The 72089-nt window shown below is 35.5% G+C and overlaps 1 protein-coding gene across 6 annotated transcripts; it reads right to left on the minus strand.

The window, feature by feature from the left end:
- Positions 1 to 6336: 6336 nt before the first annotated feature.
- LOC145662949 (uncharacterized) lies at positions 6337 to 54860 on the minus strand. 6 transcript variants are annotated; one of them, XM_081728998.1, is made up of 6 exons: positions 54347 to 54527; positions 39421 to 39499; positions 23929 to 24158; positions 20320 to 20472; positions 11215 to 11306; positions 6341 to 8231 (listed from the first exon to the last, which is right to left on the minus strand). In XM_081728998.1, the coding sequence occupies exons 1-6, from the start codon at positions 54434 to 54436 to the stop codon at positions 6566 to 6568; spliced, it is 2310 nt and encodes a 769-aa protein (XP_081585124.1). In that variant the 5' UTR covers positions 54437 to 54527; the 3' UTR covers positions 6341 to 6565. The 6 variants fall into 6 exon arrangements, with proteins under 6 accessions (XP_081585130.1, XP_081585124.1, XP_081585127.1 ...); XM_081729001.1 differs by lacking the exon at positions 54347 to 54527 and adding an exon at positions 54724 to 54857 and having other exon boundaries at positions 6343 to 8231; XM_081729002.1 differs by lacking the exon at positions 54347 to 54527 and adding an exon at positions 47191 to 48067 and having other exon boundaries at positions 6343 to 8231.
- Between the last annotated feature and the right edge of the window lie 17229 nt (positions 54861 to 72089).

Below are 72089 nucleotides of genomic sequence, written 5' to 3' on the forward strand. Positions count from 1 at the left end.
GTGTTGAACTGCAGAATTCCCTCGCGTTCTTGAAAATTTCCCACTTTAGCAGAGTTGGTAATTCTCGAGATTTCTGTCGATTTAATGTTTTTTGCTTCTAATTTCTTTATTTTAAGCTAATATCTAACACAAATATTAAAAACGGGTTTGTTATTAACCTGTCCTGCTGGGGAAACCTTCCGAAATTTCGAACATATAAAGAAAACGGAGATATTTTCAAAAAACTTCAAAATAAAGAGACGCGTCATTTATTTTGCTCATAGTGGTACATGCCTTATCAGTAAGCTAATAACAATGCAAATTGACCTAAATTAAGACACATTGTTGTTAAGGTCATGTGATGCAGCCCACGTAGTTTATTGGAGCTTCGAGCGTAGTTTATTGTAAGCGAACTTCTCCAGTTTGACTCAACATGCATTTGTACAGCTGCCAATCTGTCTCTTCTACAATAATTTACGTAAAACTTACATAATCTTAATGAAACTTTGTGTGTACTTTTCTCGAGTTAAAAAAAGAATGTACTTCTTGGGATTGAACTGTGTATAAGAAGTTAAAAGTGAACGACGTAAAGTCAACCCAAAGTCTGCATTTATACATAATAATAATAATAATAATAATAATAATAATAATAATAATAATAATAATAATAATAATAATGCAATTTTACACAATGACTTTTGTAAAAATTTGACGTAATATGCAATATTGTGAATGTAACGTAACATACAATATACATATTTTCTTTCAGCCTTCCCGATCATTCATATTCTTCTGGGGTAAAATAAGTCAAGAATAAGTCGTGAACTTACACCATCGTGAAAGATATATTCCATTATAAATATCGAAATAAGTACCAGATTTTCATCCATGTAGCGTACGTGTTTTCCTCAAGATTTAAAAATTACGTCTACTGTTTGTAGTTGAAATTAACCCCATTTTAGAATATATGTTTAACTTCTTTTAAGCAAAAGACTCACGAAAACGCGATATTTTCTTTACGGTCTCCCAATACTTGGAATTAAAATTACAATGGAACAATGGGATGATTTCACTTCATCTTAGCTTTCTTTGAGGATTTCCAATAGATTCTATTGTTTGTAGTTGAACTTATAGATAAGGGACGAATTCACCCCCATGTTAAGAAAAATGTTTTCTCGATATAGGTTTTAAAATTTTCTTGAAACATGTCACACATTTCTTTTTAAGAACTATAACTACTAGGGCCTATTTCTCAAAGCTACTAGTCTTGTAATACTAGTGTAAAAGTTTCCAAAATCAAATATTGTACAATTATGTATACACCATGAAAAATTAGAGGTATTAATATTAGTATTGGAAATGACCTTTACTATTATTTCAAAATTTCTACTTCGGGTCAATCCATTCGAAGTGGTCTATAGCAGGTTGCTCGACCATCTCCGAAATTTATTGAAATTGGAGTATGATGAACCTTGTGTATGAGAAGGTCAATAACATCATTCACGTTGTCGTATGTATAAAATGTTCCTGGATGGCGGCCGTCTTTGTTGTCGGTGGAGTGCCAACTTTTGCATTTGCAAGCGTTTACGAAAACTTCAGTTGCTCAGGACATACAAATCAGACGAACACCAAACAAAACCAAATATTTACAGAAGAGACTGAGGTACACGGAGAATGTAAACTTTTGCTTCTAAATAAATATGGAGTATTGCAAACCAATGCATGAAATGACCAGAAAAACTACAGAAAATTACACTTTTAACGGATCTGTATTTTGGAATGGCATAAAGTGGAGGGGAGGGGGTTCAAAAGTTTTGTGCTGAGTACTATTGCATGTAAAGAGTCTGCAGAAATATCCACAAATATGATACTACTTACACCGTAGATTTATGGGGGTCCGAAAATTGAAGTTTGTGATTTTGATGGGCGTAATATCTCAGGAGGGCAAAGTGCTAAAAAATTGCTGCTTAGGCCACAAACTAATTCTGTATATGAATAAATTATTTAAAAAAATCATGACATATTACATGGAGAAAATAGTGAGGACATGGTAAAAACGCGAAGAAAGCACGTACGTGACGATGGTCGTATCCCGGAAAAAATTAAATGTTTGGATGTTTCATGCTAGATCTCAAAAACTACGCATGGTGCAGCAATTAGGTCAGCTTTTATTTGTGTTCAGTTGTGCAAAACCTTGCAAGTGGCGTTTGCTCCATCTTTCTAGCTCCATGGTCATTGCCACGTGTGTATGGTAAGGAGTTTAGCTCTCCTTGCATCCAAGACACTCATCGTCGAAATGGACAGCAGTATTAAGGCAGTTAATGCATCAGCAAAGTATCATTGAAATCCAATCCCAGTTATGGAAGTTAATATGTTCACAAGGTTGTGGTATATAGGATAGACTAGACTTTTACTAACTGGAGACTCTGCCCCCAGATCCCCGCGTTTGCTCGGACTACAGCCTCTAACCTGTAAAACCTATAATTATACCAAATTTCAAGTTTCTTTTCGTATTGCAACTATCTAAAAGATAAGATTTTGTTTCACAAGAAAACGCCCATTTAAATAACATGGGAATATTTCATTCCCCCTTTAGACCCCTTAAAAACTAAAAATATTCACTTTTGGCAATTTTCCTGTGGGTTAGTCCCGAAAGTCTACAATCATGCCAAATTTCATCATTCTAATCCTCCCGGAAGTGCTTAAACATTTTGGGGTGTAGATGTCCTATATAAAAACATTCGGAAGATTTTTCAGTTCCCCATAAAACCTCTCTACAGTTGAATTTTATTTTTTTATTTTTTGTGATTCACTTAGGTAACGCTAACGGAAACGTACAAACATATCGAATTTCAAGTTTATATTCCAATTCCAAGTACCTAAAATATGAGATTATAAGTCCAAAAAGGGGAACGTTTAAATAACATAGAGAATTTCTTCATCCCCCTTTAGACTCCCTAAAAATTAGTTTTGGCAGTTTTTATGTGAGTAAGTAGAGCAGGGTGCGAAATCGCGGGGAGGACGGGGGGAATTCCCCCACCACCAAAAGTTTTATGCTTGCATTTCCCCCCACCAAAATCTGTAGGTGGGGAAGGACAGATGGAAAGCAAATATCATAAATTAATAAAAATGAAAAAACTTCATAGTCACACCTAAATAGTGCTAAAAGAAATCAGTAGCATGTCTATAACTTCCTTATAGGCCATAAGGGATTTCTATCAGGGGAAAATATTTAGTGCACTGCAGACAAGTGTCTGATACAGGGAGTAATGATAGGGAGTTTAAACAAATAAAGGGGCAGGTAATCCAGGATTTAGTAGACGAAGTGGAAAGAAAGTGGGTGGGTGGGTGGGAAAAGTAGGTTTCGTTCAAATGATAGGCTAAAATGCTTTTCAGTGTTTGAAAATAAAGGTCGTAATAGCATGAGTGGTTTATACGGCAACATAGACGTAGGGTCTATATAATGCAGATCAATTATTGGGATTGAATCCTGATACTGCATTGTCAGAATGAAGAGAGTACAAGCCAAGTTCTAAGTCGGTAAATGATTTTGTAGTTCTTAAAGCCTTACGAAGAAAGTTAGCTCTGTGCCATTATCAACTGCTCGTGTGAACGTGGATTCAATGTTGCTCATATTATTAAAAGTTCCGAAAGAAACCTATGTTGATGAGTACCTTGCAATCTTTATTGACAATTCAATTCAATCAACCCAGGGGCGGATCCAGGACGGACTTCTGGGAGGGGTTGTAATACTGCTACTTAGAGCTACTTTTAAGAGCACCAAATTCTGGGATGGGTTTTATTTATATATAAAATAAGAAAGTTTTCTCTTCTGGGGGATTGCCCCCTGGATCCGCCCCTGAATGGGTCTCTTTTAAAATTATGGGACTCTGTTACTGCTGCTATGTGGGTTCGTCTGACCATCACATGCCCAACTCTCGTTACACACGGAAAGTAAAAAGGAGAAGTCTAATTAAAAAATTTTTCTCTAACGTAATACGTTATTGGAAACTATTTGGTATATTAGGTCTATAAATCATTCAATACTCGTATTATTGTGGCTCTCCCCACTGGTCTAGTGGTTAGCACGCGCATAGGGGCACGCCCGTACCATCTTTGGTATACGGGGTCCCGGGTGTCTATCACCGCGATGATTAGCGATCCACAGTTAGCCAGAGTACCAATTTTCATAAATACCTAGCTGTCGCGATTTGCATACGTCCCTTGTTAGATTGTAGATAACATGAGATTTCGCAAAATGTGACTCGAAAGCGGAAAAGGGAGACTTACATATTTTTTGCCATTATCCAGATCCCCGAAAGTATTACGCGTAGAACCTTGTATTTTATATATAAATATTTCACATGCACCCTAGACTGAGGAAGCAAAGATGGTTTACGAAGTACCACTCCTGCGATGGAGAAGTGGGCCTTTAACATTTTCTTCGACTTTTGTAAGATTTTCTGAACTCTTGGGCACAAGAACTTGAAATATTTTATAAATGTTCTCCTTAATGTCTAAGCTAAGGGTGAGGTAAATTATTACAAAATGACTCCTGCAAAGAAGTGGTTTCTGAATCTTTCCTTCAACTTCTACCAGATCTTTGGAACTCGTGGGCATAAAACCTGAAATTTAGTACAGATTTGTCCACTAAATCCTAGGCTGAGGGTAATACGAAGGTTTACGAAATGTGAACGTATGGGGGCAAAAGTTTGCTCAAACTGTGTTTTGCTGTTCACTAGATATCCGAAACAGTTGGGCATAAATAATTGAGATTTTCTACACTTGGACTCTAGACTACGGATAAGATAGAAATTTTTGAAATTCAAGATCAAAGAGAGGGAAACGAATGCTAAACCTACTCTCAATCTAGGAAGTTGAAATTTTCCAAGGTGCAGTTTTCAGTAATTCTGCTTCGAAGTGTACCTAGTTGTATTACAAAATTTTTATTATTATTACGAACTTCTTTTGAAACGCTCAGCATACAGCCATAAAATACTATATATATTCTGACATACGCAATATGAATATCTCATACAAGAAGGTGATTTAGCTAAGTGTTGACAATGGGAAATGACTTACGGAGATTTTTAGATAGTTTAGTTTGAGAAATATACATTTTGAGAGTACCAATTTCAACGAAATGGACAATATCTTCCGAGTTCGTGTGCAAGAAAGTGATAGGTGACTCTAAAAATATTTTGGGGTAATAGGGATTGACTAAAAGCTTTTGCCTAACGATTTCCATACATTGGATTGAATCCGCTGGTTCCGGATTCAAGAAAATGATTTGACTTGGCCTTGACGTTGTGAAAAGTTATTTAGGAGCAATTTCGTGAGCACTTGTGAGCGTAACTTTAGCAAAACTTGCATTGACGAGTATTTTGAAACCATAAGAATTTTGAATATATATATCTTTCAATATCTCGCATAAAACTTGTTTTCCCAGTGCGTAGAACGGACGAAACAATTACTCACCCGTGATGTGTTTTCGTAGTATTTAAACCGAAATAATCTCAAGAACTGATTCAGCTCCCTTTATCACTTTTTCTTCGAAAAAATGAAAGCCAGTGTCAATAAATTTACATTTTTATATTCAGATCTGTTGACTTTCAAGCATAAACTGAAATTTGAGATACTTATTCAAAACTAGGAGCACAAAAGATGTACCAAAGAACAGGATTCGGTAATTTCCGACTTATCCAAACGCCTAGAAATGTCCAAAGATATTATTAATAAAGTCAAAATCATTCGCAGAAACTCATCATAAAATGAAGAAAAAGTTTTTGAGTCACATTTTATCACAACTGCAAATTCTACGTTCAATTTGTACGGACAATCTTGATAAGAATTTGGATTGTGTCATTTTAAAATTTGTATCATATTGACATTAAATCCTACCCAGTATCTCTAGTATTAGTTTACGTTCAGAAACACCATACATGTACACTTGTTCTTTGGGTTTTGGATTTGCCAACATCTAAGACTTAGCAAAATTGATTCTATGTAATCTCAAGTATAGTTCACTTATTATGTATGAGGTGTACTGAAATTATTTTAAATTGTACATTCCGTATTCTTTGATTAATAACTGCATTTTTTCTGAGTGTTTCAAGAACAAGTGTAGTTGTCAACAAGTTCGAAATAAGTTTCTCAAGATTCCGTCCGTTATCGTTAGAAAAGGACATAACGGATCTTAGAAAGTAAGAACTGACAGACATTTTACGAAGAATGACTAATGAAGAAAGCAGAATCAGCTCTTGAAATTACTTCAATTAAACCACTACGAAAATCTATCGTAGATAAATAATAGTTTCATTTTAATAAAATGAACCAGACGCATTCCTTATTACATAATCTTATAGTTAAAACTAACTCACAGAGAATCAATTGTTAGAATCAGTTATTATTTCACCAGTCTTAATTTTAATTTTAATCCATTATTTTTTTTCACCAGTAAAACTTTTACATTTCAAAAACTACAATATATTCCAAAAACTACAATATATACAATGACAGTGACAAAAAAGTTACAATTCTACTTATAAAGGTTAGTTCAATTCTTTATTACACAAAATATATTATTTCATTCTAATTTTATAACAGGGTTTAAATAATGTTGAACAAAAAATGTTTTCACAGGTAACTTTTCAATATCTTGAAACTCTAGTTTACTACAACTCTCTTGTTTATGTCGTTCCAACTGCTTTTTGAGTAGAAATCCAGAGTTACACACATCACAACGATAAGGCATATCTCCAGTATGTCTTCTATAATGTCTAACCATGTCACCTTTTTGGGAGAATTTCGCATGACATATGGAACATGTATAGGGCTTCTCCCCAGAGTGATGACGCATATGAATATTCAAAAAACTTTTCCGTGAAAACTTTTTCCCGCATAAAGTACACAAATGATCTTTCACTCCTGTATGGATGGGAAGGTGTTGAGATAGCAAACTAAGCGCTCGAAATTTTTTACCACAATATTTACAATCATACGGTAACTCTCCCGTGTGAATACGCTCGTGATCCATAAGACTCGCTTTTGACGCCAGACACTTGCCACAATAGGCACAACCAAAAACTGACTTCTTTTGTTCCAAACGCACACCTTCTCCACTAGATAACTTCACTTCTGGATGATCTCCATTTACATGAACTCTCAAATCTAACTTTGTATTGCACACAAGTCCACAATAAATACATCTACACCGTTTCTCTTTGTAATGCAACGCTCTATGATTCGCCATATTAGACTTACGGTTGAAACCTCTCCCACATATATCACAGAGGTATGGTTTCAGATTTGTATGTGTGATTTCATGTTGACGCAACTGTCTCTTCAAACGAAACGGTCTTTCGCACACGGAACATTTTAATTTCTTTTCGGATGATTTTGGGTCATGCGTACTTTGATGGTTCATCAAGTTCTCTGACGAGGTGAAAGATTTAGAACAAATTTCGCATACCCACTTACGTTCACTGTGAGTCTTTTCGTGGATTCGTAAGTGGCTTGCATACGCAAATTTCCTCTCACACTGGGTACACTGAAATGGCTTCTCTTGTGAGTGTCGTCGGACATGAAGTTGTAAACTAACTTCCCGTACAAAAATTTCACCGCAAATATTGCACGTAAAAGGTGCAACTCGACAAAGATAAAGCTTATGTCTATTCAATAAAAATCTCGAGTCAAACTCTTTGTCGCACACATCACATCTAATACTCCTACGATCCTCTACATGTACTCTTTTCTTATGGAGTCTGTATTTAAATAATGAAGGGAACTTTATCCTACATATATTGCACATCACTGTTTTGGGCATATGTGTAAAATAATGTCGTTTACACTGAGTTTCATTTGAACATATCATTCCACATAATGAACATTGAAGTTCACTATTTAATGTTTTCTCGTCATTCTTTACGTACTTACTACACTCTGCACACTTTATAATCAATTTATTATGAACGCTTGTCTTATGGATTACCAGATTGCGATATATATTAAAACTCATAAAACAGAATTGGCATTCCCATTTGCTTTTCTTGAAGTGAACTGCTGTGTGAGTATCAAATTCCTCCATATTGACAAAGGTAATATTACATACATCGCACTTCACTGGACTTTCAGGTATACCAGAAATTGCGTCAGCGATATCTTTCCCACTAAGTAAACATTTACTTTCATCATGTTTACTTCCAACACCATCGCTAGTTTCATGGTCGTCTACCGTAAAAGATATGTGGGACCTAGAACAAGAAAAAAAAATTAATGATTAAATTTAATATTGGTTTTGTACATTAATCATCTACTGTATACCCAAAATAAACTACAGAGATACGAGAAGATGCAACTCGACATGAAAGTTAACAGAGGGAATCAGAACAGAATCAGTTATTCTTAAAATTAAAAAGGACTCTCGTAACAAGAGCACTATTATGAAAGCAATATGAAATTAGTTACAATTAACGTGAGATAAAACTGAGATACAGCTTTCTCTTTGAGCTGACACAGCTGCCTAGGAAGAGAGAAACGAAAAGTTGTTCAGAATTAACTGAATACGTTTTACAAACTTGTAGAAGGCTTATACCAACGTTATCAGACAATGAACATCAAAATCTGATGTTAGAGACGCAGAATGTTCTACAAGAACTTACATCCAGTTCTTGGCAGCATTTCTTTCCATTTCTTTAATACCCATTTCAAGGAAGAAGCTGTCTGTAGGACTAACACTTCCAAAACGTTATCAAAATTAATATCTTCTTTTTATCTAATGTATACCTAATCTTCTTTTTATCTTTTAACCTAATGACTCCCATGCAGAACTGAGTCTTACAGTATAACTTATCTACCAATTAATTTATAAAGCTGCTATCAAGAGCATAATAAAAATATACAATAAATCATGCAACATATCCATTATGTTGCCCAAACACTGTATACTTCGTATATTTTAAAATTACGAACATCTGTTACCGGTGGGAGTTCATGTGCTTTGGATCCCACGTTAAGTTGTACGTCCAAGTTTCATATAGCTTCGGTGCTGAAAGGGACCGTAAACTCCAATGTCAATCATCTTCCAGATCACAAGCTATTCGTAAGACCGCATACAGTATCTGATTCATTGCAGTAAAAGAAATATAATTGAGGCTAGCGATAATGTCAGAACATTTTGATATAAATGTGTATATTTTACGAACATCAGAAGATGGATTTTTTGTCTTTTTTAGCATTTCTTCTAACGTACAAGAAAACCGAAAAGAATGGATTCACTGGAGCAAAGGACTGAAGCTATACCTTATCAATGGTTGCTGGTTACGTCAAATTATGTGAATATAACCAGCAGTAGAAGTTTCACTGATTACTCCGGTGAAACCAATCATCCATACTTCCTCTCATACAAGAATCAAGCGAACTAAACAAAACCAAAAATCTTTCCCATGATAGCTATTACCTATAATTTTCTTTACTGAAATAATCTAAATCATCATTAGCAACTTATTAAATCTGTAGCTTATGAAACTACAGCTTCATCACGATAGAAGTAAAATCATTACCTAAGACTGACAAATTTGATAAGATTGATACCTGTCATTCAACAGTCAGGTTTTGTCTTTTTAAACAGAAGTACAGAAATAACAGACTATACATAGATTTTTATGTGTCGAGTTGCTCTTCCTCAGAGACAACGAAGAAGAAACGTAAAAAATTTTAAATACATGAAACAGAATATTATTATTTTATAAGATGAACTTCTTCATCTAATTCAAAGCACTTAACTAGAAAAATTAAGTTTGCATTAAATGCTATACACATTAACACTGTATACATCCTTCCATTATAAAATAATTGTACAGTAACACGACAAATACAATAAATTCACTATAAATTATTACTTAATGACACTATGGAATGCATATTTATTAAACCTTAAAAAGAATACTTCCTTCGCGTGGGTGACCCGGGTTCCATTTCCGGCGGGAGCTCATGTGGTTCGGATTCCACGTTAATCAGTAGGTCCACGTCTTATGTAGCCTTGCTGCTGAAAGAGACGTTAAACTCGAAATCAACTCAACTCAAGAATACTTCTACCTCAAGCATCCGGTAAAAGCAAACTTCTACGTATAGTTTTGGAGCATTCCTCGGTTTTACCCATCCTGCGTCGAGAAAGTAACAAGGTACCCTGAAACTGTACACAAGAGTTTGCTTTTACCAGATGCTATGATTCAGCATAAATCCTTTCACTCTATATGTAAAATTGAAAATTCTAAATAGGGACAGCTTCCTATTCTTTCAAGAATACCAATATTTGCGAGCACAAAGAAAAGGGAGTATTTACAAGAGCACAAACAGGAAGATAGTTACTAAATCATTTGACAATTCGTAGCCTTTTACGATCTCTCTTCTCATTATTAGAATAAAGGCAAAAAACTATGGTCATAAATGAAATTGTATTATAACAGGTATGAAAAACAAAACTGCTTTTTTCAAAAAAGCGATGTGCTTCGGATCCTACGTTAACTGTAGTCTACATCTCACGTAGCTATAATGCTGAAAAGATATGTTAAAATCAAAGCTAAAATATTAACTTACATGCATATTGCGTTTCACTTTATAAACACCATTTTGCGATAACAATCGCAAGAACAAAATAATGAAACCCATAATACAACACTTCAGCAAGTGTGCTATAACGCTTCGCGGGCTCCTTTAGGTTTTACAAATGTTGGGGTAGAGTGATAAACTAAGTAAGTATAAACTTGATTGGTTGAAGAAGTTACCCTTACTCTTACTTGTAGCAGCTGTTACCGTTCTTTTTTTCATGAAAAGTCACGCACGTTATATAAATTAGTACTTGAAGTAATGTATTTATTATGTTTCACTCTAAGTTCAAATTGTAAATTAAAACTGTTTTTTCAAGACTTGTTCTGGACGATTATTGACAGTGTTTTTTCTTGAAGCTTTCCTTATCATATTATCGATGTCTCCTTAAGACTACTAAACTAAAAGCAGGAAGAAATTAATGTTTGTGATTTGTTTAATGTCATTTGGGGTTTTTGCTATTTTGATAGAGGTAATATGACAAAAAATGTCTTGAAAAATTCAGAAAAATAGAGCCCAGAGATAAGGTAGAGAAGTATGAATTCTTTGTATGCACACATTTTGTAAGCATTCCCTTTGTAACATCACTTAATATTAAATCTAAAAAACTTGTTTCATTTACATACTTACTCTGGCGTTTTTCGTTGGCATCTCTCAGAAGGTTGTCCATCTGATTCATGTTTAACTGATGATGTCTCTGAATGTTCGAGGTTCTCAGTAGCCTTAAAATATAAGAAGCAATTAACACTATTAGACTGTAGTTTATAACGAATATGGCCATTGACACACATAATCATACTAAAAATTTGGTCTCCTCACTTATATTTCAAAAGAATTGCCTCTAAACAAGGCTGTATTCATGGTGAGGGGACAACACTTGAAAATTTTTATGTATAGATAATCTATACAGAAATCTTATTAATGTTACCGATAGCAGATCACATTAATTTATTTTAAAGCCTTTCGTTCGCGATCATAAACAGGACTGTGTTAAACAAATACAGTATATACATACATGAAATGAAAGAGTTTATGTTGGCCACCATTGGTTCCATTGGGAAATGGTCAAGCTACAGAAAATAAAAGTATTTTGAAATAAGAACTTAAGGATAGTGACATAGTCCCTTTTAATGTTTTCCTAATTATTACCTCCGTAATAAGCATTTTATAGGGGACACCTAGTCTAGTGATTAGAGCGTTGAACTCATGGTCCGCGTAGTCCCGGGTTCGATTCCCGGCCGGTGCTTCCCTAATTTTCCACGTCCACCCAGCGTCGTGAGGAAAAGTGGGGAGTCACGTGAAAACGACGCGACGGCTACTAGGTCTAGAAAGCTCCTGATGCACCTGTTAGGGACAGAGCGTCGTAGGGCGCTGACAACGTACTCGCTCCTAGGCTGGACGTAGTTCAGCCGGTCGTTAGCAGATGGCGCTGGAGCAGGCTTATGCTCACAAATGGGTCGTTACGCCAATTGGTTTCTTTTGGTTTGTAATAAGTATTTTATAAATAATCAGTTATTGCACCCAAGCCTTCGGCCCGCTGTACACTATAGATTAAAATCTCTAACTGTTTACACTTACTTGTTTATTTTTTAGTTTGGCAACCAATATGCGTAAATATTAATGCTTAAACTTAAATGTGGATAGATCCTTATCCTTTTCTTATCCTATTTTGAAATAAAACGAAACAATACAGTTTTGAAGTTGCGATTAAATCGTCACAACAGTTTTGAATCGGCAAATTCGCTGCACGCTAACGACATCTATTAGGGAGCGACACCTACTAGCATGACTGTTTACTATTACAATTAGAGTGACGCACAGATTAAGGCACTTTCTTTATAATTAGGATATATAATATAGTAAAAGTGATTTTTGCTTATTAAAACACGGTATGTGCTACACGGTATTATTAGTTTTCAACGAAAAAAAAAAAGTCCAAACATGTTTCTTGGGAAACATAAAAATTGACGCTGTACAAGGACCATTTCATTATTGAGAAGAAACTGATACTGAAATATGCCCTTATTGAACTCTACAGTATGACACTAGCAAGATGATAGTACATAGTATGGTTAATGAGGTATTATTATTATTATTATTATTATTAAGTATTCTGACTGTTGGTAGGTCCTGGGACTTTTTTTATTAAGGTTTGGGCCCTAAAATGTTTCTTCCACGTTTCTCGATCTTCAGCTTTCTCCTTTAACTCCCAATATTTGCTTCTATTTTTCAAATCATCGATCAGTTGTGTTCTTCTTCCTATTCCTCGCTTTCCTTCCATCTTTTCTTCTATGGCAGTATGGAAAAGAAAATTTCTTCACAAGATGTGTCCAATCCAATTTGCCTTCCTACGAAGGATGCTGGCTAAAAGCGTCCTTTTCTCTCCTATCCGTTTTAAAACATCTTCGTTTGTTACTCTCTTTGTCCATTTTATCTTCTCCATTTTACTCCAACACCATATTTCGAAGCTCTCTAAATATTTCTTCTCTAACTTCCGTAGTGTCCAAGTCTCTGAATCATACAGTCCAATACTCCATATACAGCACCAGACCAACTTTTTTCTTAGTCCTATATTAAGCCTATTACTTAAGAGTGATCTTTTCTTATTGAATGCTTCTTTGTTTAGGGCAATTCTGGACTTGACCTCTTTAATGCAGTAAGCGTCTCTCGTCAAAATACTTCCCAGATACTTGAAATTATCCACCTCTTTAAGTTCTCTTTGTTCTACTCTGATACGTAAGGGCGCGTTTGACGGGATATTCTCATGACTTTCGATTTTTCAACATTGATTTCCATTCCATATAGTTTCCCAGTGTCAACTATTTTGTCAATTATCTCCTGTCGTCCTTCTTCGGTTCTAGCTACAGTAACCGTATCATCTGTATACCTGATCTTGTTAATGATCTGCCCTCCAATCTTGAAATCTCCACTTTTCATTAGTGCTTCCTTCATTAAACATTAATGACATATAGTCTAAAATAATTATTAACTCTTTAAGTTTCAATCTCTGTTTAACTAAAATATTCGCAAAACAAAAGACATTTTATCAGTTGATAGATCACATCGAATTAAACAAAAGCCATACGTCAGAGTGACTTCTCATGCGTAATTTTCGAGAAAGTCGAAGGAAACTATCGTCTGTGGCGCTAAAAAGTTCGTCTCTCGTTGCCAATAATTGACAGTTCATTATTCCATAGGAACTACTTGTTTATTTATGTACTATACATGGAAAAATATGCTGTGAAGTAGCACACTTTTAACAGCGACACTACAGTTGGAAGTCGAATATCCGAACTAACTGGGACCACAGGTAGTTCGGATTTTCGAAAATGGCCAAGAAAATGCCATTTAGGCTTAAATATACTGTACGGTATGCTCTTTTATTGATACAATGGTTATACTGCACATACAGTAATTACAATACTGTACGTAAGACTACTTACATTTAATGTTTCTAAAGAACCTGATCGTATACTAAATTACACTGTTCTTGTAACTCACACTTAAAACTTAACTTGTATAGGCCTAAGGGAAAATAAAAATATATATGACAAATAGTTACATATGAATAAGCTTTTGTAAAAACACTGATTTCACACAAAGAAAATCGAATTAGCTTCTAGGGACCCCGTTCGGATTTTTGACGTTCGGATTATCGACGTCTTACTGTACTTGTAAATGTTTCGCTTACATCTTTCAGATATTGCAACATCACTGTATCTCACAACATTACATTACTGGTATGAGTGTGTTTTATTCGGATGACTTTCTCGAAATATCTTTTCTTTTCTTTGTATTTTGTTATTAACTTAAGATATGCCATAATTAATGTCTTTCTCAAGAACTCTGAAAGGCGTTCTACAGTTAGGATGAGTTTTCATCAGACGAAGTTTTCAGAAAGTACGAATTATAACTGTATTTGAATTTCATAAATACATGTTTCAGTAATAGACAAGTTTAAATGCAGCATGAGCATGCTTTTCTTCTGTATTATGTTTAAGTACAGAAATACCTAATAAAATAAAATAACTTTTAAAATACGCACACAGACACACAATACGTCCATAACATAATACAGAAGAAAAATTTTAAATTGTCTTCATGAAACTTATTTACACACTAATAATGCTTGTTTACTAAAAAGTTTAAAGTTTAGGATTTGAAAGCAGAATCTGATTTCTTTCGCTTTAGAAACTCATATAACTTATTGAAAACTCTCATATAGTTCATGTATCCGCTTTTCTGAAGAAAAAACGTAGTAATTTTGCGGAATAATTTTATCCTGAAATAATAATATTTGTGTCATTAGCAAATAAAACATGTATATTAGATAACAGTTTGTGTTAAATCATTAATATATATATATAAGAAAAAGTAGTGGACTAAGCACTGATCCTTGTGGTACACAAGGTAGGATCTATCTTCAGATGAAATAAAACTTCGAATTTTCCTATTACTTTCTTTCTTAATCTGAACAACGTGATGTCTATTTTTCAAGCAAGATTCAGTCCACTTATTAGCAGTTCCTCATATATCATAAGGACTTTTTTTTTTAACGGAAGAGATCATGATTTATAGTACCGAACGCCTTAGAAATATCAACAAAGAGCCCAATGACCCATTCTTTGTTGTTTTTCGTATGTATGATCGTACTAAAATAAAAAATTGCAGAATCGGTAGATTTGCCTCTTAAAAATCTATGTGATAGTAATATTAAATTATTGGTATATAAGTATTTCCTTAGTTTATCTGACATTAAAGTCTCAAATTTTTTTGGAAAAGCTGAAAAGAAAATCTGCTTCTTTTGAACAAGGGAATTACTTTCGCCACTTTTAAATGTAGGAAAATGCCTGACTCGAGTGAGAAATTTATTAGACAAGTCAGATGGAGAGCAATTATTGAAGCAGACTGCTTTATAATAGTGAATGGTACTTCGTCAAAGCCAGCAGAGTAGCTGTTCGTCATGTTTCCTATGATTACTAATACTTCCTCAATACTTACTGGGCTAATAAATATACATTTCGGGTGAGAAGGTACTTTTAGTGAACTACTTTTACTAGCAGAGACAGGTAAAATACAAGAGCCACCTGAGAGGAAGTTATAAATTAATCATTAAATTTATTTGCCATTTCTGCTAGATTCATAACCTATTTATGCTCGAAAATAATGTGACTCAAATTAACAATGTTACATTTAATTGTCTGTGTCGACTGGTTAATAATATTTCACATAGTTTTAATTTTATTTCTAGAATTTTTAATAGTTTCAGAATTGTGCATTAAGTTTGCAGTTTTGGTAACTTTTTTTTTTTTGTTTGTTTGTTTGTAATTCTATATTTTTTAACACAATTTCTGAAATCAGCAGGAACATTATCACTAAGCGATTTAACACAATTAATTAATTTCGTGTCGAGTGAGGAGACCAGTTGTTACACTATTGTTTTACGTTCTAATACATTTACTAATAGGGATAAGAAAGAAAGTTATATTAAAACAATTTAAAAGTAAATCTAAGAAGGGGTTAAATCTTTTGTTTGTAGGAAAGATAAATAAATTTAATTACAGTTATCGAGAGTCAACAAATGGCAAAAGCAGATAATACGTATTGTTCGCTGAAAAGAACTTTTTTACAGTGATGGTGATTTCCCGCGGTACCGGTAGGTTAATTGCAGGAATTGATAAGCCAACTAAGTGCGTATCATGATCTGAATAACCTGGATTTAATATTTCAAGCTTATGGTCAAGACACTGCATGGTTACTATTACTTCAAGTGCTGATTTTACGTATCGAGTAGGCGTATTAACAATAGCTTGTACATTAAATAATGTTTAACAATAGCTTGTACATTAAATAATGCTAATAAGTTTTCTGACTTGGCTTTGGTCTCAATTATTTATATTTATATTACCACAAAAAATTATTATACTCCATCTTTTGCCTAAATGGTCAAGGGTACTTTTGAAGATTTAAAAAAATATACCTATGCAGCTTATTGCAACTACTTCGAAGTGGAATTCAACACTGGATTTTGATACATCCACTTCCTGAGCAACTAGCGTACTTCGTGCAAAATATACAAACACCATAATGAATCTAATTAACCCATGAATAATAACTCACCAAATTAAAACCTTTTTTAGTTTTACAGATTTTATATCAAAACAACTTAACTATTGATCAGTAATGCAAATAACATGTGCAGTTGATAATACTGTCTCAACTAACACATCCATAAAATCTAGCTTATTTCCAAGACCATGTACACTGTGATGCTATACATTAAACTGTTTTAATTTACACTGTCGTGACTTAGTTCTTGTACAAGGCCTTATAGTCAGATTTAGTACAATTCTTAATTTGCAGCAAGAGGAGTTACTTCAGAAGACCACCCAGAGAGAGTCGAAATGATATAAAATAAGAAATATTATTTTAGGACATAAGGTTAGTGTTTATTTAATTCCATATTATAGTATTTTTTTTTTATTCTACTTACTACTTTATCACTTGTACTTGTATTGCATTACCTTTGATAAATTTTGAGACAAAACGATACAACCCAAAATTATGTTAATGAATTACTTGGAAAAATGGATTTATAAATATACAGTAAACCCACTGTACCTCAGCAATTAATTTTATATCAAATTGAAAATTATACATTTGAAGGAGAATTTTTATTACTCAATAAAATTTTACTATTTAAGATCATCATTGTTACTTTATAATTTACTTTTTTCAAACTCCAACAACCAAAGAGTTGCTAAGAATTAAGTTTTTCTTGTGACTCTGGTAAAATGTAGTGGTTACAAGAGATGGCCGGATAGATGAGTACACGAGTTTAAAACTACCGCTTACATACATACATATATATATATATATATATATATATAATCATTTTAAACATTTTTAGTTTCATATAATCTTTAACTCACTCGGAATAATTTGTACACGTCTGGTGACATTATTTCATGTTATTTATTACTCTTTTTTTTTCAGTGTTAACAATTCTACTTATATCAGGCTCACGGACGGGCCATTTTGGTTACAGTTCATCATATAATTTTTGAATCAATTGCAATATAAGAACAATTATAGTGATAAAGTTGACGTGGCTCTATGGCCACGACTCCAGTGATTAATACCCGACAAGTTATATAGATAGAAATGTAGTAAATTAAGACTAAGTTTTGTATTTCCTACTTAAAAAAAATAAATAAGTATAAATAAATAAATAAAAAAAACACTTAAGTACGGGGATCTAAAAGCTATTTGAATATTACAACGAAATTTAGCTACTTTTAATATAAGTAATCGTTTTCAAAAAATAATATTTTTTAAAGGTAGAAATAACAATGCATCAAATTACCGTAAAATTTTATTTTCTTATAATTTCCTTGTCTTTAAAATAGCAAGTCAACTTATATATACACAGTTGGCGAGAATTAACCCCCCATTGAAAATTGTTAACAACTTTTTTAATACTTAATTAATTTCCATGAAACTAGTAGTAGTTTGTTCCTTACAATGGTAGAATTGTTATGCATTGCTAAAATGACACATTAAGCACCATCATTATCTACTAGTTTTCGTAAACGGTTAGGAGTGTTAGCGACAGACTTCTGCAGATACTCCAGTGGTAGGTTTGCAAGAACTAGCCGAACTCGCTCCTACAATTTATCAGGAGTTTTTGGTTTGTGCGATAAACTTTCTCTTTCGCCCACGCCCAGAGGAATACGTTGCAGGGCGTTAGGCCAGACTCCTTGTTGGTCATTCAAGACTGTCACAACGTCCCAACTAGCTTCCTGGAAAACGAGTGTCGAGGCACGCACGGACAGGACATGCGAAATGAGGTGGGGCCCTATCTTGAATAAAGCTTATGTAGTTGTAATTGTTCCACATGAATACAATACCCTGAACATAATCTTCAAGCATAGCAAGGTATTGTTCTGCATTCATTGTGTCCCGAATGACGTATGGACCCAAACTTTCGTAAATGTCACGCCGCACCTTACTGTCACCTTTTGCGCGATGTTGGCTATTTCAACAAGCACCCTCGGATCCTCTTCTGTCCAATTTTAACAATTGTGCCGGACCCCATAAAACACGGCTTCATCTGACCACAGGATATTATCGAAAAGATCGTACCAGTCCTCATATCCAGCATGCATCATCTCACGTTCCACCCGATGATCACCGTCTTCCGGCTATCAGTCCTTGCAATAATGCGGTTTCCATGAACGAAACTTCAACTCTTCCTTCAGAACAGTTTGGATTGTGTGTCGTGTTAATCCACTTTCGCGAGATGCCTGTCTTTGAGATTTCTGACGGCTTCTAGTGAACGTATTTTGAAACACTTGCACATTTTCCTCCGTCCTGGATGTTGAGGGGCGACAGCGTCTCTTCATATTTGCTACAGAACCTATGTCCATTAGCTTTGAATGGAAAATTTTTTTGGTCTTTGCATCTACTGAGGCACGAGGTCCTTTCACACTTCACCACCATCTCTGTACTTGTACCACGGACTGCATTACTTTGTACCAGAATCCCAGGTGAGCCCGCTCACGAAAGTTAGAGGTAGCGTCATGGTCCGCCATTGATTTGTCTATATGCGTCCGATTTAAACCTTCACCCCTACTCATAGAATAGACCGATCCGAATAATTCAAACAGCAGAAGAAAGCCAAAGGCCTCTAGTGTCTCGTCAAGTTCGTGCGTGTGTGGTGTGTGCATCATAGCTCCCAAGATGAACCGGTTTTGAGAGACAACGTCGTAGCAGTTTTCCGCATCAATTTTTCCGTGACACAAATTAAAAAATAGTGCAAAGAAAATGGATATGCATTGGGGTCAACGACCATCAAGAACATAATCGCTATAAACACTGACATTCCAGCACTTCGTTCACCCAGTACACAACATGTGATGCCAAGGCCATTGCACGTAACAGTCAACTGTGAACCGCAACCTACATGGCTAATTAAAGCTTCGGATAGTGTTTAAAATTTGTACACATGTCTTGCTGTGGCCCATTGGAGGGAGAGAAAGACCTACTGCAGCGCCTCAACGATCGCCATCTCAATAGGAAAAGTGGAAGTTTGTTGCCACATTCAATGAAGCATGGATTTATCTATCAGATTTTGTCAAAATTAGAGCCGTAATGCACACCCCACGAGACGCAAAAACTCGTCCTGACTTCATCCGGCAGTGCAAAGCAAGTTTCCCGAAGTTTCGAACTTATATAGCACTTTTGTTGTTCTGCAGAAAAATCTGACTCAAGATGGTCCTATATATTAGAGAAGATGCACTTTACTATTTCAGTCGACAAGTTTTATTATTATTTTGTTTATATATATAGTATCATGCCACACATCATAGACCCACTGGCTATAATACAGACACACATGTCAAGGTTTTCTAAAATGTTAACATTTTAATCAGTACACTGAGCTTTATAAGGCGAATAAGAAATAAAGGTAAAAGATGTTTGATAATAGAGATTTAGTGTAGGTGTAGTGTAGGTGTACACAAAAATGGGTATGCCTCCCATCATCAACTTACTCTCTTAGTGAAATGTAAGTTTTTAACATTATTTTTCACTCTCGACTAAGAAAGTACACTGAAAGATAGATTAGATTTTAAAAAACTTTGATGTGCAAAATTTGCCTAAAGTTTCGTTTAAAACAATTTCATGTACAAAAAAATTGGAAATGATTAGTCTTAATTCTGCTATTGACGTTACCTTTGGTGAAATGCTGTTGCTTTTTATAACTTCTAACTTTGATCTCAGGACTGCATCCGTCTGCGCAACAGACTCAATAAACTCGTAACAATTGTTTAACTTTATAAGGCATGGGTAACATATTGACGTAGGTAATTCATCAGACGGCAAAATCTATAAATAAATGGAAAAGGAGATAACTGAAATAATAGTTACTCACATTTATTATATTACATATACTGAATTTAAATATGCTCTCTGAACGCCAGTTACGTTATACAGTATTAGTTATTCTTTAATTAGAGTAACATACTAGATTTCTTATCATCAAAACATAATACACTTAAGTGTTCATTTAACTACATTTCTGTCAAACTTGCAGTTTTGTCACAATTTTCCACATGGTAATGTAAGAAAGTCGTAATATATGAAGTTCCTGCTTACTTGCTCAAAGTTGGTAGCTGCTGACCTGTATTAACTTGAGGAGACAACAGCTAAGAATTGGATTTCGAAACTAATTAGTAATGCGGACTAAGTAAGAAAGGTGGAATATCAAATTTAACTTTCCTCGTCTATTGTTCGTTTTATTTATGAACTAGAATTCAAAACTTGATGGTCGTTTACTGTCGAAAACAAATGTAGATAGGCAAAGATTTCTAATTATAACGAATACATGCTTTTTCAACGTAACATCAGAACATTATCGACACCGATATACCTAAATGTTGTTAATATGACCAGAATAGGATTTGAACTAGGAATGGCTACATATTTTCGAAAAATATCTTATCGAAAAAGATTTTTTCGAAAATGGATTTTTTTAGAAACGGAGAACGATTTTTATTTTATTTTTATTATTATTTTTATTTTTTATTTTTTTATTTTATTTTATTTTATTTATTTATTTATTTATTTTTATTTTATTTATTTATTTTTGAAAAACAAAAAACTGATTTCAGTTTTTAGACTTCCAAACTATACTTTGAATATTATTCTTGTTACAAGTTTCTGGAATTCATGAATTCCTGAAGCTTCGAGCTTTTGATTTTCCCCTAGAGTCTTGGTCACACTGAGGAAAAAAACAGAAAGAAGAAGAAAAAAAGACATCAGGGAATAAAATGAAACGGACTTACCAAAAGAAGAACGATGCTAGAACACACTTTGTCAAGTTCAACGATCAAACGTCAAATAGTGATGATGCAAATTGCAATATGACGGAGTCGATTTGTATGCTCTTTTCTTTTCAGTGGAAGGTTGCAGGTTCATGCTGGTATCTCTGTTGTTATGTCGAAGTTCTGCGAATTTTGTAATTACTGCTTAATATTCATCACTTAACCATCCCTTGTCTAAATTTAATTTTGGTTTTCTTAAATTAATAAATACAGTACGACTTTTTTTTGCAGAATTTTTGGCCCCCAATAAAATTTTTGAATATTCTGCCTCGTGTTGAGATTCATTTAAATCTTTCGATATACCTGACACCGGGTTTTCCGCTTTTGAATTCCTAATATGCTCCTTGACACGGATTTTTAAATTTCTTATTGTGCCTATGTAACTCTCACATGGAAACTGCGTTTTATTTCATAAATACCCAATTTTTTATTAGGATCCGCGTAATAACTCTCAAATTGGATAATGTTCTTTTCTAATGTTTACGGCGGGGTCGAGGGAGGGAGGAGTCAAAGCTATACGGAAGCCGTACTGTGTGTAGATTTTATTCAATGCAGTTGTCAATTTGGGAAATATAGGCTACCACATCATTTTATGTTATTCGTGTCGATTTATATCTATCGAAACTTAAATCCCTTTTAGCCTGGTTATACCAATTCTTTAATAATGAGAGTGGATACCCGTTCATACTGCCTAGCTTCAATAAACGGTCATTTCTATCTGCAACTACAAGCAACGTCTAAATAACGACAAGCAACGTCTTTGGCGTTATGGCAAAGAATAAAGAGACGAGTAGAACAAATAACACTGGAGGCGTTGCCTTTGTAAATTCCCGAGCCAGTTGAAATGTTTATTCGTACATATACTTGGGATTAACTGTCATCGGGTTTGGCATGTAACAGCTTAGCGATTCCGAAAACCCGAAAATATAGTAACTGACTATGGACCCAGATGGATTCGACAATAATCTCGGTCATCTTAGACATTATATTTTTCACCCCTTCTCACCCCCATGCCTGTAAGGATGAATTATGATTCTAATGGTATCTGGGTTGTGACTCTTCATCTCTGACTCTGTATTTCCTTATACATACTGAAAATCTGTAGGTTTTAAGTCACACGTTCATGTCCTTTAGGTTAAAGGAGGACAGATGATTAATGAAATTGAATTATTATGCGATAATTGGTGGAGCGGTAATGTGGTAGAAAACGGGAGAGCACCTAGAAAATCGACGAACATGATATTATCCACCACAAACTCAGATGGTATGATATCAAACCAGAAACTCCATTCACCAGACGTAAGCGCTCTAGCACTGAGCTACCGTCATGTCAGTGACCTGAGAAAGTAGAAGCCGGCTAAACTGCACTACGCCATGGTTCTTGTACAGCACTTCAACGACAAGTGCTTAAATGTCCCGGATTTCAGCGAAGACGAAAGGAAGGGAATATTATAGTTTCCTTTTCTTCACAGGATTAGGCATATAAGTATTCTCTTCAACTTCCGAGTATGGCAATTCAAAAGTTGAAAAACTTGAATACATAAAACACAGATTTAATTAAGTTCACGATTTAACTACTTTGACATTGAACGAAGCATTCGTTTCATTGGGCCCGGGACAAAAGGTTTTACTGCTCAATTTTATTGTTATCTTTCGTATTGTGTTTCAATCTGCATCTTGCTTCTGAAATATTTTAATCAATAAACCGTGACTGATATTATTGGTAATTTTCCGCTGACTATTCAAGAACAAAAATATATTGTTTTAATTAATAAAGCTGAATAGACAACAATGGATTTTTTTTTTTTTTAATAGAAGCTTATGAGATAGGGAAAACGTATTTTTTTAATTATTTGCGGTAATTTCTTTTTCCTTCTTTTTATGCAACAATAGTTACGCGTTTCCGTTGCCCCTTTTGAGCCACCACTGTGTTACAGTGTGGAATCCAATTTCTTATTAGTCACTAGGGTGCTCGTCTTGTCACTAGTCTGAGTGGTGAGAAACAATTAGTAGTGCTCGTGTGAGTTTGGGAGCGCGTTGTGTGTTTCATATGTTGTTGAACGACCTAAAACAGACTCTGAAAGCCACGAAACGTAACAGATCCTGAGAAATTAACAGAACAACTTTGTTTACCAGGGGGAACGAGGTAAATCACCTGCCTACGTTTGCTTAACTAGCGAGGAGAAGGTCTACCAAAATTACTACAAATGTGATTACGTAATACTTGAACAATTCTATTTAATGGAAGAAAATAAATTAATATATAACACTTATTTTTATTTTAAGCATTTAAAAGATTTTCGTAATTTAATAGCGTCCCGGATTTTCATTTTTGAAATATGGCAACCCTAGTATACGCACTTCTGCATTTGTAGTAATTATACATAAATACACTATTTCCTGAAGAGGAACTGTTTCCAGATTTAAGTGTTTTTCATAGTAGAATAAATTCTCTTACCATTATAGTTAAGCATTTGCTGATTTTCTCCACAACATCCCACAATTCTCCGTCTTCTTCGTATACAGATATCATATTATTATCCTTCCTAGCACATAGACGACAGTGAGATTTTGAGAACTTCTCCACATCATTACTATCATGATCAATATTATCGTTTACTATTTTACTTGTCTCAATCTCTCTCTCATTTAATAATGAACAAATGTCTGATTCTGGATTCAAAACATCTGAAACAAGGCAAGATTGATAGTTAAGTTAAATGTTTACAGTGAAGAAAACAAAGTGCACAGAAAATAGTTAAAAATTCAATCAAAATCAAATTACAAAGATATGCTACACGTACTTAAAATTAAGTATCTTTTACGCTAGTATTTCTCCGTATTCGCACCTATTCTCTTATCATTGTACAATCATAATTTTATTAAACTCAATTAACAATGGATTTCTGATTATACTCCTAAACATCGGACCTTCTCGTTGTTGTTCAGCGACCTAGAAATGTTTTACAAATGACTTTATTATATTTGTAAGTCTAAAACCCTCCACAGTTATTGTTCAATGGTCTGATAGGACAAAATCAGTGAATACAATTATTTTACATTTATAGTAGGTGAATACTAAGATAAGAAATAATATATGAGGTAATGCATTCCAATAAAATTTGTTTCTCAACTTATGTTACAGGTATGTCTAAAAGATTACAGTTCAAATAAGCCTGCTTATTCCTGAGTTTGAAAAAAAAATCACAGCAAGTAAGAAGTTAATTCACAGCACGTTAAGAAAATAGCTTTGTTCATTTATTTTACAGTACCGGAAAGTGATTCTTCAAACAACGTCAAATTCTTTTAAAAAAAAGCTGTAATGAAGAAGGTCACAAAAGTTTATTTTGGGAAAAATAGATTTAAACTTCCTACATAAAAGCTAATCCAACAAAACATTCCTTTATCAATTTGTAATTAATAGTGCCATTATTATTATTATTATTATTATTATTATTATTTCTTTAAATAAATAAAAATTGACTCGATGTTGAGTTAGCCCTTACCATCCGGAATACCCCATATACATCCCCCAACCCTGGCTGTGGCCTTGATTAAAAGTGTTGTTCTTGTATTCATTAGGGATGGCCAAAAATTTTCGGATCCGGATATCCCAAAAACCCAATGAGATCCGGATCCGGATCTCGGATCTGGATCCGAAATTCGAATCTCAGATCTTGATTCATATCCAAACCTACATCTGAAATTGTGATGATAAAATTGATTATCTACAATTCGTCAAAACTTTTTTCGGATTTACTAATATAGTAGGTTGCTGCGCTTTTAAATGTTTCTATAACACGTTTGTGCTACCTTTGTTCTTTATTTTATTTTAACCTTGCAATATTTACTTTTCGCACTTTTTGTCGAAGTCTCTTTAGTAAAATGTTTCTAAGTTTGACTTCTTCCCATTTCAGAGTATAGTGAACTGTCTGAAAACTGAAGTAAATGGTAACAAATTCTCCTGTTTAGCTCCTCTTCAAAACTTAATGTTAACTTAACATTGAAAATATTTATTTTATTCTTAGAAAATAACCTTTATTATTTTCTCATATACAAATGAAATATCTTTTAGATAAGGCCCTTCTAATCGCAGGAATACTAGACAAAACAAACTCTTTATTAATTGTAGTTTCTGACTCACTTGAGTCCAACCATCAACAAATGTAATAATGGATATCTTTCACTTCGAAGCTACAACAAAAAATATAGACTGGTTGGTGTGGCACAACAGTAGATTTTTAAACATACACACGACAATTTCAGGAGAGCGATATGGTTGTGTAGTATTATTAGTATTAATAAAAGTGTTCGTTGTATGACTTTATCACCTAATTTATGGCTTGCCCTTCTGAGGTCGGGGTTTTTGAAGGAGTAAATAAGAGATTTCTGTTATTTTTTCTTCACCCTACAGGTTTCTTTAATCATACATTGAAGAACGTAACCAAAAAATATTCATGCATCGTATCATTGAAGTGTTTTGCATTTTGTATATTAAAGTGTTCAAAAATATTTAACATATTCGCATTTGTTCATGTGATCTCAGGTTCAATTCTTGGTGGGAACATACATGAGACAATTGAAAGCTAAAACAATATGAAAATAGTATTTAAAAGTCAGGAAATTGATATTAAACCTTAAGCTATCTATTGGGGCTGTAAGGCTGTAGTTAAATAACCCACACGTTTCGTGAAGATATATTATATCGTTATTGTTTATTTACTATAAGCTACCAGATACATCCTCAGAGGCCACTTTACACTGTAGTAATCAACAGATGAAAACAACATTGGTAAAGGAATGGAAAGAAGGTCTCTAGAGCCTTAGATTAAGGTACCAACCTAGCATATGCCCAGTATAACTGAGGAACAACCGTGGAAAATCCTCAGTCAGGATGGTTGGTCTACGAATTCGTACCCGGTATTACCCAACTGCGAAGCAAGAATCCTAACAACTAGCCTAAGCTCGCTCCGTATTATTATTATTATTTAGCTAATAATTAACGTAATGTTCTAAAATTAGTGCAAATTAAACCCTACTTTCGTTATTGCTGATGTTATAGTTAAGAGGCCTACATGAGACATTAGTTCCCCATTAAGTGGGCCTTGCTCACGAAAGAATACTAGAACTGAAATTCAGGAAGCGGGGGTGAAGAGGTTAATGAGGATGAGGAAACTATGTACGATGCAAAAACTGAGTAATTATGACTTCACTACAGATATATTTATTTACATACGTCAATTAATATTTCTCTGACACAGGGCACTCTCACTTTCTATAATGGCAGGAAAAAGACCTGCTTTTGTAAACGAACACACTAAGCACGTGCCTATAGATGCAATGTTCGTGCAAAGAAACATAGGTAAAACCAGATAAAAATAGGGAAAACGAGGAGAAAATGATAAAATGCCCTTCAACCTAAAAAATAAATAAATAAATAAATAAATAAATAAAAATATAAAACGCGAGATGAATTTTATTGAAAAGATTGTTTTTCCTTAGTGATTAGTTGTGCTGACTATGAACATAAATTAAAAAGAAAACAAGTAGTTAGATCTGAGTTTCGCAAACCAGTTGAAAAGAAAATATTGGATAAATTTTAATAATAAAGACGGCATTTATGATAATTAAAACAAACTAAACTCTTGGCACGACAGTCCTTTGGTTCCTACCTCCATCGACACCCGAAGTCCCTAGCTTTTTAGACTGGAATCCGCTACTCCTTACTTCAGATAACTCCCCAATTGCCCTCACGATGTTGGGTCAACACCGAAATTGTTGAGTGCCTCTCTGGAAATTGAATCCATGACCACGGGCACCGAAGGCACGCGCTAACCACTATTTTTTTTATATGTGAAAAAATAACAGCTTTTTATCAAATTATTTAAGCTGCTGAACGCTTTGCACGAATTACACTGTAACCATTAGGAAACCACACAGACATAGAAGTAAACGAGGACAGTTAAAAACACCTTTGCCCGGAGCGGGATTCGAATCCAAGACATTCACAGCAAACGATCCACAGCCTAATGCCACAGACCACTCGACTATGGTTGTCGGGTATTCTCGACTAAGCAGTAGCACACTTAAGGTAACTGATTATTTTAAAAGTTGCTCCTAAATGCTGACAATCTAAGTCTTATGTATCAAATATTTCCTGTGATAGTACCATACTCTCCTGTCGTACCTTGGCACCTTTACCTACCTTTTGGTGTATCATTTTTCTTCTTTCATTTTGTTTTCTTTCTTTCTTTTCTTTTCTGTCGATAAAGTATGTACATTACATGTCAATGAGTCCACTAATGTCAATGACAGAGATATTGGAAAATGTAATAACCTCATAAAAGATAATGAAAGGTCGAATCTCAGAGCAACAACCGGACTATGAAAAAGCAATGACATTAGATGTGCGTATGGTTAGGATTATTGACCGTCGCATGCAAAAACATGGTGAAGGACTCAAGATAAAGGTACAATGTTCTTTAATTTCTTTGTTGAAGTAATACAAAAACGAAGGTAATGACTTGTATCAAAATCATGTGATGTACAAACGCTGGACTCTCACATGAGGTTTACGTCAATGATATCCGCTTTGAAAAGTATAAAACCTCCAGAAGGGGCTCCTTTAGTCACCCTTCTCTTCACCGGAGTCTCGGCTCGTCGTTTTCGTAATTTTACTTGAAGAGGTCCGATCTGCCACCTGCGGTTGTGTCGCACATCACGTCTTGTCTTGTCTATTTGGACTTAGTCTGCCAAACGTTATATCACTTTCGTAATTCCTCTTAGTGAGAGTCTACGTTTAATAAGTCTTCATTGTACAATTCAACGTTTATAAGTTCTTTGCAATTTTTCTGTGAATCTCCAATTGGAACTGTAAACATCTTCAACCAATAAATTGTCATCAATCAATAGTTTGAAATCTACGTTTCATTTCTCTGGACACTGCCGTACTCCAAGCGGGAGTCGAACTAGTGATCATCTGCCGACGCCAGCCGAAGGTACGCTGCCCAAGCCGCTCGGGGCGCTACAGTACAAACGAAAACTTTTTGGTGACCAGCAGTGCGATAGTTCCAGTGTTCCAGAATTCCAGAAGTTAAGAGGAAGCAGTAGTGGCAGACCGTATAGTATCGGGACTCAACCACTTCTAAGCAAAAGAACACCACCTGTTTGGAGGGAGCTGCCCATCCCTGGATTTGGACTTACACATTCTAAAGACGAAGATTTTCCTGGTCTAATTGGTGCAATTCCACATTTGAAGGAGGTTCCAAGGTTCCATTCCAGTACGAACAAAGCTGTACTTTCATCTGGCCGAATCACACCGGAGAAACTCAGCAGATCTCAGAAAGGAACACATTCGGATTCCCGCCTTAGGAAACACAACACCACCGAAGAGGATCATATCCTGTGATATAGGCAACCAGAAATTCATCTCCAAGGATACTCCGCATCAAGAATAATTGTAAGTTGTATATTATTTTCTGTTGTTTCTCAATCAATTCATTATTTCTTTTCAATTTTAACATTCTTTAACAAAATTTAAAATTTTTATTGTAACAAGGTGTAAAATTTTTGCTTAGAGGTTTCCATTTAATTCTAATTTAAGTTAAACAAAACAAAAATGGCTGAAGCTAGGGGCAGTGATAGTGAACCTGAGACCACTCAAACTTATTGCTCTATTAGCTTTAAAATTAATATCAGAACCATTTACGGGAGACAAACGTAAGCTTAGAGAATTTATTAACAATGTTGACACCGTTTTTCAAGTTGTTGACCCCCAACAGCATAACATTTTATTAAAGTTTGTTAGGGCTAAAAGTACAGCTGACGCAAAGTCAAAGCTGCTTGTTAGAAGCTCCACTGAAACGTGGGAGCAGGTTAAAGCAATTCTTGAGGAAAATTATGCCACAAAACGCACTCTAGATTATGCATGCGCTCTCTTTAATGCACGTCAAGGGAAACAAGAGAATATTGTCTCTTGGAGTTCGAGGATCGACTCCCTTCGGTCCGATCTGAAGGAAGCCGCTTGTCGTATTTGTAATGATGAGGAGCTTTGCGGTGCTATGTCATTAATTGAACACCTTTCAAAGGCCAGTTTCATTCAGGGACTAGCCCACGAAAGAATTCAAACTATTGTTAGAAGCAAGGAACCTAGTAACTTAGGTAGAGCAGTAGAAGTGGCATTAGAAGAAGAAAGTAATATTCTCTCTCAGAGGGAGAAGGTGCAAACGAAATTAGATAGAGGCCGGCCACCTCCTAATGATGTAGTTTGCAATTTTTGTAAAAAACGAGGTCATGTAGCCTCGGCCTGTTTCAAGAAGAACAGGGATAGAAGAATTCCTCAAGTAAAATATATTCAAAAGAATAAATTTAGTAGTTTTAAGAAAGACTCCCCGAGGGGTAGTCATCCCGTGCAACACGCCATTGATGAAAGAAAATATCATGGTAGTGAAAATAATTCGGGAAATATGAGTAGTCGTCCCGCGCAGCACGCCACTGATGAAAGAAAATATCGTGGACGTGTGGGCAATTCGGGAAACGTGTAAATGTTGAGGCAAGAGAAGCAAAAGAATCTTCTCTTGGCCTCTTCAGTAATAGCCCGTTAATCTTGAAAAATAACAAGGTCAGTATATACATAAAGGAACTTGGTAAACAAATAATTCTTTTGGCTGATACTGGGTCACAGATATCTCTAATTCGATTAAGCGAGGTGACACCTGACCTCCAGTCTTTAGTTGATAAAGACTCTGCTACAAAAATTCAAGGAATAGATTCTACTCCCATACTTACAAGCGGAAGAGTTAATTTAACTGTGGAATTAGGCCAAAAAGAGATAATACGTGAATTCCATTGCGTTTCAGATAATGTAAATTTAGCTTCAGACATTCAAGGGATCATTGGATCAGATTTCTTTATGAAACAAAAATGTGTTTTAGATTTCAGTCAAAACATAACTTTGTTACACATTCCTCCGAGGTGTGAACAAATAGTAGAGGTCCCCACAATCACAGAAAATATAGGAATTTTAAGTCGAAAAATATTGAAAGAAAATGTTATTTTGGGTGATGCAATTACTAAAGGAGAAAACAAATGCATTGGCATTATTCTAAACGCTAACGAATACCCCGTTACAGTAGAATTATCTCCAGTGACTTTAGAACCACTACCGTGTTCAGATGATGCAACTAAAGTATTGTCAATTCAAACATTAACTCACTCAGTAAATTCTTTAGCAAATTCCGATAGAATTAAGGAGCTAACTAACCATTTAAGATTAGAGCATTTAACCCCACATGAAAAAGCTAGCATATTAGAAATCTGCGAGGAATTTAACGATGTTTTCTTCCTCCCTGGAGACAAAATCAAGTGCACTCAGGCAGTTGAACATAAAATTCCTTTTCTCCCCCAGCATGAACATACGGTAGTAAACCGCCGAAACTATCGCTTACCTGAAGTATATAGGGAAGAAATAAAAAGACAAGTAGAACAAATGTTAAAAGATGAAATAATACAACATTCAGTATCTCCATTCAATTCTCCCCTTGTAATAGTGCCTAAAAAGCTAGATAGTAGTGGTAAACAGAAATATCGAATTTGCTTGGACCTTTCTAGGGTCAATTCTCTTACCGTCGGTAATGCTTACCCGTTACCTAACATCTCTGAAATTTTAGATCGATTAGGAAGAGCCAGATTCTTTACAACGCTAATCTTTATTCAGGTTATCACGCAGTAAAAGTATGAGAGGAGGATCGTCATAAAACAGCATTCACAGCAAATGACCAACATTGGGAATACATTCGTATGCCCTTCGGTTTAAAGGGGACTCCAGCAACCTTTGCTCGATTAATGCAAGTAGTTCTTAGTGGAATAATTGGAATAAAATGCTTACCTTATCTTGATGATGTGATTATTTACGCACCCACTTTAAAGTCCCATAACGAGAGATTAATTGAAGTTCTGAAAAGATTACGTGAACATAACCTTCAATTGCAACGGGCAAAGTGCGAGTTTTTACGAAAAGAAGTGATTTACCTTGGGCATATTATCTCAGAAACTGGAGTACGCCCTGATCCGTGATTAGTTGAAAAAGTACTTCATTACCCTGTACCTAAGACTGTTAAACATGTGCGAACCTTTTTAGGACTTGCTAATTATTATAGACGTTTTGTAGAACATTTTAGCGAAATTGCCAAACCCTTGAATAATCTCTTAAAGAAAAACACTCCTTTTAGTTGCAGATACCGAACAACAAGCTTTTGATATTTTGAAACAGAAACTTACAGAGTACCCTGTATTACGTTATCCAGATATTTCCAAACCCTTTATTTTAAGTACAGATGCGTCTCAAGACAGCATTGGGGCTATATTATCACAAGGAGGATTAGGACAAGATTGGCCAATAGCTTATGCGTCGCGCACACTGTCTAAAGCTGAATCTAATTATTTTACAATTGAGAAGGAACTTTTAGCAACAGTTTGGGGTTGTAGTACTTTTATACCTTACCTATATGGACGTCACTTTATTATTGTGACCGATCACCGCCCACTTTGTTATATTTTTAGTGTAAAAGACCCTAGTTCGCGTCTTATGCGTTGGAAACTAAAATTAGCTGAATACGATTTTGAAGTAAAATACCGACCCGGAAAAACCCATCAAAATGTTGATACCCTCAGTAGAATACAGGTTATAGAGGAAACTAGTGAGCAGTTAACGGAAGAAAAGAAAAATCAAATTCTGAAAGAGTTTCACGCTAGCCCCATAGCGGGACATCTTGGAATGAAAGCAACATATGAAAAGATAAAAGAACATCTTACCCTTAATAATATTCACCTTAATGCGTGGCCAAATATCAAATCAGAGGTAGAAAACTACGTAAAAAGATGTGATAGCTGCCAAAGAAACAAAACCCTCACAAAAACAAAAATGCCTCTTGTAATTACCGATACTCCCGAAACAGTATTTGCCAAATGCTCAATGGACGTCGTAGGCCCATTATGCCCTAGTTTGCAAGGAAATCGCTTTATATTAACCTTTTTAGATTTATTGTCTCGTTACTTAATTGCCATACCTTTACCAAAACAAGATGCAGACACAATTGCTCGCGCTTTCGTGGAGCATATAATTCTAAAGTTTGGGTGTCCATCAGTCTTAATTACAGATCAAGGATCAAACTTCCTTAGTCAAATGTTTCGAAGAGTATGTAGGTTATTAAGGATAGAAAAATTACACACTACTAGCTACCACCCAGAAGCGAATCCGGTCGAACGTCAGCATGCCACGTTGATTCAAATGCTCAGAAATTTCCTTTCAGAGCAGCAAACAGACTGGGACCAGTGGATACCTTTCGTACTATTTGCTATAAATACAACAAAACATGCGAGTACTGGTTTCACAAGTTTTGAATTACTTTTCGGACGTCCCCCGAATATTCCTGGTGTCTTACAAAGAGCTCCTAGTGAAGTTAATTATGCTTTAGATGATTATGTTAAAGAGCTTAAACGAAAGCTGCAAACATCATATACTATAGCCCAAAAAAATCTTGAAAAATCAAAGTTCAGAAACAAAAATAATTATGATAAATCTTTAAATGTACAGACATTTAAAGAGAACGACCTTGTGTTATTGTTTGACGAAACAGTCAGAAGGGGGCGATCAAAGAAATTAATGGCCCATTGGGTGGGACCATACAAACTGATCAAAGTGGAAAGTGTCAATTGCACATTGCAACTTCGAAAGAATAAAACATTAAAAGTACATGCCAATCGTTTGAAGCATTATTATTAAATGTACTCTCAAGCTTCTGATATATCTAAGCTTACAGTAATACTTTTTCTTTTTTCTCTCTCTTTCTCTCTTTTTTTTTTTCCGCAGATGTTGACTTTGGTTCTGTTATCACTATTATTGTGTACGGTCAGTGCATCCTACACTAAGGCTAGATTGGAAAGATTCCAAGACAGCCCAGGGTTATATTATGAGTTCAAAGGATACACAAAACTATATAATACCGAATGGAGGCTCGTCACATATGTTAATCTAACTAGGTTAGATGAAAATTTTGCTATTATATCTCGTTACGTACTAGCAACAAGAAATATTTGTAATGATAAGTTAATTCAGTCAAGCAAAACAAATTGTAACACCACATTTTACAACGGCGTGACCTTAAAGATGAAGTCCATTCAAGACACACGTTTACTAATCAATCAAGTAACTGAAAACCGCCAAGATAGAGTTAAACGAGGTCCCTTTGACTTTGTGGGTACCATTAGCAAAACCTTATTTGGTATAATGGACGCTAGTGATGCAGCGTGGTATACTCAGCAAATAAATAAATTGGAGCAAGAACAAAGTGACTTTCTTAAATTAAGCAAAGAACAAATGACGGTTGTAAAAAGTGCCTTACTAACATTAAACGGAACCATTTCCACTATTCAAGAGAATGAAAATAATTTAAAAGAAAGTTTAGATAAACTAACTTTAGAAATTAACAAAAGAACAAAGCAAATTTCTCAAAATTTCCTTACTTTAGAAATGAGGCTCACCTTAAATGAGCACATTTAAAAAATTGACCGTCTTTTAAAAGATCTACGACAGGACTTTGAATTAATATTGCAAGCCATCATAAACGCTCAAAAGGGTATTCTCCAACCCCATATAATAACTCCTGCTGAGATATTCCGTCAATTTAAGGCGAGTGCCACTAGCTTACCCACTGGACTAAGTTTACCATTTCCGACTAATTTGGCATATGGATACTTACTCCTTAAGGTCATGTCCTTAGATGACTTTATTCACGATAATATATTGGGTTATGTAATTAGCTTACCTTTAACAGAACATTTGCAATTTGATATGTATCATATCATTCCTTTACCGATTAGAATCCAAAATACTACCAATAAATATATTTATGTACAGCCTACTAAAGAATATCTGTTACTGGATAATACTCAGCAATACTATGCAAAGTTAAGTGAAGTAGAATTTTCAAAATGTAAAATGTTGCAAAATATTCAATATGTATGTAAACAAAGTTTTCCAATTATGTCAACACATTTACATGAAGAATGTGAAGTAAAATTATTACAGTATACTAGAGAATTACCTGAAAATTGTAATAGAAGAATTGTTCACCTTGATCAAACATTGTGGACACAATTAGATAAAAACGAATGGTTATTTATTAGTCCCGATAAAGAGAAAATAACAATTCTATGTCAAAATCAAGAACCTTATGATCTTATTATTACTAATCTAGGTAAGTTAATATTAGAACCAAACTGTAAAAGTTATGGAAAACAAATAATGATTCAAGCTCATAGCATTTATGAATCCAATACTACATCAAAAGATTTAATACCTAAATTGAATCTTACTTATGACTGTTGTGATGTTCATGGTCAAACTATAAGTTTGGACGAAATACAACTAAATGTACCAATCAAGCATGTAATTAACAATTTTAATGATTTAAGATATGCTTCTCATAAGATTGATGATATTGAGCAGGCTATAACTGAACAAGAATGGAAACTTGCGTATTCTTCTAAAATGTCTAAAATATCAATTTTTGCTTACATTGTATCTATTATAGTACTTATCATTATGATATTATGTTGCTGCAAATATTGTAAATGTTACAAGTTGTATAATAGATGGACTAAAGATGATAGTTGTTGTAGAGCATTGTGTTGTTTTAAACCAACAATAATAAATAGAATTCAAACTGACCCACATAAGGCAACTGTAACCCCTCATTGCATTTTCTGATCTTAATAAAAGTGAGTCAGAGTTATTAGAGCTCAGGGAAGTTGAAGATTCAACCTACAATGTTTCCCAGACGAGCCCTCCAACGGGAACAATGTCCAGGTTATCCAGTAGAAAGGCGTTACCTAGAATAAAGAGCCGCTAATCCCTCTTCAGCTCAGCCATTTCTTAGGCAATCTTAACATTTTATTGTATAAAATAAAAATGGTGTACTTATGTATTTAATTGTGTAATAAACAAAAGGGTTTATGTATTATATAGCATATAATCAAAAAAAAAAGCGTTAATGTAACACTTTTTTTTTATTATCTTAGGGGGGGGGGTGTCGTACCTTGGCACCTTTACTTACCTTTTGGTGTATTATTTTTCTTCTTTCATTTTGTTTTCTTTCTTTCTTTTCTTTTCTGTCGATAAAGTATGTACATTACATGTCAATGAGTCCACTAATGTCAATGACAGAGATATTGGAAAATGTAATAACCTCATAAAAGATAATGAAAGGTCGAATCTCAGAGCAACAACCGGACTATGAAAAAGCAATGACATTAGATGTGCGTATGGTTAGAATTATTGACCGTCGCATGCAAAAACATGGTGAAGGACTCAAGATAAGGGTACAATGTTCTTTAATTTCTTTGTTGAAGTAATACAAAAACGAAGGTAATGACTTGTATCAAAATCATGTGATGTACAAACGCTGGACTCTCACATGAGGTTTACGTCAATGATATCCGCTTTGAAAAGTATAAAACCTCCAGAAGGGGCTCCTTTAGTCACCCTTCTCTTCACCGGAGTCTCGGCTCGTCGTTTTCGTAATTTTACTTGAAGAGGTCCGATCTGCCACCTGCGGTTGTGTCGCACATCACGTCTTGTCTTGTCTATTTGGACTTAGTCTGCCAAACGTTATATCACTTTCGTAATTCCTCTTAGTGAGAGTCTACGTTTAATAAGTCTTCGTTGTGCAATTCAACGTTTATAAGTTCTTTGCAATTTTTCTGTGAATCTCCAATTGGAACTGTAAACATCTTCAACCAATAAATTGTCATCAATCAATAGTTTGAAATCTACGTTTCATTTCTCTGGACACTGCCGTACTCCAAGCGGGAGTCGAACTAGTGATCATCTGCCGACGCCAGCCGAAGGTACGCTGCCCAAGCCGCTTGGGGCGCTACACTCCGTCTTCTATAGATGAAAAGCTATAATTACCCATATTATCTAGTACAGAAATAAGTTCTAATTTTCTAATAGCTGCTGATGGTGATAGTCAAAGTTCACCGAAGCATGATCCCCAAACCCAAACTGAGATTACTGGAACGGCTGAATAGTCATTGTGGGCAAGTGAATTGTCCACTTGTCAGGATGAAAGGCGCTTGTGATGTGAAATGCGGGGCTGTCGGAGGTACTACTTATAGTAATTGGATTTATAATTTTCTATGCTGCCGTAAACCCTCTTCAAGAATATAACTGTTAATCTCAGCTTTGGAAATGCTATATAAGGAGTTTTATTGCTATCTTTAGGTTGCATATAAATCTCTTCATATTTATTTTAACGCTTAAGTTTCACATCTCTTCTGATTTACGAATATTTAAATCGAGCATATCCCCTTAAGGTCAATTAGTGATATTTTAAATCATTTCGAACCAACTTTATATATGGTTAGCCTTGTTATATGGGAATAATTGAGACCAGAAGCAGTCTACAGGCTAAGTCCAAAAGAATCTTGGCTGACCTCCTGATAAACCACGTCTTTCAGCAAGGTGAATTGTGGCAATCCAATACCCACATGAGGAAATCTTCCTGTTCAATGTGAAAGTTTCCATAAGAACCAACACTCTAATCAGTGGAATGTGTCTTGCTAATTTTTTCCCAATGTGAAAGTACCTAACTTTATTGTTAAAAATGAAAAGGCCATTACAGTTTTCGTATTTGAATACAACACTCATGAAAAGTCATGTTAAAGCGCGACTTACCCCTGAAAAAGAATATTTATCTGTTTTTAGTTTCTCGTGTATCACAAAGTACATGCGGAATTAGTGCAACTGCTTTCCGCTCGCATTACAACGGCTACGATCTTGGTACTAGCACACGGTTCGATTTCCAGATTCTACGTATGAATTCGAAATTTCAAATCTAGATAAGGAGCACCAAAATTCATAGTTTATTCTCGGTGCTCATATTGTGATTTACTAAACAATTATTAAATCTAATCGTAAGGTATACATTTGATATTTTGAGCAGATTGAGCAAGATAAATATACGTAAAAACTAGTCAATACTTGTCTTAACTGTTTATGTTTTCTTAACTGTCAATGAAATAGGTCTCTTGAGGAATTTTAAATATTCGAGTTTTGTATTCCGGTTTCAAATGTATACTAGTTTTAGATGTTTCAAATCCCAGGTGTGTATCTCGGTCCTGGAACCGGGCGGATCTAGATTGGACATTCGAACTCTCATCCGGATCAAATCAGATTTTTTTTAGTAAGGCAAACGTTTGATCTTTAGAGTAGAATGAAGGAAACAAATAGACTTCTCAATATTCCTCTTAATTTTCTGTTTTCTTCTACATTGTCAGAACTTCGTGAAATTACTTTCGGCGAATTTTAGATATTCAAGTTTATCAAAATTTGGGATGTAGGTTTGGATAAGAATCAAGATCTGAAATCCGGATTTCGGAATCAGATCCGAATTTCGGACCCATATCCGAGATCCGGACCCAATCAGATCCGGCCATCCCTAGTATTCATTATATTTATTTTTAAATATATTTTTCTGTTTCTCATAAATTTCAGTTACATTGCTTTTTAAAGGACCGCTAAAATTTTAATAATACATCGTGGACTATAACCCATTTACCTCTGTGAGACACTTGCTACAAACTGCAAACTTAAATATTCGATAAAACAAGAAGGTATTCGCCACCTATTTGTACTGCTTCTACAGTACTTTTGGCATAGACGCAATGGTAATGCCATAAGAGAATTTAAGGCTTATACCGTTTAGAGCAGCGCAACTAGTTGATTTTTAAGTTTTGTGCCATTTAGGATTAGTGCTGCATCCTCAAGCCTTCTTTCGAATAAACATGCAGGGTAGTTATCGTTCGCTCTGCTGCCATCTTATGAAAGAATCGGGACATTATCAACTCAAGGAATTCAGTACATATTAGATTTAAACCATCATTATTATTTCTATACTCTTAGTCTACTTGTACTGCTTCTACAGCATTCTTGGGATGGACGCGATGTCAACGCCACAAGAGAATTTAGTGCTTATACCGTTTAGAGCTTGCACAACTAGTTGATTTTTAGGTCTTGTGCCATTTAGGATTCGTGCTGCACCCCCAAGCCTTCCTTTGAATAGAACTGCTGGGTAGTTAATCGCTCACTCTGCCTTCTTATGAAAGAAACGTAAAATTACTACCTCACAGTATTCAACACAAATTAGATTTCAAACAATCTTTCTTTTTCTACACTCTTCGTATGTTATGAATCTGTCTTCGTGACTCACTATGGGGCGCCCGGGATCCTTAATACCAGAGGAATATTAATTAAGAAGTATTAATTAAGAGGAATATCAATTGAGTCGGCAAGAAAGTTTCGTAAAATTGGAGCTTCGCATTTAGCTTAGGTAAAAAGATTTAGAGTATCATCACGATCTTGAATGCTTGCATTAAGTGAATACCTGATAATGCAGCCATTGTTTATTTCTTGTTTACTTGATAACCTTCATGCAAATTCTCAATCTATCCTTTCACTTTAGTTGTCTAACATCTAGTTTTTTGTATACTTAAACTTCAGAGATAAGAAACTAAGCAGCCTTTCCAGCTGGTCTAATGGCTAGCGCCCACATCTTAAGTGTACGTGGTTCCGGGTTCGATACCCGGTGGGGGAGCATTAGGGCACCAAAATTTGAGCATATCATGGTGGTTCGGATTCCACCTTAAACTGCCGATACACGTATCGTAGAGTATTGATGCTTTAAAAGACCTAAACTTCAATAAGGAAGAAACAAACAAACAAACAAAAAAAAAAAAAAATTAAGCACTATATCCCTTCTCTACTTGTCTAGTTCTGCTATGCAAATTAACTATAACATGGCTCTGACAGAATACTGACACATTCATTGGACTTTATTTCTTTAATTTGTATGCCTTCTACTAAATTATGCCTTAATAATAATAATCTTACCTTCTACACATTTTGCAGACAAATTAACTACCTTAGTTTCATGCTTTTTCTTGTGTGTTGACATAATTCCTGGTACATTCTGAAAGGCAAAGAAAAGAAAAAACTATTTTAGAACCATAAAATATACACAAGTACACATATACATAATGAAAAAGGAAAATATTCGGAAATGTGTCAATGGAATTTAATATCCTTGTCCCGTAGCTCCATCGTCTCGAAGTTCTCAATTCAGGCCTCAGCTTGTGCAGTAACAAAAACTGTTGCTCATGTTCCAGAACTTCAATGACAATCAAACACTCCTTTTATTTAACAAGATTCTTATGATAGTCTCAGTCTGCAGAAAAAATGGTTTATCCTGTATGCTGAAGACCCAGTTTTGTGCTGTCGCACAGCCATCGTTGTCCATTGCTGTTGTTCATTACATCATCTTCATACAATGACAGTAATTTCCTGCGAATTTATGTTTCTGGTTATTCCTCGCTTTGTTTACGAATTCAGTCACCGTGCACAAATCATTGATGGACCTGTCTCGTGGAATTTTATTTATTTATTTGCTGACTTCTATCATATTTATTTTTCAAACATTATCTCCATAGCTATAATTAATATTCTACACAATTAATAGAAATAATAATAATAGTTTATTGAATAAATATATTAGATTTCCGAAGTGTTAGGTTCGTATTGCTCTATTTACTATCGTATATGACAGTATCAATTATTTTTTGAATTGGTACGAATAGTTATTCATCATATAGAAATATTGCAAAATTATGTCATGAATTATCCTCTGTAACTTTCCTAATAAGGTCACTTGTTCCCATTTTAAGCAGAAAGGCAGTACAAATAGCTTACCATGCACTGTTCTACAGCAAAATCAGATATGGAATAGCCTTTGGGGGTTCATCTACCGAATTTAAGAAAGTTTTTATACTCCAAAAGAAAGTGATAAGAATAGTCACTAATACTTCATATTATACTTCTTGCAGAACGCTATTCAAAGACCTAAATATTCTTCCACTTCCTTCATTGTATATATACGAAATATTATTTTTGGTCCACAAGAAACAAGAATTGTACAAAAAGAATTCAGATAAACATGCATATAATACGAGAACGAAGTCACATCTCCAAGTTTCTCTTTATAATACCACTTTGTTTTCGAAAACAATCGCATACAAAGATGTACAACTCTTTAACTCTTGCATAATCAAATTAAATCTCTTTCCAAACATGAAAGTTTCAAAAAGTCAGTACGTACTCTGTTGTTAAACCACTGCTTTTATAGTATGGAGGAACACTTGCAAACTGATCTAGGTTCTGCTAAGTCGTAAATGTAATTTTTGTACATATTATATTTCTTTTTCTACTTTGTACAAAAAGAAAATGTTGTATGGGTGAGTGATTATCCTGTTTTTCTATCACCTAGAAGATATTGTAAAAGTAGTTATGTTTTTACAATAATATGAATATATATTTTGTATAATATCATTGGCATATTCTATACCATATGGCAATCAACCAATGTAAATGGTCATTGAACGCAATAAAATTCAACTTTTTTTTTTTTTTTTTTGGTTACTCTTTCGTTAATCCCATTCACACTTACGCAGTTGCTTATTAATTTGTAATCAATCTTTCTTCCTCTTGATGACTAATAATACAGTTATCAACACTCCAATATCATTTTATATTAATTATTAAGTTTATATGTTAAACTGCATCATCATCTTCACATGATCATTAAGCGCTTTACATATATATCGTGTAGAAACATGTCTTTTCGTCCCCTCTCTATTGTAAAGAACGAGGCATGAATTTTGTAACTTCACTGAATGTGTTTCTAGATTATATTATCTAACATTATGCTTACCTTTGCGTCTTCTTCGTTTTATTTTATGGTAGAATTTCGACTCGTGCGGGAGTCATGCTCACAACAATTTATTACTTCCTGCAGGCCGGAAACTCCTATGCTCTCATCATTAACTGTTTTGTACTGTCCTGTAAAGAAAATGAGCCCAACAATTTCAGGACTAAACTGGTTGCGCACAGCACTTTAAAATTTTAAACACTTTAAACACTTCCATTCCAATAAGTATCCGTCCACTAACAATATGAATAAAAAAAAAAAAGCCGTTTCTTGTAACGTACCTGACCTCAAGGTTATTTCATGATCTTGTTCGTTACTTCTCACTTTACACATTAGTTTTCATGTATACTCTTATTTACAAGTCATTTACTGAAATTTAATGTATATACAGTTATTATACACATTCCTTATTTGTGTTCACTAAATAATTCTTCAGAATCTTGACAAGAAGGATGTGTAGACGATATTCAACTTCACTGTAGCCAACTACAGAAAGCAATTGGCCTTCCCAGGCGATTTATGCTACACCATGCACTTGTAACGAGTCCTATATAGGAACGACTAAATGGAACACATCTACAATCGTAAAATAACACATTAGAGACGCAAGATCTCTCACCCACCCATCTACCTCTTGAGTATTGAAACATCTATAGGAGTCAGGACACAAATATAAAAAGTGGAACGTCACAGAAAGAAATATTTTCAAATGCTTGTACAGTCAGAAACAATATTAAGTATAGGTCGGAGCTATCATTTCTTATACCTCCAACCTACACTTAATATTGTTTCTGACTACATTACGAGTAAAAGCCCGAAACTTAATTTAGATAGAGGGAATCTTTATCACCGTTGGAATTGCATAATATAAAATCAGAACAAAAATACAAATTAAATACAAGATGTTTCTATTTTCATTTTACAGATCTTTATAGGTTCACAACAGGATTTTTTTGAATTATCATAAACTCAAGATTCATCACATTTTTTAGCCTGACATTCATCTTGATCTGACTACAGTGAGCACACGAAGCTGAATGTCGTCTACGCATCCTTGTCAACGTTTTTGAATAAATAATTTGAAGAATTATTTAGTGAGTACAAATAAAGAATTCGTACAATAGCTGTACATTTAGTGGATTTCGTTTACAGGCTTGAAAATAAGAGCATACATGAAAACCAAGGTGTAAAGTGACCAAATCATGAAATAACTTTGGGACCAAAAACCGTTACAAGAAATAGCTCGTTGTTTTATTCGTATTGTTAGTGGACGGATATTCATTAGAATGGAAGTGTTTTAAGTGTGAAAGTGCTCTGTGTAACCAGTTTAATCCAGGAATTCTTGGGCCCATTTTCTCTACAAGACAGTACAAATGCAGTTAATGATGGGAACATAGGAGTTCCAGCTTCAGGAAGTTATAAATGGTTCTGAGCATGATTCCCACGCGAGTCAAAATACTAACACAAACTAAAACGAAGAAGGCCATCGTGCAAAAATAACCAGATTATATATTAGAAGATGTACCTCATAACATCCCACAGTAATTATTATATTACTTTTTACTTCGATTTCCATACACTAACAATGAAACTTCGTAGTTCTAATCACGTGTATATAATCATATTCTGCTGATAAAATGTGTGCCAGTGACACACAAATCCATATACCTCTCTTAATCTGAAAAATTTTAAGTACCATTTATTTTGATTTTCATATTTCACACTGGGACTTCTTTGTTCTATATAAACAACGAATGGGACAGGATACTGTAGAGAAGGATCCTGGGGAAGTGGTAATAATAATCCAGAGAGAATTGGCTTGAAATAAGATAAAATCCAAAGTTTAAGTTTATTTTTGTGACGATGAACCTTCGGACTCCTTAAGTCAGAAAGACAGTCGGTTAGTTCAATATATATTGAATACATCATTTTCGAAGTTAAAGTGGTGCGAAAATTTTGCTAATGGACGATATAGGACACATATATATATATAGTTAAACAACAGGTATTCACCTTGTACCCAAAAAATGATTATTTTTTCTTTATATAATTTCGACCTTTTCTGGGCCCTTCCTGAGTAACATCACCTCTAATCGTTTCTTTCTACTTATTTATTCATCTCCGATAAAAATTTTCCTGAAACTTGAAGAGTCATAAAGAAACCTTTTAAATTTGTACTATCAGAAGTCCGAAAGACGGCCAAAATCATATAAACAAGTATTAATCATTTTCTGAATGCAAGGTCAGTACCAGTTACATAGTAAGGATTTTTATAAAATGAATTCACGAAGTTACATAACGCGGAACTCCATTTCATATTCTATTCTTCTTTCACTCTAAAAACATTATGGTTTTTCTTTAAAAAAAAATGTATTTTTCCTATTGAGATAATGAATAAACCAAATGATCTGTTCCGAAAAAAAATTAATTCTAAATAGTTTTATTGTGGCAACGTTCGCCAACTTCTCGCAATATTTCTATTCCAAAGAGAAAAATGCTTTACATCGCAACATTTATACAGCTCATGTTGCACTAAACTGCTTCGTTTACTGTTTAAAAAAAAAAAAAAAAAAAAAAAAAAAAAAAAAAAAAAATCTAGTAAGATTAAAAGTTGGAGAAATTGTCTGTCTGTGAATGATGCACAGAAAAACAAGAAACGCCAAAGACTATCGATTGAAGACGTGAAAAGAAAAATAATAATAAAATAAAAAAATAAATCTAAGAAACGTAAGTCGTTAACCACTCTACAAGTTGGTTGAAAATCGTAGACACATTTCGCAGGAATTTCAGGTTAAAGACAAATACGACCAAAAACTGAGACTGAAATGTCTTGATGATAAGTTATAGAATATTGCCATTTAATTAGAAAGCGAACACACTTAAACTTATGTAGCCTATTACAGTTTTTTTTTTTTTTCCTTTTTTCAGATGTTAGGTTGAAGATCTATTCGCTCCTCACTTACAAAGCTTTTAATACATTTTTTTTTCTTTTTTAACGATGATCTTTCCTCGTCCGACTATTGCAAATACCTTTTCTTCTTCCAATTTTCCAAACTCTGGAACTTCTCGAATATATCACAATACGACAGTACAATCTTTAACATTTGGTTATTTTAGGGGTTTTCTTATTTAAGCATCAATAAAGAAAAAAAATCTGTAACTGGAAAAACCGTCAATCTTAATTAAAATAAATAACACTTTTCTAATAAAACGACAGTTCTGTTCTAATAAAGGAGCTGAAACAGGCCCAGTTTGTTAACTCTATTTTAACAGTAAATGATGTATATTCTTATATCGAAAATTACAAATAAATAAATAGATAAATAAAGTAACTCCATGCCATGACAAGCAACGAATATTTATGGTTATCCAGTGTTCGAAGTGGAAAAAAAGCAGCGGTTGTATGTTTTATTAAGATTTTGACTCGACATACCGGCTATCTAAATATTGAAATACTGTGAAGGTATGTTTCCTAAAAGACTGCATGTCTATTTACATAATTACTCAAAACCATTGGAGAGCTCCTCTGTAGTTAGAGGGGAGGACATGGAGAGACTTTGTTCCATCGTCAACAACTTTCTGAAAAAAAAAAATTTAAAACTATCTCCTTATAGAGAATTATACACGAAAATACTCCAAAACCTAGTTTTTATATTGACAATTTCCTGCGGGAAAACTCCCGTACTCGACTGAGGGGTATTCCAAACCCCTGGATAATCCGGCCCAACAGCAGACAACCTCTAAATTTGCCTACGCTCAAAACACGACATTTATATGCATTAGGACATGAAGACACACACAACAAAGAAACAATTCAATATAACACATCAAAATATAAACTAGTAACATCTTTGAAGATACCTCATTTTAAAAACAAAATGTAGGAAAAAATAACAAAACGTCCGTGTTGTCAATTTAGAAATTATTTGTGTATAAGAAATAAAATCTTTTTACGTGCAAAGCTATTCGTCAATTACTGTGTATAAAAATGGATTTATTAAAGGTATTTTAGCATCCACTCTCCAGTGACGGTACGTCTTGATCATTGAAAAACCAGAGGCGGTATGCCTTCATCACTGAAAAACCAGAGGCAGTATGGCATACCACCGCATACCGTCTCACTTCGATCACTGTGGCTAACCATACAGATCTACAGGGAAGCAGAGAATAAGTACTTCAATCTGAATATCCTGGGTGGTTCGGAAATCAAGATTTTACTGTGTTTTATTTCCGCGCATATATCTACATATACACGACTGGCGAGCTAATAGTTCCATAAGTATTCGTACACACATAAATGAAAAAGAAAAAAAATTACCTTACACAAATTTATATATATATATATATATATATATATATATATATATATATATATATATATACGAGGGCTATCCAGAAAGTAGATTACGTTTTCGTCTGTGTCCGCTAGGGGCGGGGCTAGCGCGGCCATCTTGGGGTCAGAGCGTTGCGCAGCTCAGTCGGCATCTAGCCGTGCTAGTGAGAGGTTCGTGCTGTGCTCCGTTAAGATACTGTGATGGTTTGAAATGTCTGCGTTAATTGAAAATCCCGCGAGCTGCGAGGTGCGTGCAGTAATAAGGTTTCTGACAGCAAAAAACTGTAAACCGATAGAAATCTATCGGCAGCTGTGTGAAGTGTATGGGGACAACATTATCACTGAAGGTGGAGTGCGACAGTGGGTCATAAGATTTAAAAATGGCCGAACCAATATTCACGACGAAGATCGAAGTGGGAGACCCAGCATAGTGACTGCCGAACTTGTCGAAAAAGTCGATGTTAAAGTCCGTGAAAATCGAAAGTTCACAATAACGGAACTTTCTTTGAGTTTTCCACAAATTTCGCGAAGTTTGTTGCACGAAATCATCAGCGAAAAGCTTGGTTACCACAAGTTTTGTGCAAGATGGATTCCAAAAATCTTGACAGAGGACTACAAAAATCAGCGAATGGCAGCAGCGTTGCACTTTTTGGACGCCTACAATAAGGATGGTGACTCTTTACTCGATCGCATCGTTACTGGTGACGAAACATGGGTGAAACACGTGAACTGTGAAACGAAATTGCAATCAATGCAGTGGGGGCACACAGGTTCTCCCCAAAAACCCAAGAAATGCATGCAAACAATGTCGGCAAGGAAGATGATGGCGACTGTTTTTTGGGACAGAAAAGGTGTGATTTTGGTGGACTTCCTGGAAAGAGGCACTACAATAAACGCTCAAAGGTATTGCCAAACTCTGCAAAACCTCAGAAGAGCAATTCAAAACAAGCGCAGAGGAATGTTGAGCTCTAAGATCTTGTTGATTCACGACAACGCCCGGCCCCACACGGCAAATGTCACGCGTGAAGTTCTTGAATCTTTTCAGTGGGAGTTGTTTCCTCATCCGCCGTACAGTCCCGACCTGGCACCGAGCGACTTCCACCTATTCCCAGCAATGAAGAAGTGGCTGGCTATGCAGCGTTTTGATGACGACGAACAGCTGCAAGAAGAGGTAACGAAGTGGTTGAAGTCGCAGGCGGCCGAATTTTTCGACGAAGGAATTTCCAAGCTCGTACATCGCTACGATAAATGCCTTAATTTGAATGGTGACTATGTCGAAAAGTAGTATTTGTGTGTGGCTTTCATCTGTATATAATAAAATTTGTTTCCTATACTTTGTTGATTTTTTATTCCAAAACGTAATCTACTTTCTGGATAGCCCTCGTATATATATATATATATATATATATATAGAGAGAGAGAGAGAGAGAGAGAAAGGATACTGATGGGTACACTCAAATTCCAACTTGATAGAGTACAAATATGCTTAAGCGAACAACACTACACACACACTTATGTGAAACACTTGATACAACGAACAATAAAAAATAAAAGAATATTAAGATACCTGTATGGAAAAATAAATGAATTCAATATAGCCCTTAACACATAGCTATTTCTCACGTCACGTGCACTAGAATTCTATTCACTTGGATATGTGGCTTTCACTATTAAACGAGGTAGTGAATACTGGGATTGGAGATAATACGACAATTTCCAATGAAGTCTTGTTGCTTCAATAATGATGCACTTAGTAATCTGAGTTTTAAAGAATGCGGTTTGAGTTCACTTCTAATTTACTATTAATATGTGATCGAAGCTATATGTAAACTATAGTACACCTCTGGTTTGAAGTAAGTAAGTGAGGCCGTTACGTGCCTCTCGTGATGACTACCAAACGTAAACTCCTTGCTTCCACTGCAATTCGGGAATATCCCAAGAGAACGCCTTTAGTTGGCAGTGTCTTTTAGGATTTGCTCCGAAAAAGTCCATAAATTTCATATTCATAATCTACGCAAATATAATTATGGTATATAAAGTGGTCCTGGCAACAAGTCTTTTTGTCCCGTGAGGAAGTGAAGTTTGTTATCGAGGCGGAGTACGTGTTGCAGGTCAACTTTAGACATTCGGTCTATAACTAAAGTATATATTATATGTTAGTTCAATGGAAAAAGGTTTAATAGAAAAAAATGAAGATAGGCAATTTCGGAGAGTAGGCTTTCCATCTGCAATTCACACAGACAGCAAGCGCTATTCTCATTGTAGCTTAGAAAATAAAGCGTCAGTGTCAAGATCTTTGCATCTGGTCTCTCAATGTAACAATTTCGTATTTAAAAAGGTTTCTAAACGTCGATAATCATTTATATGGAAAGTATACACACAAAATAGTTTTAATAGCCAAAATCGTGAGTTGGTAACTTCACTCAAGAAAAGATAAAATGTTTGCTTTGCTGAAGTACACTGCTAATTAGATAAACATTTAGCTCAATAAAGAGTGGTTTCTTTGCTACTATAAAGCGCCGAGAACGAAGAAAGAAAACTTTTCTTTTCCCACTATTAATTTTAAATAATGATTTAAAGTCGGCGAAAATATACAGTTTGTACAATAAGTGAGTTGTGTGGCCAACCTGACGGTCACAGCCGCTTGAGGTAGTTACACATTCTATAAGGACAAGTTTTGTATACTATGTATCATGCTTAAGATGTACCACGATAGCAGCACTATCTACTACCGCTTTCCTGTGTATCCACGTCATTCGAAATCAAATTCTGAACATTTGTTTTTCTCCTTTCTTCTCCTACATTCTTAAAAGACGCAATTGATATATTACGTGCCTTTTCATTCTTCATTTTGCTATAAATTCTTCAACTTGCCTTTCAGTATCGCAATTTCCTCTACATTTTTAGATTTCTACCATCCTATTAAATTTCTCTTGTTCCTTTTTTTTTTTTTTTTTTTTTTTTTTTGGTACAATCCCGTAAATGTTTCATCTGCGAATCGATTAAGTAGGGGCTTTAAAAGGGTAGGATCGGATTAGCTTAAGATTAGGGATTTGGACCCATTTTGTTAAACCAATCAAGTGTAATTTATTGTGTCTACGTAAGGATACCAACTGGAGAGGGCATTGTAAATTTACCCGTTTCTTCTATAAGACATGCTTCTTCTTAACTGTACTTCCTTTATGATTAACGTACCTTACTCTGAAAGTTCAAAATACTCCCACAATAAAATAGTTTCTATATCTACTTCCTCCCAATTCCATATACTTTCTTGACATAGCAATTATCTGTTTCATTGTACTATCCATTCATTGTACTCTTGCTTTACTTCCGTCATGCTACGGCATTTACAAAATATTCCTTCACAGAACAAGTTTCATATAAGTAGATAACAAAATGTAATTAATAAAGAATATATGTAACATTCACTATCCACTTCTGTACTTCTTTTATATTAGTACTTTCACCGTTCATCCACATCATCTCCTACACAAAACTTATGGGCGAGGGGACGCGTCATGGTGTCAACTTCGCCAGAGACGCCTGTGTCAAACAATGGCCTATGTTTTACTTTCTAAAAAATTATAAAATTTCTGTTAATATTAGGTTGAATTAGGGCTAATTACTTGCATCATTGTATTCATATTCCCTTACGTGTGCTTCTGGTAAGTACATATAGTCTCTACAACATTTTGTATTTCTCATTTCTACAACATATAGTACGAGAAATCAATTATAATTTCGTTACTTCAACTCATTTCTCCTGTAAATCTTCTATTTTACGTACTTCTGGACCCCTTTAACTAAACATAGTTCGAAACAATTACTAGTACACAACCAAGTTACATTATTTCTAACATGATGAGTATTAACATTAATTTTGTTGCACGAGGTATCTTATCATAGCACGAAATTAGCACAAATTAATCATATATCTCTCATACTCATAGAAGAGTATATTAAAATATGAAAATACACATTAGAAAGCAAAAATGGAAGTTTGATTCAGCAAAAATGCAAGCAGTAGATTGAACGCTATCTCTACAGCAGCTGTGCACAACACACAGTATCAAAACTATCCGTAATCCACCGAAGCTTAGAACTGTTCAATATTGTACGAAGGAAAAGGTAATTCTTCGCCATAAGTAAAGCAGCCTAAGTCTACCTAGTGAAAAAGATACAATTTTAGTTTGTAGTATCACTAGCACAGATTAGTGCAAGTTTTGAGTTAATTTGATTTTGAGTTTAACGTCCCTTTCAGCAGCGAGGCTATATGAGACGTGGACCTACTGATTAACGTGGAATCCGAACCACATGAGCTCACGCCGGGAATCGTAGCCGGGTTTCCCATGCCAAAAGCGAGTATGCTAACCGCTTAGCCACGGAGGAGCTCTAGTCCAAGTTTTGTTCAATAGATTTTACGCATAACCTACGGACTCACTGCGTGCTAGTACACTAGTTCTGTCCTGCCCTGCCCTAAACCGAAATAGACACAACCCTTGCCTAAGTGATCACCTTTTTCTCATGGATAATAGTTTTTACAGCATACTAGTTTGCATGCATGTTATAAATCCGTACGGAATATTCGTGAATGTGTCAAGAAAATAATACCACAGAATTATTTAATTAGGGTGTTATTTAAAGCAAGAAAAGATCTAAGGCGGGGGTACCCCTTCTCCCCTTTGTTGTAAATATACACTATCTAAAGTGAGAAGCTAGCAGTGAAAATAGCAACAATTTCTGAAAATTTCCGCTGTCATGTTTTCATTCGGTGCTTAAAAGAAAGCACAGTGTTGCAAAAGCAATAATTTAATTCAATTTCCTTAAGGTTGAAGGAAAAGAATTCACCGAGAACAGACACTTAGCATTTTCAGGGTAATTCCTCATTCGTACAACAGATGCTTTAAAAAAGTTTAAAAAAAATCTGGTAGTTATTGGTGTAACGCCGTCAGAGAATCCATATATATATATATATATATATATATATACAATTAAATCGGACATCTTGTTAATCTGTAGAACGTCTCGTAACAGGCCAATGCATTACCCACGAGACTAATATAAATAAAAATTTTTATAACAGTATTACGAGTACAAAGTAGCCGTGCAGATTTTATGCCTCCTCATATAAGTTGGTAAATGTGGCGACATGGAAACAGATGCAACAAATGGCAATACTAAAGGAATTACATTCACGGTGTGACGTCTTGCAAACAAAACTACTTCATGCATATCATTGCGTCGATCCTGGGTTAAGTGCTGTATCGCCGGAGTAATTTTAGGAAATTTACAGGGTGAATTGGAGAATTTATTTTCGTTTATGAGAAAGAATAAATGAAATTCAGGTGAGATGAATAGCTGAAGTTAAGATAGTCCTTGTTCTTGTTGGTTACTTTTAATGTACGCGGTAATGCACGTAAACGCGGAAGCGACCATTTGGCGGAGAGGTACACTTAATATGATTCACTGGCGGTAAAAGCAGTGTGAAAATGGAGCATATTTGTCAAGGTTATGACATATCGTGTTTGAGTTTTATAGAATTATACAACAATAAAGAGCGTGTAACCCAACTAACCTAAACTAAAACGGGGAAGCGGCGGCTCAGTGGTAGAGTGTTTACCTCTGGTGCTTGGGGTCTCAGGTTCGATTCCAGCTCTCAAAGTATAGACTTTGTGGTGGACAAACACCCTGTGCGTGGGTTTTATCGGGGTTCTCCCGTTTCCTTCCACTTTCTTCATTTCATTCATTTCTCATCATCACCGTCTCCTTTAGCCTAACCGGCATAACCCTGGGAAGTAAAATTGAAAGTCTTCATTTCATTTCATTAAACTAAAGCGTGCCAACTACTGTAGTATTTTTCTGCACAGTGTACAGAAGCTATATTTTACGTTGACAAGTGGAGAAAAATGAAATGAAATCTTTAAGTTTTACGTCCCACGGTTATGCCGGTTAGGCTAAAGGAGACGGTGATGATGAGTAATGAGTAAAATGGTGGAATGAAGAAAGTGGGAGCAAACGGATGAACCCCGAGAAAACCCACGACCACGATGTTTTACAAGTGGAGAGTTACTAGTATGAAACCATGGCAACTGCTATTGAAACTTGTATTGCCAAAACATATTAGTCTTTACTATCCTCACTTACGAGTATACCCACTGTCGCTGACGCGCCTGCTACCCTTCGACGTACCACGCACTATCGTGTGTGCACACCAGCTTCGTCATGCACTGACTCGCTTAGATAAGCACTCCTGCTTTCTAGTGGAAACCTAGTACAGGTTGGTTCGTTTTTGTACTGTAGTTGGCTTCAATCGAGCAAACAGTTCTACCGAACACGAAATTTATAGATAAATACGATGTGAAACACCTTTCGAAAAGAAGTAGAGTGTGAATATAAGGAATTTCTGTCATTAGATATCATATTGAAATACATTTTGAATGCTAGTGAACGTATTCTAACTGTAACTATTTACTGAAGCGGAGGAATACAGGAACGCGAAGAAGGTGTAAATAAACGACGGGAATGTTCTGTTCGTGTTAGCAATGGACGTTTATGATGAATATAATGCAAACATACGATTTTATTACAAAGAATTGTGTGATAAAGTGCGTCACATTATAAAGTTTTTACAGCGTCATGGTATGTGGGAACCTAAAATCAACTGTGCGATGTGTGGAAAAGAAAAGAAAATAAAATTCAAAACACGAACTTCTAATCGCAGCGGACCATTTGTACCCGGGAAACCAATGAGGCCATTTGAAGCTAAGAATTATTACGATCATTTAAGTGTTTTTGAAGGTGAAAATTATTGCGGATATTTTATGTATTTTTCCTCTATCCTCGTTTATGCGTACGCCCCGTCGCTGATGCGCCTGCTCCCTACGGACACACCCACTCGCTCCGCTCGGGTCCCCCTGCCGTACCTCGGTTATATAGCATTCGTGCTTTTTAGTGGGACACCTACCACAAGCCGGTTCGTGGTTTATACACTAGCTCCTCATTTAGTGCATGTTCTGCAAAAAGAAGCCTTAAAATGCATTTGCTTTGTTATAATTAAATATAAACTAATTATTTGCTGAGCAAAACTATATATTTTCGTTAAAATTCAACACGTGTTACAGTTTCGTGTTGTATTTTATATGTATATACGTTTGTACAGTTATCCTGTATCACATAGTGTCTGATGAAGCCAAAGAGTTGGTTGGCGAAACTGTAACACGTGTTGAACTTTAACAAAAATATATAGTTTTGCTCAGCAAATAATTAGTTTATACTTAAAATGCAATAAATGTTTGACAATTTGGTAGAACCGTCTGCTCGAGTAATGCGCTGTAGTTTTTACGCCATATATCCGGATACCGTATTTATACACAAATAGTAATTTTCTATTCTAAATTGTAAAAGTTTACACACCTCTCTTTTGAAGGTAACTGACTTGAAACTCAACCTAACCTAACGTAACATAATCTAGAAAATTTACCAGATGAATTAGAAAATGTATTTTTTCTTTGTTAGGAAGAGTGAGTGACAGTAAGGTGAGGGGAATAGTTGAAGTAAAGAAAATACCTATTTGTTTTTTTATTTTATAAGCGGCACTATATACGGGCGGACGGAACTATTTGACGCAGATGTACACTTGTTATGATTTATAGGAAAGGAAGTATGGAAATGGTGCATAAATGACAAGATTGCGTCATATCGTTTTTGAGTTTTATAGAGTTATACAAAAATAAGGAGTGTCAGTAGTTGAAATTGTATGAAAGTCATGTCCTATTAAACAGGCGAACAGTTTATCGGAAGTGTAGAAACGAATTAAAAGTACAGAAAACAGGCACATCTAACCAAACATAATCAATCTAACCTAATTACTAGTTTGGAACTTTTTTTGGATAGCTTTTAGTATCTCCCCCAAAACTGTGCAACGCATAAGCCATGCAATTTACGTCATATAAAATGCTTTTCCACTATCCTCGTTTATGCGAATACACAAAAACGTAGACGCGCCTACTTATTACGGACGTACCCCCTCTCTACCACTCGGGCCGATCTGCTGCGCTCCTGCCCTGACTCGGATAGATAACTTTCGTGCTTTTAATGGCTACAAGTTGGTTCATGTTTTATGCACCAATTTTTATGCCATAACTCCATACTGCATTTTGAATAATACTCGCTAACAACTGAGCCAGGGTCACAATCTAGTACATTGGGGAAGAAACTTTTTTTTTCGTGTGATCCACCTATACAGCAGTAATGCCATTCATTTATTGGAAAAGCATACAGTATTTATCAGAAAATACGGGAAACTTCACAATACACGCTCGAGAAGTAGGGCCGCAAGGAAATTGTACGGTCAGGTCGGGTTAGCTAAGGATTGAGAAAGTTTAGACGCATTTGTTGAAATCAATCGAATATTATTTGTCGTGTCTGCATTAAGGTACCAACTGGAACGGGCATTGTAAAATTTACTCACACACAATCATAGTCAACGTCTTGCGAATAAAATCAGAAAAATAAACACACTGCTGAACAAGACTGCACTTATTTAATAAATGTGTTTTTATATTAAATAAGTGCAGTCTTGTTCAGCAGTGTGTTTATTTTTCCAAAATTTACTCGAAAATATATTTGCCTGAACCGTGTAATTTTAAAAGTATGCTGTTCCTACTACGACTATCAGAGTCACTTTGAATTATTTTCATTTCATACACACGAATTATAATTACAAAAAGTAAAAACAATGATATTTTATTGGACAATAATAGTTTTTGTTGCACTAATTCTTGTAAATGCCTCGATGTCTTATAGACCCTCATGTCTTCCTAATATTCTAAAGAAGTGCCTAATTCATTGTTGCCTTCAACAAATAACATAGATTGTCCCCTTTTAAACTTCGAAGGCTATCATCTGAGACTAAGACGTTTTCACTTGATAGACACCTAGAAAACTTGGTCAACCCGGAGTTTTATCAGCGCAATGTCATCAATTTTCACTTACAAGGATGGGTGCAACCTATTCTGAAACGAATATTGATTAAATTACTATAATGAATTAACAGTTAAGTATCAAAATAATTACAAACCGACTCTTTTCCCAAACATACAAATTAATTCATAACTATCTATGAATAACACCAAAATGGCTGACAACCGACATTGTTTCACTATCTATCACTTGTTTCTCATTTCATCCCGGGATACTTGCAAATTGGTCTGTGCTACTACGGAAGGGAACAAATTTAGTCCGCTGAAAGTGTAGTGAACAAAACTAAATATTCTGACAAAAATCGAGGGCGTCATTTGTCAAGAGCGGGAATGCCAAATGATCCTCACTGAGTTTCAGAAACAATAATGCTTAAAAAAAAAGGATACTAACGTAGTACTAAAAAACGTAAACTCTTATGTCGATGACCCCCTGGCAAAATTTGAAATGACTCTACTGACAAAAATATATAGGCCTTATGCAGAGTGGTTCTGAGCGTTACTAGTGACATTCTAAAGAGTTCGACTAACATATGTTTCCTGCAGTAGACAGGCCTTTAATATGACGATAATCATACCTTTAAACTATTTATCATAAGGCTTTAAATGTTCATGGCGTAGTCAAGAGATATTCAATAGGAAGAAATATGTTCAATAATAATAATAATAATAATAATAATAATAATAATAATAATAATAATAATAATAATAATAATAATAATAATAATAACAATAATAATAATAAAAAATATTCCCAAGCCTTTAGCACGGGCGGCTCTACGATTTTAATTTTGGGCAGCCCCGCTCCCTCGCTTATGGATACATACACACATTTGATTGATTAAAGACAGTAGAAAATTATTTTTAGAGTAATGGTTGCTGCTATTTTTTAAATAATTATCTACCATTAATATAAATAGTGGAAATTATACTTACTCATTGATGTATCTTTTAGAGTTTATATACTTTCCAAAATTTTGGGCCTTCCCGGTCTACCCGCTGAAACCGCCACTGCCTTTAGATAATTGTTCGCTGCATTGAAAATCGGAATTAATTAATACTTCTAATATCAAGTGATCAGAGGTAGCCCTACCCGCTGCAACGAGATTTTTTTCTTTTGAGAAAGTTGTCTGGCATCAAGAGATACTGGTAATTTCTCGTACGAATATCAACAGTACACAGTTTTTTTTCTTTTTTTAAAAAAAGATAGACCAACCCCGTCTCAGGGTGAGGCTAGACTTGAATTGAAGTTGTACCACCCGAGCGTGACGTAGTATGACACAAATATAATAGTATATGATAGCCTACTGCGTCGCTAATATACGTGTCCCTATTTCATTTAACGTTAATCTTAAGTTAATTATTTATTTATTGTAAAAACAAAAAAAGGACCTCAACAAAAATATATGCAGGAATTCAATAAAACTCCAATAGTTTGATGAATGACAAAGTGTGCGAATTTTTATGAACGTACAGTGAAACTTAAGGTGATGTTTACGCTAAAGATTTTTTTATCGATTTTCGGAGTGTGGTATTTTTTCAAGGAATGAGAAAAATTAGCCCGACACGAGAGAACTTCTACTTGATTAGCATCACTGTCTAAAGTTGGAAAATAAACCTTTCCTACAGTGGCGTCATTTAGAGTTGGCAGGAGGGAGCAACTGCTCCACCCACAAGAGTTTGAGGAATACATATACTTTAATTAATTGTTTACTAATATATTAGTGCAAAACGCGAAAGTCTTATGTCGGTGGTGTTCCTGCCCTACCCCCAAGCAAAGTCTGAAATGAAGCCTCTGCTTTCCTATACTTAAAACTATATGGCGCACGTAAAAACGTAAGTTACATTTGTAAATCTTGTTTTTTGACTTAATGTACTGCAAACGTATAACTGAAAAAGTATATTTTATACGTACTTTCCGTATAAATGTTCCGAATAAACGTATTTACCGTACAAACGAAAGAACAGTATATAGGCGACCAGGATCCCACATACAGATGGAAGTATAACATATAGCTGACGTATTTAAGATACGTAGATGTATGTAATATATGGAAGACTATTAATGTCAGACATCTTGCAACAGCATGATGTAACATCTAAGCGGAAAAGTATATGTAGCATATGTATAACGTGCGCTCCGTAGTGATTTATTTATTTAGAGAAATGAATACTACAGATAAAGGTACCCATTTACACTATTCACAAAAACAAATAAACATAACAATAATAGAATAAGCATAACAATAATAGAATAATGGAATAAAGTGACAATTTTAATGACTGGTTAATAATTGATTCTGGCATTTCGATTTCTGTAGTAAACATAAAGAATTGACATATTTGTACAATATACCACTGTCCGGATAACCACTGTAGAAACTGCTACCTTTCTTGGAGTTAAAATATCTAATAATTTCAACTGGGAACCCCATATAGAACATGTAAGAAGTAAGCTAAGCAAACTATGCTATGCAATTAGATGTGTAAGAGATAAGATTAATGTAAAAACAGCTAAGTGTATATATTACTCAAATTTTCATTCTACAATAAAATATGGCTTGATGTTCTGGGGAAATGCACCTAAAAGTATTGCTATCTTTAGGCTACAGAAGAAAGTAGTAAGAATACTTGCAGGAGTAAAATGGAACTCTTCTTGCAATAATATTTTAAAGGAACTAGGAATAATGACTCTTCCCTCTATGTATTTGTTCGAAATATTAATGTATTTGAAAAAACATAGTAGTGAATTTATTGTTAACAAAGACATTCACAGTTATAACACAAGAAGTAAAGACGACATTCACTTGCATGCACATAGGACAAATATATACAATAAATCAGTTACGCACAAAGGTACTCTATTATACAATCTACTTCCATCATGTATAAAAAATCAGATCTCTGTCAATAGCTTTAGATCCAAACTTAAAAGGTACTTGATAGAACATTGCTTTTACTTGGTTGAAGAATATGTAGAAAATAATTCGTATACGTAAAATTAAATGTATAGTAATAAATTAGTGAAACCATAAGAATCTATATGTAATAATAGTATGTATGTTTATATATACTGGTATATATATAAATGACATGTCCAATTTCGTTGTATGACGATGAACGGATGCAATAAATTATGATTATTTTGATTTTTCTCAGTGTACCTTATCTATATCTCAACAAGTTCTTCTCAGTAAAAAACAACGTATTGCAAGACTATGGTTTGTTGATTGCTATCCTTTCCTAATCTTTTGAGGAGTGTTAAAAACACAGCAGTTAATCATTCGGGAAAAGAGTGTCTGTGATTCAAAATGTTACGAATAAAAAATAAAACATTAAAATATTGCAAATAAGTTCTCATGGTATTTCGCAGGACATTTCTTGATTTTCTTGGTGTCTTCGCAACACGCAGGACTGCTCTTCGAAAAGCAATACTGTACTGCGAAAATCAGTACGTCTGGTCACCCTAACGTAGTGTTACGTGGTATTATCATGGAGGCAAAGGTGGAATAAAACAAGTCCTGTGGGGCTCATAAGCCCCTTCGCTCGCTCAGCTGTTTTGTAACTTACGTAAATCGCTTTCTTTTTTATCAATAATGTTGTGTTTGTAAAGTCGACTAATACCACGTCACATTACGTTACGAACTGTTGTTGCAGCTTCAATGTAAATTTCAATTGGCGAGGGCAGAAATCCCTGCCAGAGCCCCTCAACTTCGTTTTTAATATAAATTTTTAATCTTTATGTAAGAAAAAATGAAGTTGTGTGCACCGGATCTTAAGCAAATGATGTCATTTCCAAATTCCATTGCCCACACTGAAAAAAAATGATTGGGTTGAAACGTGACCACGCAGTGTGGTTAAAAAGTTTCAAACCAAATTAGGTTGTTTGGGAACGATTGATGGTCACTTGTAACCCAACTGCATTAACCGTTGGGTCAACAAAATTACTATATGTCACTGTAGAGAATTTTGAACCAACACTTGGTCATACCTGGTTAACGGAAAGTGTCATGATGCGTGAAACATATAGCCCAAGGGAAGCTGATTTAAATGAATAATGTACAAAAATTACAACACAAGTTTGTTATTTACTGTCTACAGAGGAAGTCTACAGGGGAAGAAAATAGCGCCAAAAAGAAAAAGTCATTGCATCGAAACCACAATGCATGAATAGCAGTGCTGTAATCTTTTTTCCCCATCTGTTATTCTTATGTTCTAGCATCAAAATATTCACAGCCAGTAAGTAGTTATTTCTGATACGCTCCGACGGCGATATCCTTGGATTTCACCAATCCAACCAACATCAGTCCTTAGCAAAATCTTTGAACGCATTCTGGTCAGCCGTCTGCATATTCATCTTTCCGACCATAATCTCATCCCTCTACATCAAGCCGGCTTTCGCCCACATATTAGTATTTCTGACCAGCTTCTGCGCCTCACCACTGCTATAACAAATCATTATAATACCTCAAAACCATTTTGTCTGTTACTGTTCGATCTGGAGAAAGCTTTTGACAAAGTTTGGCATGCCGGCCTCATCGCAAAACTTCACTCTTTCAATCTTCATATCTCGTACATCCGATGTATATTTTCTTTTCTTTCCAATCGTATGACTTACATTAATATCAACCAATCCCTTTCCTATCCGATCTTTCTTCACTGTGGCGTCCCTCAGGGATCTGTCCTTTCACCTCTTCTATATATTTTATATGTCGTCGACATGCCCCCTCTCCCACCAAATATCTCAGTATACCAATATGCAGATGATACCGCTTTTCTTGCCACATCCAATACTGTTCAAACCATAAATAAAACCTTCAGCAGGCAATTGACGCCTTTACCTCCTGGTGTTCTAAATGGCGCCTCACCATCAATTCTCTCAAAACACAAGCTCTTATTTTTTTTCCCACCTCGTTGCCGCTCACGAATCCATCGCAATCCTTCACTTCTTCACATTAATGTAAACGGCACTTTCATTCGCCCATCATCACAAGTTACCTACCTTGGGATTATCTTTGATTCTAAACTCAGTTGGAAACCCCACCTACAAAAGATTCGATCACAGCCAACGAGCCGCTTAAACCTCCTCCGACGGCTAGTGGGCACAACCTGGGGCTTACATACCGACACCGTCATTACGACCTATAAAGTATTCCTCTGACCTGCTCTCACACATGGCCATATCTGCTGGATCTCTGCCCCTGATGAACTATATAATAGACTTGCCATCTCCGAAAGACATGCTCTCCGACTTGCTTATCGTATCAAACTACCAGCACCGACTGCCGACCTCTATCGCCGAATCAATTTTCCAACAATATTTCCATACTTAGAAACACTTCGCACTAAATATATTACAAAAGTCATTGCAGAAGGAAATCCGATATTCCTAGACACCTTTCAACAGGACATAATACATGATAAGCCCCGACGTCACCAAGCCACTCCTCTCCAACATCTCACTCTATACCGTAACACTCTAGAGGACGATGACCCTCAAAAGGCCGACTTTGCCATCTATCATCCACCTCATCTTCGTCCATGCATTTATCCATCTCTGCACTAGTGTTCCATCAATGTTGCTAGCAGTGGGCTTCATCTGTCTACATCAGCCCTGTGACGCCCCAGGGCAGAAGAGAACCATTCACTCGTCCATACTAACATTATCCTCGTGTTTGTGACGTCCACCTGCACTTCACCTCATCTCTCATAAAAAAATAAATAAATAAAAATAAAAAATAAAAAGATACCCACAAATAAGAATGAAATAAAATAAAATAAAATAATGCTACAAACCCTCAATGCCCTCTATAAATAAAGAAAATTCCCCATACCTATAATCCTCGTCCCGAAGAAAGGGCGTAACCCTTTGACCTGCTTAACCTTAAAAAAACTTGGTTTTCTGTCTTCATCAGTTCCTGAATCGCCCCAGGAACAGAAGATAACTTGTATTCGTCAGTACTAACAAAACCCTGTGATGTGGCGTCCAGAGCACTGCATTCCATCTTCATCTACTTCTCTGCGCACTACATCCTGCACCACAATCATTCAGTTTTGCACTCGCCATAACTCAGCACGGCATGCTAATAAATGTATTATTTTCTACAATATTATTGTCGCGCACTTGGCCTCCGATCATATTATGTTTGATCGTCATTATATGTTATTTTTCATCCTTCAATCACCTCTCTGTATGTATGTATACTCAATAAATGAATAAATATTAATATGTACACCTCTTAGACCAACCACATTAAAGTGCAATCAACTTTTCTATATATGAAGCACTTACCCGAAGAAAGGGCAAAACCCTTTAAACGGAACGATGGACAAAAAGTTCTTGGTTTTGAATAAAGTTCCACATTTTACAAAAAAATATATATAATAATGATAAATAAAATAATATGAATTGTTGTGTTTTCTTGTATGATGTTCCCTTTCCTTGAGATTTCATGCTATGTTGAATGTATCATTGACTAGTGACACCGAACCTACTGGGCCCGTATGGGCTCGTCATCAACAGTCACTGATCCACTCACCAAGCCAATCATCTACGGAAAATGGAACTCAAATTTGGCCCGAAATATAAAGCTTCCAAACTCTCTTCCGTCTCAACTCACAGCCCGATATCCAGGCCTGCAGTTCATCATCCACATCCCGTCCGGAAATAGGTTGTGAACCACGACTACAGACACAGGACACCGACCTACGAGTGGAGCTGGCACTGAGCACAAAGAAGATCTTGATGTTGTCTGTGAAAGCCCTATCTGAATTTAAAAAAAAAATCTTGAAAACAGAATTTTGTAGTTTAAAAAAAAAAAAATCCAAACTGAGATTTTGATCGCAATCGATGAAATGAGAAATTTCTACAGATTCGGTTGTTTTCAACTCGGTCACACTAAGGAAAGTCTCTTCCCTGAATTTCACAGCTATTTCATTTCCCCAGTAAACTTATTCTGCACATACTGCTCTTGTTTTTATCATGCTTCGCATGCATACCAAAAACATCGACTACATGTCTCTATGACTTCTTAAAATTACAACCTAGTTAGATTTCGTATTCAAAAAGAAAGATGCATTCACGGCTAGTAAGTTTTATTTTCTTTCAAAATATTCATGAATGTAACACAAAATATTCGTTAACAGGAAAATATTTACATTGAACTGACATACCCATCAAAATAAAATTTAATAAAATCGATTTCTATACTTTCAAAGCCAAAACATTATTTACTTTTGTTTATATTCTCGAAATATTCATATTCTTTGATATTCATTGAATATTCTTGCCTTCTAGAGCATTTCCATGGTATCGACACGCAAAACAAACAAAAGAGTACAATAGAAAATACAAAACACTACCGAAAATAATAAATTCACTGCCTACAGATTGTGGTTAGCTTAATTTGCCTTTTGTTTACATATATTCCTTGGTGCTTACACTCTTCCGTGCATCGATTTCGTGGCCGGCGTAGAGGATTTACGCTCTTCGCGACCTCTTGTCAGCTCGGACCCACATGACAATCTAGCACAGGCAAGACATGCATATAATATATTCACACAACTTAAACCTAAAGCCCTAATCTAACTAAACTAACTTAACCTAAACAAGTATATATATTAAAAAAAAATATCACACATACATTTCCTAAAGCACCATACTTAACTTGCATTTATATTTTGTTTTCGCTACCACACTTCTACCGAAGACGCAGTGGTTAGTTTTGCATTAGTGTCGTTCAGAATATATTCAATTTCTTAAAAAGAAGGAAAAATATTTACTAGTAATTATCAACATTGCATTTTCTAACTTGATGGGTATCAGTTTTCTAAAATAGTACGTAGGTTTAACCTATTGATGAACGTTTTCGGTTATCGGTACGCAAGATGCATGTACCCTTGCACTCGACAATAGCCGTGATACTGACACTTGTTTACATATTCAACATTCATAATCATTCTACGTCAAACCAAAGAAAACATGCCAAAATGAATAAAGGTTGAATTTTGAGCAGAATTACCGAAAATGAATAATTTCTAGATTTTGGGGAATCTAAAACATCTTTCATCACTGGGGAAAATGTGTGTGTGGTACACACATTTTCTTGAGATTACGACAATCGCTCTGTGCTGAGATTCTAGCTTTCTTTTCCCCCCCATCGAATGAAAACACGATGTCACATTGCCTAAATCTACATGCGTGCGGCGTTGAGGGAAACTTTACGAATTTAGTGCTTCATATTACGAGTATTACACAAACACCAGAAAATATATTCACTCATGATAGTTTGCCGGAACAAGGAAAAATTTGAATCCAAATACCTGAGTTTCACTTTCACTGTTCCTTACTTACTTGACATCCTCTTCTTACACCAAGATTAAACGGATATGTTAAACAACAAAAAAAAAGTCCTGATAACTTCCACCCGAGGTTCCTGGGAAACTCGTGATACGTGGTCTCAAAAATAGGTTTTTGGAAACTCCTTCAGCACCTTTCCAGAAAAGCCATCGAGCGTGGCTTGACTTCTTCTTCCTCGTGTCTGCACCACTACTCAATATTCTTTCTCTCTCTTCCACCGTCTCCTCTTTCTTCTCTTAGGTTCTCTGGTGGACCGAGAACGCAAAATTTGCTAAGGAGCTCATTCCATACCACTGGATAGCTACAGGCTAATATCCGTTATGTTATGCGAAATTACTTCACAATTGTCTTATTTCCGGATTAACAATTTGTTGAAACACCAAATGTCGTGCAGTTATCTCTTCCAATATTCGCCAAAACGAAGAATTTGACACAATTTTCACGTGATTACAAATTATTCCACTTTTTCGCAGACGCTAAACACTGCACGTCTGACTCTTGAAATGGCTGACGCCGTAAGACAAAGAGTTACGAGAAGATGATCCCCAATTGGAAGATAATTATGACGTAATCATAGGATGATGGGCTTCTGAGTGAAGATCAAAGAGAACCGAAATCTCAGCCGCAGCTGTGATTGTGGATTAGCCAATCGGATAATTTTACTTCGAAACAAAGAGATGCTCCAAGAAGAAATTATGGCTGACTTTATTAATTTGGAATTTTGAAGAAGATTTTACGAAATAAAATTTTTAGCTTTCTTGTGAAGATTCCCTATGCCGAAATATGAATAGAAATGAACTGAAAACCATTGAAAAAGCCGAAATATACACTTATTTGTCTAAAATAATAATATATTCATGGATAAATGCGTAAAATATATAAAATATAATTAATAATCATGTAATCTTCATATAACCTCTATTAAAATGATCTGTTTTACTAAAATTACACAAAATTCTCAACCTACGGTTTGCTCTACTATAAAATAAAAGTTACTATTAACATTCTAAATAAATTTTAAATTTTCTACGAACATACAAGGTGCTCAAAAGCATCGGGCCATGTTACATTATGCTGGGCATAAGGTAACATCCTCCGGGAGCTTCGGAGAAAAAAAAAATCTGAACTTATGAGTTCTTCTTAAGTTGTTTTTTTTTTTTTTTTTTTTTTTTTTTTTCGTTACTACTAAATTACTAGAGACTATACAAGATAAAACATCTTTTTTTTTTTTTCTTTCAATTCTAATTACAACTATACATTCTAATCAAGCTTAACCTAATCTTAACCTATAACTGGTTTTTTTCTTTTTTTTTTTTTCATCCTTCTAATAATTCCTTTCTTTTCTCTTCTGAGCAGCGAAACAGTTTCAGATTGTCAAAACTCTGAACTCCTATATTTTCTCCCTTCAGAGTCTGCAATCTCGCTGAATTTCGAGATAGAGATACCACTTGGTAAGGTCCGACGTATGTGTGCATAAATTTTGCAAATACCTTTTTGGGTATAGACGATATATGGTGAGTTTTCACCATCACCAAAGAACCTTCTGTGACGATGTCTTGCTGTTTCCGCAGCTTTCTTTCCTTCTTCGGTTCTGCTGCCGGAACAGAAACTACAAATTTCTTGTCTTCATTTACCTGCACCGTCTCTTTGGGCCAAATGAAGTTTTCTTTGAAGCTCTTGGATGCTGAATACGTTAAGAAACGCTCCGCTGGAGTACATCCGAGAGCGTCACACCAAGAGTGATTGCACAAATCTTGGGCTGCTTTTAGAAAATTACTCCATTTGGACTGGTTCTCACTACAATTGAGAATCCCTCCAGATGGCATGTAATTTTCTAAAATCCCCGAATTTCGGAATCTGCCAAAACATTGAATTTCGAATTTAGAAGGTTAGTATCAAAATCGAACGAGGTTGCTACCAAATTGGAATTTTGACTACTCGCTAACCGATCTTGTTCTTTCTGGGGAGTTGAGGAATCCACATCGCAGTCCACACTCTCCCCTAATGAGGGCTGCGATATGCATTTCCCAAACTATTCCCGTTCGTTTCCGGTGGCTGAGCCATCGTCGGTACGAATGACGTGTATTGCGGAGGCCATCCAGTAGACATCGCCATGTTCACTCCTGGGGAAGAAGTGGACGTGGGAGCCGCCACTCCCCCTCCAGGAAGTAAATTCGGCGCGTATCCCGGATAGGCTTGCGCTCCTGCTGAGGTCATCGCGTTTGGCGCGCATGTCTGAGATGTACCCCGAGGATACCCATAACTCATCGCTGCTGGATAGTAGCGTTGGTTGTACCCATACGGAGCATTCCGATTTCCATTACTCTCTCTTACCCAATTCGGTCTTCCTTGATTGGGCCATGGTCTTCGAGACTGGAAGTTCCTTCTTCGACCCCGGTTTCCGGAAAATCGGTCATCTCCTTTGCCATTGGAATTTCCTTCCTTCCTCTTGCTTTCGTCTTCCTCCGTCTGAGACGAAGTATCTTTGGTGGTTTGTTTCCCTGACTTCTCTGTCTTTTTGACGACTTTCGTCTGACGTACCTGAAAACGTCTAAACTTCTTGTCCGTGACCGGTTCACTAGGCTCTGGATGTCCCTCTATTTCAGCTATTTTCACCATAAGGTGTTGAATGTTCTTTGGCTCAACAGCTCTCAACAACTTGGCGTCACCAGCTGGTAAGCAATCCAAGACTATCTCTATCAGCTCGCTTTCATCCGGGTGTTGTGCCACAGCATAATATTCTGCTACTATTTTCCACGCAAAGTCCGTTAATCGGCTGTACTTTGCTCGATCGTATTTCATTCCCTGAATGAACTTCTTTTGCAACCTTTCCATTCTCGCCGAAAAATAGTGTTCTCGGAACAGACGCACAAAATCCGCGTAACTATTTATGTCTTGACATACAGTCTGGAACCATGTCTTGGCCCCAGCTGTTAAGCAACAAGGTACCAAGGTTAGACGTTCGTGTTCAGATGCCGAAATTACCTTGAAAGTTTGTTCCAAATTTTCTAGAAATGTTCTAGCCAAACCGTACTCACCAGAAAATGTAGGTAAGTGATTTAATTCAGAGAGTCTTAAATTTAGAGTTCGCTTACCAATGCCTTCCTCGCTTCTACTGGGGTTCACGGGAGAATTGTGGCCAACCACGGGGCTCTTTGCACCCAATTGATTTTGACCGAAAATGGAATAGTGTTGGTAATTTTGTCCAGAAATTAAGTTGTCTGGCATTGATACCACCGCGTGACCACATATTCCCTCCTGAACTCCAGCACACGAAGGAGTCATGTCTGCTACACTACTAGAGGACACCACATGGTTCAACCGACAACTAGGATTGGAAAATCCTGACACCTGAGGCGAAACTAACAATGGATTCGACCTCCTGGACAACGCCTGACTACCTATTGTCTCAACACCAGACATATGTGACTTGTTTAAATTCAACGTTCGTGAAGATAATTCAAAGGGAAAGACATTTGTGCCGTGAATGTTGGTCGGCTGACAGACAGAGACAGTCACCGTGGGAATAGTACGAGTCTCCCCAACTGAAGAGACCGGTACATCCACTTGGATGTCTGACTCGGTCCCGTCAGACTCGATTCCATCACCGACAACAAAGTCTCGCGCTCGCTTACGACCACACCGTTTATCTTTTCTTTGGTTTGTTTTTCCCTCTAACGTCTGAATCCTGGCTTCAAGTGCCTGACACGACCTTTGGGTACTGAGTTCGAGATGTGAGAACTCCTTTGTCAAGTCGTCACATCGTCGATTTTGCGCTTCAACCGATAATCGGAGACCTTCCTCAACGGCATCTACCCGCGCGTCTATTTTATTCTGATAATTCCCAACAGAGGTATATAAGTCGCGAACTTCCGACCTAACCGCCTCTACGTCTTCGTTCACATGGGCTACTTTTTCATTTATCGTTTGTAACAATTCAAATTTTACATTATCGAATTTCTCATTCATATCCTGGAATTTACTATCAACCTGTTTGCTCATCGCATGAAAGTTACTATGAACGTCCTGAAATTTATTGCTAATATCCTGAAATTTATTGTCCACCTTTTCAAATTTTTCGTTTAGGGTTAATGTTAAAGTTTGACTGAAGCGTTCCATCATGGCCGCAAAGTCCGTTAGTTGCACATTTGGACCGGAAGCTACGTTTCCTCGACTTCCTTCCTCATTATCAGAATTGTTCGGACTACCCCGCGTTCCACGTTCGCCTTCATCACTTTCAGTTTCCGAAGATTTCGGCAGTGGCAACACTGTCGCCTGTTTCGCCAGGCAGGGCTTACATAACCACGGCTCACTACTTTTGTCTAACTCCTGTACTTGTTCCTCGGATAAACCATAACATTGGGCATGTACCCATCTATAACAGCTGTCACAATAAACACTAAACCCAGCAATTTCGTCTGAACAGCATATATATTCACTCGGATGACGAGATTCATTACTTGATCTGCTACCCACAGACATTTCCACTTTCATTGAAGATTGTTTCCCACAACATCACGCACATATAGATTCAGAAGTGACCATGTTTCATTCAATGTAGCGATTGTCGTAATTATCCCCATTACAAATACTCTGCTGTGATTGTTTGCTTTCCTTAGCGCTCGCGTAGGATTGAAACAACAGAAATCCTGGCTAGGGGTCGCCATTTTTACAAAAAATAAAAAATATAATAATGATAAATAAAATAATATGAATTGTTGTGTTTTCTTGTATGATGTTCCCTTTCCTTGAGATTTCATGCTATGTTGAATGTATCATTGACTAGTGACACCGAACCTACTGGGCCCGTATGGGCTCGTCATCAACAGTCACTGATCCACTCACCAAGCCAATCATCTACGGAAAATGGAACTCAAATTTGGCCCGAAATATAAAGCTTCCAAACTCTCTTCCGTCTCAACTCACAGCCCGATATCCAGGCCTGCAGTTCATCATCCACATCCCGTCCGGAAATAGGTTGTGAACCACGACTACAGACACAGGACACCGACCTACGAGTGGAGCTGGCACTGAGCACAAAGAAGATCTTGATGTTGTCTGTGAAAGCCCTATCTGAATTTAAAAAAAAAATCTTGAAAACAGAATTTTGTAGTTTAAAAAAAAAAAATCCAAACTGAGATTTTGATCGCAATCGATGAAATGAGAAATTTCTACAGATTCGGTTGTTTTCAACTCGGTCACACTAAGGAAAGTCTCTTCCCTGAATTTCACAGCTATTTCATTTCCCCAGTAAACTTATTCTGCACATACTGCTCTTGTTTTTATCATGCTTCGCATGCATACCAAAAACATCGACTACATGTCTCTATGACTTCTTAAAATTACAACCTAGTTAGATTTCGTATTCAAAAAGAAAGATGCATTCACGGCTAGTAAGTTTTATTTTCTTTCAAAATATTCATGAATGTAACACAAAATATTCGTTAACAGGAAAATATTTACATTGAACTGACATACCCATCAAAATAAAATTTAATAAAATCGATTTCTATACTTTCAAAGCCAAAACATTATTTACTTTTGTTTATATTCTCGAAATATTCATATTCTTTGATATTCATTGAATATTCTTGCCTTCTAGAGCATTTCCATGGTATCGACACGCAAAACAAACAAAAGAGTACAATAGAAAATACAAAACACTACCGAAAATAATAAATTCACTGCCTACAGATTGTGGTTAGCTTAATTTGCCTTTTGTTTACATATATTCCTTGGTGCTTACACTCTTCCGTGCATCGATTTCGTGGCCGGCGTAGAGGATTTACGCTCTTCGCGACCTCTTGTCAGCTCGGACCCACATGACAATCTAGCACAGGCAAGACATGCATATAATATATTCACACAACTTAAACCTAAAGCCCTAATCTAACTAAACTAACTTAACCTAAACAAGTATATATATTAAAAAAAAATATCACACATACATTTCCTAAAGCACCATACTTAACTTGCATTTATATTTTGTTTTCGCTACCACACTTCTACCGAAGACGCAGTGGTTAGTTTTGCATTAGTGTCGTTCAGAATATATTCAATTTCTTAAAAAGAAGGAAAAATATTTACTAGTAATTATCAACATTGCATTTTCTAACTTGATGGGTATCAGTTTTCTAAAATAGTACGTAGGTTTAACCTATTGATGAACGTTTTCGGTTATCGGTACGCAAGATGCATGTACCCTTGCACTCGACAATAGCCGTGATACTGACACTTGTTTACATATTCAACATTCATAATCATTCTACGTCAAACCAAAGAAAACATGCCAAAATGAATAAAGGTTGAATTTTGAGCAGAATTACCGAAAATGAATAATTTCTAGATTTTGGGGAATCTAAAACATCTTTCATCACTGGGGAAAATGTGTGTGTGGTACACACATTTTCTTGAGATTACGACAATCGCTCTGTGCTGAGATTCTAGCTTTCTTTTCCCCCCCATCGAATGAAAACACGATGTCACATTGCCTAAATCTACATGCGTGCGGCGTTGAGGGAAACTTTACGAATTTAGTGCTTCATATTACGAGTATTACACAAACACCAGAAAATATATTCACTCATGATAGTTTGCCGGAACAAGGAAAAATTTGAATCCAAATACCTGAGTTTCACTTTCACTGTTCCTTACTTACTTGACATCCTCTTCTTACACCAAGATTAAACGGATATGTTAAACAACAAAAAAAAAGTCCTGATAACTTCCACCCGAGGTTCCTGGGAAACTCGTGATACGTGGTCTCAAAAATAGGTTTTTGGAAACTCCTTCAGCACCTTTCCAGAAAAGCCATCGAGCGTGGCTTGACTTCTTCTTCCTCGTGTCTGCACCACTACTCAATATTCTTTCTCTCTCTTCCACCGTCTCCTCTTTCTTCTCTTAGGTTCTCTGGTGGACCGAGAACGCAAAATTTGCTAAGGAGCTCATTCCATACCACTGGATAGCTACAGGCTAATATCCGTTATGTTATGCGAAATTACTTCACAATTGTCTTATTTCCGGATTAACAATTTGTTGAAACACCAAATGTCGTGCAGTTATCTCTTCCAATATTCGCCAAAACGAAGAATTTGACACAATTTTCACGTGATTACAAATTATTCCACTTTTTCGCAGACGCTAAACACTGCACGTCTGACTCTTGAAATGGCTGACGCCGTAAGACAAAGAGTTACGAGAAGATGATCCCCAATTGGAAGATAATTATGACGTAATCATAGGATGATGGGCTTCTGAGTGAAGATCAAAGAGAACCGAAATCTCAGCCGCAGCTGTGATTGTGGATTAGCCAATCGGATAATTTTACTTCGAAACAAAGAGATGCTCCAAGAAGAAATTATGGCTGACTTTATTAATTTGGAATTTTGAAGAAGATTTTACGAAATAAAATTTTTAGCTTTCTTGTGAAGATTCCCTATGCCGAAATATGAATAGAAATGAACTGAAAACCATTGAAAAAGCCGAAATATACACTTATTTGTCTAAAATAATAATATATTCATGGATAAATGCGTAAAATATATAAAATATAATTAATAATCATGTAATCTTCATATAACCTCTATTAAAATGATCTGTTTTACTAAAATTACACAAAATTCTCAACCTACGGTTTGCTCTACTATAAAATAAAAGTTACTATTAACATTCTAAATAAATTTTAAATTTTCTACGAACATACAAGGTGCTCAAAAGCATCGGGCCATGTTACATTATGCTGGGCATAAGGTAACACACATAACACGCTAAAGTGGTAATCGTTTTGTGTTGGATCACCTTTGTAACCATCTGATGGTTTAACATTAACAACGTGTTGTGTTAAATCCCTTATCGGTTAATATGACGTTCACTCTTTTAACCCATTATTTCGTCATATTTTAATTCCACTGTGGTCAATTTTACCACATTGTTGGGTTATTTGCACTCCATCCCTTCTCCAAGTGCCCCCATAATGTGGTCATTTCTTACCCTACGCTGTTCACTTTTAACTACACGTTTGGTCAAACGCATTATCGGGTCAATGGAATATACAATATGTTGGGTCATATTGTACACCAAGTTGGGTTAAACCTATTAATCGGTAATGCGATTTTACACCAATTGGATCGTTGGGTTTGGTTGGTTTTTCATTTAAGTAAACGTTGGGTTGACTTTATTTCAACCCAATTTAATTAAACGCTTTTACCCTATTTAGGTCGGAGCAGTTTTAGCCACCTGGTTGGGTTAAAATATACACCAATAGGGTCAATTTCAACCCAATCATTTTACTCAGTGCAAGAACATGAAGATCCACATGTGTCAGCGTCAGATACCGAAGGTATATAACGAGTAAAATATTTTTATATACAGCACACTTCCATAAGTGTATTATCCTGTATCCATTCCGAGTTCGGTGTATTTTTAAAATTGAAAAAATAATTAGTTTCTCTTGTAATAAGAGAAAATAGAAGATTCTCCTATAATAAGAACATTTTTTCTTTTAATGGGTTTTCAAGGGTTATTTTGTAAATAAGTTATCAGTTTCCGGCGAGCTAACCGCAAATAATGGCGTACGATTTCCAATGTGATATAGCGTATTGGTAGAAGTGAAGCAAAGGGTTCAACGTTTTTTGACTGAATCTTCTAGGTCTCGACGAGAGAAACATGTTGGTATATTTCTTCAATCGGAAATGCAGGACATAATATTTCGTGTAAAATTAAAAAATATATATATAATAACCATTTTACATTCAACATTAGAAGTCTGCCTCTAGCGAGTTTAACTTTAACATGTTTTAAAGCTGTCGGAGTCATGCTGAAAGTTTCCAGTTTCAGATCTCTATGTCACCCTAGGCTGAGATATGGAAGTGAAAGGGACCCAGAAGAATAGCATTGGGAACGAGTGAAATTTTAATAATCGAAACGACTAATATTATTGGCGAATCTATAGTTTTCGGAGTCGCTGAGATGAATATTGACACTTTTAATAATCAAGTTTCCCAACCCCCTGGAAGTGGGAGCGGGTGACAAAAATAATCGTAAACAATCAATTTTAATGTCGAATCTATAGTGTACGGGTCGCTGAGATGAGTAGCGGGAGGACGGAGGGGTAGGTGCAAAACCAATGTA

This window comes from Thermobia domestica, chromosome 10, assembly GCF_964235325.1.
Source record: "Thermobia domestica chromosome 10, izTheDome1.hap1.1, whole genome shotgun sequence".
Classification (NCBI taxonomy): domain Eukaryota; kingdom Metazoa; phylum Arthropoda; class Insecta; order Zygentoma; family Lepismatidae; genus Thermobia; species Thermobia domestica.

Coding starts and splice junctions, on each gene's coding strand:
- LOC145662949 (XM_081728998.1), bottom strand. CDS start 54,436: ATGAGGGTCTATAAGACATCGAGGCATTTACAAGAATTAGTGCAACAA. Junction 24,159..39,420: donor GTCTGCAAAATGTGTAGAAG/GTAAGATTATTA, acceptor GCCTTGTTTCAG/ATGTTTTGAATCCAGAATCA. Junction 8,232..11,214: donor TGCCAACGAAAAACGCCAGA/GTAAGTATGTAA, acceptor TTCTTGTTCTAG/GTCCCACATATCTTTTACGG.